At 43.2% G+C, this 71,799-nt stretch overlaps 1 protein-coding gene and 3 long non-coding RNA genes across 8 annotated transcripts; 1 reads left to right on the plus strand and 3 right to left on the minus strand.

The window, feature by feature from the left end:
• Positions 1 to 5,705: 5,705 nt before the first annotated feature.
• Positions 5,706 to 12,085, minus strand: LOC309538787 (dynein axonemal heavy chain 3-like). 3 transcript variants are annotated; one of them, XR_014222337.1, is made up of 4 exons: positions 11,640 to 12,085; positions 10,770 to 10,856; positions 8,603 to 8,942; positions 5,706 to 8,429 (listed from the first exon to the last, which is right to left on the minus strand). XR_014222337.1 is itself a non-coding variant. In XM_082234694.1 (3 exons), the coding sequence occupies exons 1-3, from the start codon at positions 12,069 to 12,071 to the stop codon at positions 8,859 to 8,861; spliced, it is 603 nt and encodes a 200-aa protein (XP_082090820.1). In that variant the 5' UTR covers positions 12,072 to 12,085; the 3' UTR covers positions 5,706 to 8,858. The 3 variants fall into 3 exon arrangements, 1 of the variants encoding a protein (XP_082090820.1); XM_082234694.1 differs by having other exon boundaries at positions 5,706 to 8,942; XR_014222336.1 differs by lacking the exon at positions 10,770 to 10,856 and having other exon boundaries at positions 5,706 to 8,942.
• LOC309539009 lies at positions 10,904 to 11,804 on the plus strand. The gene is made up of 2 exons (XR_014222602.1): positions 10,904 to 11,166; positions 11,556 to 11,804. It is a non-coding gene; the product is annotated as an uncharacterized lncRNA (long non-coding RNA).
• A 10-nt stretch (positions 12,086 to 12,095) lies between the features above and the next one.
• LOC309538879 lies at positions 12,096 to 26,169 on the minus strand. Of its 3 annotated transcripts, XR_014222441.1 has the most exons (4): positions 25,453 to 26,169; positions 13,424 to 13,584; positions 12,559 to 12,651; positions 12,096 to 12,304 (listed from the first exon to the last, which is right to left on the minus strand). It is a non-coding gene; the product is annotated as an uncharacterized lncRNA (long non-coding RNA). The 3 variants fall into 3 exon arrangements; XR_014222440.1 differs by lacking the exon at positions 13,424 to 13,584; XR_014222442.1 differs by having other exon boundaries at positions 12,559 to 13,584.
• Positions 26,170 to 38,073: 11,904 nt separating this feature from the next.
• Positions 38,074 to 59,135, minus strand: LOC309538923. The gene is made up of 2 exons (XR_014222506.1): positions 58,977 to 59,135; positions 38,074 to 38,333 (listed from the first exon to the last, which is right to left on the minus strand). It is a non-coding gene; the product is annotated as an uncharacterized lncRNA (long non-coding RNA).
• Positions 59,136 to 71,799: the final 12,664 nt, after the last annotated feature.

Here is a 71,799-nt window from a genome sequence, read left to right on the forward strand (position 1 = left end):
TTAAGTTCATAACCAGAGGTACCACTGTATTTTGTTTCTTTTCGATTTTATATTGGATATATAGGGTATGCTGGCTTTTCAGTCTTTTCGAGAATCTTGCCTCCCAGCAGAAATCTCCCTCCTTTCTTCCGCCCCCACTGCTCACCCACCTCCACCTACTGAATCCTGAAATGATGCCCTCTTTTTTCTCAGCCCTTCATGAAGAAGCTGAACTGGCCAACTTTCTGTCTTTCACACAGCTATTAAAGGCATGGGAGCCCTTTCCTTTTTTTTTTTTTGCAATTGATCCTCCTGACACAGTGGCAGCTTTTACTGCTCGAACATTGTTAGGCAGAATTGTTCAAAATGACCTCTTTTATGATAGAAAAAGAAGTCGCTATCAGCCAGATTACACCATTTATATATGTTGTTGAAGTGGATAAAACATTATGCATTTGCCCAATTCAATGTGCAAAAGATCTCGTTCTCTCTTTCTATGCTTCTCTCTGTTTCCCTCTCCCTCTCTCCATGTCACTCAGGAAGCAGCAGGTCCTTTGGCCTGCAACAGTGTACATTTCTACATTACCCGTAGCATTTTTGTCATGAACATTGACATCCATTTCCTTTAAGTGACTCAAAGAGCCAAAGGATCAAAACGTATAAGACAAAAACAATGACAAGATAAAATGATGGTTTATGGGTAATGTTCAGAGCTACAAATGATAGATGCCACATGCTATCATAGCTTTGAGATTTAGATCACCCCAGTGGAAGGACTGGCACTTTCAGCTGACAGGACTGCTTTCCTTTCTTGAAGGAGTCTGGTGCAATTTTCTATCTTCCCTGATCCCCCTTGTTAAAGCATGCTCTGTAGACAACGGGACGTGGGTGGCGCCGTGGTCTAAACCACCAAGCCTCTTGGGCTTGCTGATAGTAAGATCGGCAGTTCAAATCCATGCGACGGGGTGAGCTCCTGTTGCTTTGTCCCAGCTCCTGCCAACCTAGCATTTCGTAAGCATGCCAGTGCAAGTAGATAAATAGGTACTGCTGCAACAGGAAGGTAAATGGTGCTTCCGTGCACTCTGGCATTCATCACAGTGTCCTGTTGCACCAGAAGTGGTTTCGTCATGCTGGCCACATGACCCAGAAAAGCTGTCTGCAGACAAACGCCGGCTCCCTCGGCCTGAAAGCGTGATGAGCACCGCACACAATAGTCAAATTCGACTAGACTTACTTAACCATCCAGGGTTTACCTTAACTGTAGACAACATAGTGTTTGTTTGTTTGTTTGTTTTGGAGGTAGCTCAAGATCTTGGTTTTGAACTGCTGTTTGGATTAGAAGTTTTAGATTGCAGAATACACAGGAAGTAGATGTTTGTTTGCTTTTGCCAAATCATTTCCAGGTTGGGTTTTTTGGTTTTTGGTTTTGGTTACCTTTCCACAAAACAACCAGTCAATGGTGTACAGGCAGGCCATGGGTTTCATAAGTTTCATAAGTTGGTACTTCCCTTCACCTTAGACTACTAAAAGATAGATACTCTATGAATCCAATGAAGAACCTTCAGCTGGTACTTGGACCAGGAAAAGTTTAGAGCGAGGGGAAACACTTTCTCATTTTCCTGTGTCATTTAGCAACTTTTCACAAGCCTACCTTGATTTTTTGAGAAAAAAACAAAACTGAAAAATTCTTGAATCAGAAAACCTAGAAAGAAAACAGAGGCACAATAACAGCAAACTATATGTGAGTGCAACTTTGACAAGTTTTTGAAATGAAAAACACCCTCAGGGGGCTGCAATTTTGATCAGAGAGGTACTTAATCCTTTCCCTGTTTTCCAGCTCAGACTCATTTGCTCTTGGGATTCTAAATGTAACATTACCTTTGAAAACTTGCATCTCAAACCCCGGGTGGGGTGGGGAAGTAGACAAAAAAAACAACAACCCAGACACCTGAGACAGGATAAGACACCTCCTCCCTTGTCGAACCCTCAAATTCAGAATTGAGGGGCTGCTTTTCTTTAAACCAATCACAAAACCATTAGGACTTCATTCTGCATTATTCGTGCACAACATGTAGCTTGCCAGGATAGAAAGGAATCATTGGAAAAGAAAAAGGAAAGAAGAATTACCGTATTTTTCGCTCTATAGGATGCACTCTTCCCCCTCCCAAAATGAAGGGGAAATGTGTGTGCGTCCTATGGAGCAAATGCAGGCTTATATTATATTATATATAATTTCAGCTATATTATATTGCTTAAAACAAAACTCAGTTTAAAATGAAATAAGAATTTAATGGAAACAAAAGGTTAACTTCTATCCATAGTTTATTAAGCTTTACCAGATATGCTGAACGAAAGCCTGCTTTTCTATATAAAAGAGAAAGTATTTTATGTAGATAGAAACATTTGGCTCAAAGTCAAGCATTAGAAGTATGATACAAGAGAAAAATAAGAATAGGAATACCACCCCTCAAACTAAATATGGGAGGTTCCCCACCCCTTTTCCCTATAAGTCTCACGCTTTCAGAATAAAAATTTTCTTGAACCACACTGAATATTATTATTGATAGGAGATACACTGGAAAACAAAACGAAACAACTCCTTGTAGTGCTTGATTTATAACGTAGAACACAACTACTTTATAAAATGATAACAGGACACCCAGAAAGTATAAAACAATGCAGCTACACAGGAACATGGATCATTCCCAAAATATAATTATAAACAAGCCCCTTACATAAATGTACCTTAGCTATGTATACAAACTCAGTGAGAGTTGTAAGCATGCTTTGGCCACGCAATATCATTTATATTTGGTCTAATTTGAGACAAACAAGCTCTCATCTCCTTTTGATAATAATTTTTATTAGAATCCAATAATAGCCTCATTATAACAATACCAATTTATAATATAATTATTAATGCCAATAGTTCAAATACCAAATTATGTACCGTATTTTTCGCTCTATAACACACACCTGACCATAACACGCACGTAGTTTTTAGAGGAGGAAAATCCGTAGGCATGCCACCCGTAGGCATTCCCTCCATAACACGCACAGGCATTTCCCCTTACTTTCTAGGAGGAAAAAAAGTGAGTGTTATGGTGCAAAAAGTACGGTAATTTAGATATGGTGGCCCCCCACATGGTAGAATTGATGGCTTGATGATTTGCTTTATTTCTGCATTCCAAAATCTTATTAATTTCCATTACATTCCGGTCATAATAATAATCCATTATACAACAACTGCAATATTCATAACTTCTACTCATGTTGACACATTAAATGACTTGTAAAGCTACAAGTGAGGAACTCAAACTATATTCTTATTCTTCCTGTGTGTGACAATTATTCTGTCTGTGGTGTTTCTTCCTGTGCTTGTAAGATGTTATGTCTTTCTTTCCCCTGGTTGTTGCTGTTATCCAGATGTTTTTGGCCTACAACTCCCATGATCCCTAGCTAGCAGGACCAGTGGTCAGAGATGCTGGGAATTGTAGTCTCAAAACATCTGGAGGGCCGAGGTTGAGGAAGCCTGCTGTTATCCACCATCCCTTGAGTGAAACAACAACCCATCGTTGTTTCAAAAATTTCTCCATCGTTCCATCCCATGCTTCATTGTGTATATATTTGAGACCGAAAGGATTTGATGCACAGTGAGGACTTGAAAGCTATTTTTTTTAGGATCAAGAATGAATGGATGGATATATAGAGGGCTTAAAATATTTCCCATCTCTTAGGGTCCTAAAGAAGACCAGGGGCATTTGAAATCTGTTTCTTCTTAACAGGGGCACCAAGCTGGCTCATGTATACAACAAAATTATTCATTATTATGTTCCCTGAAGTCTTCACAGAGGGTAAAGGTAAAGGGACCCCTGACCATTAGGTCCAGTTGAGGCCGACTCTGGGGTTGCGGTGCTCATCTCACTTTACTGGCCGAGGGAGCCGCCATACAGCTACCAGGTCGCTCAGAACTCTTTCCACACTGTCAAGGACAGTTGCCAGCACAATAGGGAGAAGAATCCACAACATGAAGCAGTGCAAAGCTGGCAGATTAGTAATAGCATAAAGAGGTGACAATCTCAAGTCTCTTGCCTCCCCTTTCTTCTTTGCATAGACAGTTTCATGTCTGTTTATCCCTCTCCTTTCAGAGTGAGGAACAATAGCTCTCTCCAATCCGCTGACCTTTGCATATTCTATGCTATCTTTTCAAGCTATGTATACACAAAATCTAATGGTTATGATGCCAATGAATGCGTTTACACTATTTATTGCAAACAAAATGAGCTGTTTGCAACAGTGGAAAGGACTTCCTTGAAAAGTAGGGGACTCTTCTTCATAGGTGGGTTTTTAGCAGAGCTTGGGTGGCCATCTGTCAGGAATGCTTTAGTAGAGATTCCAACTCTACAATTCTGTGACCCTATGAATATATAAGAAGAATGTAATGTCAAGCGATGCCGATGGTGCTGTGGGTTAAACCACAGAGCCTAGGGCTTGCCGATCAGAAGGTCGGTGGTTCAAATCCCAGCGATGGGGTGAGCTCCCATTGCTCGGTCCCTGCTCCTGCCAACCTAGCAATTCGAAAGCACAAAGTGCAAAAACAGTCATACCTCTTGTTACATTCGGTTCAGGTTATGTCTTTTCAGGTTGCGTCCCACGGTGACCCGGAAGTACTGGAAAGGGTTACTTCTGGGTTTCACCGCTTGCGCATGCATAAACGTGCATGCACAAACACGCAAAATGACACCACACACATGTGCAGAAGTGGTGAATCATGACCCGCGCTTGCACAGACGCGGATTATCTTCCTTTCAGGTTGCGAACAGGGCTCCGGAACGGATTCTGTTCACAACCAGAGGTACCACTGTAGATAAATAGGCGGGAAGGTAAACGGCATTTCTGTGCGCTGCTCTGGTTCGCCAGAAGCGGCTTAGTCATGCTGGCCACATAACCCAGAAGCTGTACGCCAGCTCCCTCGGCCAATAAAGCGAGATGAATGTAGCAACCCCAGAGTTGTCTGTGACTGGACCTAATGGCCAGGGTTCCCTTTACCTTTTATTGTCATGGTAGCATCTACTATATATTTTGGAAAGCTGTCTGTTTACTAGGCATTTAGAATTTTTAAAAAGCTATTATAACTGAATTTTGCATGATGGTTCCTGAGACCAAGGGGAAAGTTTTTTATTGATGTCTGAATACAACTGCATGTCATTCTGAACTACGATGAGAGACTGAGCATTTCAGAACTGTGCTGACTGTCCTGATATTATTGCTGTTGTTTCTTAGAATTTCTGAGCAGCTAGTTTTAAATAATTAGGAATTGCCATAAGGGAAGTTGTACCCCTCCTTTAAGTCTTTAAAACGAATATTAAAAGGCTAGAGTCCAGAAATGGCTAAGCTAGCAAATCTCCCAACCTTCTCCAGATATGACAGTCTACAGCTAGAAATATCACTACACAACCTCTTCAGGGTAGGCAAACAGAATGTATTTCCTTGTCTGGGGTTCCCAACCAAGAATAAAAATGGAGTACCTCACCTTAGAGATCCCCCAGAAAGAAGGGGCCTCAATAGTTTATATGAAAGAGATCCAGTTGGGAGTGAAGAACCAGAACTAAGGTGGACATACAGTACAGGTGAAACTTGGAAAATTAGAATATCATGGAAAAGTTCATTTATTTCAGTAATTCAACTTAAAAGGTGAAACTAATATATGAGATACACGCATGACATGCAAAGAGAGATATGCCAAGACTTTATTAGTTATAATTATTATATTATGGCGTACAGCTGATGAAAACCCCAAATTAACAATCTCAGAAAATTAGAATATTGTGAAAGGTTCAGATGGGCAGCCCATGTTCCACAGTTGACTCCTCTTCTTTCTTCTACTGTATCTCCAATCCAGTCATTTCTTCCTGTCCAACTGATTATAATAATAGCTTTCCCCTTTGAGGTTGTGCCTTACATATCCTACTGCGTTCTAAGCTGCTGTGGATGTCTGTCCCATACAAAATAAACAAAAGTGTGTGTGTGTGTGTGTGTGTGTGTGTATCCTGACTGATCAAACAGCAACATAAAACAAAATAGGGGAAAAAATAAAATAAAAGTAGCAGACTCAAATAAACTTTGTGATGCATCAATATATGCCCAAAATCTAATAGCTGTGTTCCCTTCACAGAGGTGCAAGCTCCAGAGTTCCCTAGGAAGAGGAACTAACCTCTCAGCACCCTTAATAAACTCCAGTTCCCAGGATTTTAGAGGGGGAATTCATGACTGTGTAAATAGGTATGATATTGCTTTAAATGTATGCTGCAGATGGGGCCTAAAACCACCAGAAGATTAATATCTGGGGCAGAGAGAGGAAGGCAGAGGGCAAGGAAGACCTTACACAGGAATGGACGAAGTCACAGAATCAAAGAATCATAGAGCTAGAATGGAAGAGGAGGGTCATCTATTTCAACATCCTGCAATGCAGGGGCTCAAAGCCATGACCCTGACCTGAAAATGAAAGCCAAGGTAGGAACTGGGGAAAGCCAGAAGCGAAGTTGAATGAAATGACAAAGCAAAGAGTTGGGCTCAACGCAAGAGACAAAGAAACCTGGGAGCAAAGCAAAGAGGACTTCCAGACCAGTATTGGGTGGGATTCAGCCACATCCCAGCAAATCCCAGTTGTGCAGTCAAGGTGATCGGGAGGCCTTGAACAACAAACCCACTCCTCCCAAAAGAATGGACTTTTTACAAAATATTCCCCCTCTGGGGAAAGCTGATAGTTTTCCAGGACTTCTGCATCTTTACAATATGCAGTTGGAAAGAACAGAGAGCTGGAGAAGCCTGACCTTGTTGTCGAGTAATCTCCTACCATAGTTAGATTTGCCTAGGAATAGAAACAACGCATTTGAATGAAATGGCAAGGTGTTTATAGAGCATGCAGAGATACCGTCTGTTTAAAACAGAAGACTAAATAAGACTCTGCTCACAAGGTGACCGGAGCCCTAATACAGTGGGCTCAGGGGGAATTGGAACCTACAGTGGGGCACTTTTAATAAGCAGCCAGATGTTAGCTGGCCTTGCATTACTAGGGATGATGGAGTTTTGTCACAAATCCCAATGTACTATGGTGTTTGTGAGGGCGTTTTGTGACAGGGCTGAGGTAAGTTTGTGATGGTGCTTTGTGATTGGGCTGAGGTGGGGTTTGTGATAGTCATCTGTGAGTGGACTGAGGTGGGGTTTTTGATGGTGCTTTGTGAGAGGGCTCAGGCGGGGTTTGTGATGGCCATTTGTGAGTGGACTGAGGTGGGGTTTGTGATAGTCGTCTGTGAGTGGGCTGAGGTGGGGTTTGTGATGGCCCTTTGTGAGTGGGCTGAGGTGGGGTTTGTGATGGCCCTTTGTGAGTGGGCTGAGGTGGGGTTTGTGATGGCCCTTTGTGAGAGCGCTCAGGTGGGGTTTGTGATGGTGCTTTGTGAGAGCGCTCAGGTGGAGTTGGTGATGGCCCTATGTGAGAGAGCTCAAGTGGGGTTTGTGATGGCCCTTTGTGAGTGGGCTGAGGTGGCCTTTGTGATGGTGCTTTGTGGGACGGCTGAGGTGGGGTTTGTGATGGCCCTTTGTGAGTGGGCTGAGGTGGGGTTTGTGACTCAAACCCTTAGGGTGAGTCCCCTGTAGCATTTCATCTTTCAGCCTTGTAGATGTTAGCATTTATGGAACTGGACAATAGCCCTTTAAAGAACACAGCCATCTCCTCCGCAAAGGCAGGGCTAATTGCAGGGCAGGGTTTGCCAACCTCAACCTCTTTGCTGAGACAACATCCACCCATTAACCACAATCAAGAGAAAACTGCAGCCACTGGAGGTCACAGGACCTGTCCATGGTCCTGATAGGGCTTGCCTAAATCTGGGTGTATATTTCTTTTTATTTATTTCACAAGATCTATACACCACTTGATTGCAAGAAAACCTCAAAGCAGTTTACAAAAAGAGTAAAACCATAAAATCATCTAAAAAAAGGGAAACAACTATTGAAAACATTGAAAAATAAATAAGATCAACAATGGGCAGGGAGTAAATTAAAATGTATGTCCAGATTCTACATTTATGGATGTTTTTAGCAGGCTCCAAAAAGTGTAGAGTGAAGGTACCTGCTTGGGAGTTCCATCTAAATATATCTATTTCTTACAAATGCGGATCAAGTATTATGTGGCACTTGTAACAGTGCCAGTTCCACAGATCCAAGCACTTGCATGGGCATATATAGGATAAGGAAATCTCACAAGTAAACTAGGGAAAAGCTGTTAAAGGCTTTATATACTAACCTGTATATTTGACCTTGGCCCTGAACTTGAAACTGCTAAATTGGATCTTTGCATTAAAGCAACAAAATCGCCAACCCAAGCCACAAACACTTCTGGTCTTGCAGGCTTTGCATTTAAGCGTGGTGGGAGATTAAAATGTTTGCAGCCACTGCTGTCATCCCCCCCCCCGCACCCCCGTCTGTCTTTCTTTTTCACCCCACACTCGTGACCAGTAATAAAACCAGAAGCTCTTTTCTTCAGAATCGCCTAAGCAAGAACAATCACACAGTTTTACACCCCAGAATGGATTAAAAATTAAAAATTGGCAGGCGTCCACTTTACATCTCGTTCGCCCTCTGCTAAGAGAAGATTGGAGGGGTGATTTAAAAAGAAAGAAAGGGGCACTTGTGTCAACAGAGTCTGCCTCAAGTAAGAAACCTTTTTCTTGCAGATGCCTTGAAAGCACAACTTAGGTGCTCCTTTATTACTTCAGAGAATTCTACAAGGCAGAAATGCCGAGTCCTGTTCTTTGATCTCTGTTAAGGCTGAATTGTTTCTTGTGTGGTATTTGTGGAAACATCATTGTAAGAGGTCTGAGTTATTCTTCCCCAGAATGTGTAGTTTCATTCAGGGGAGTGTCCAGGGCTGGCATTGCCTCGGCAAGGTCTCTCTCGCACTCCTCCTGTAATCATATCAAATATACCACATAGTCAGGATGAACAGTCCAGTGAAACAATAACTTTCCAAGAACCACCCTTTCCCTTCTTATTCCAGGTGCTGCCACTGGATGTGCCTTGACTGGAATTGATTGAGGGCCCTCTCGGTGGCAGTTCCCTACCTGTCAAATGCACTCCCTGGTGCAACGGGAACATGGTCACCCAGTGAGTTTTAGAACTCAGTGTGGATTTGAACCCTGGTCTCCCCTGGCCTAACACTCAACGGCATCACACTCACTCACTTATGACACCACAAAAGGAGGGCATTTTTAGCCCAATATTACTTTTAACTCTGGGGAGGCAGCTGTCAAAGTTTTCCTTTTTTTCAGGGATATTCCCTTATTCCGAATAGGATTCTTTGCAAGAAAAAGGAAAAGTTGACAGCTATGGGCGGATCAGAAGTGTGTGTGGGGGGGCCAAGGGGTTGAAACCCCTCTAAGTAACATCATGTGTGAACATCCCCTCTTAATTGCGGCTCTTTAGTTAAAGAGCAACTGTGGAAGGGCACATGTGCTGACAGTGCAGCCCTGTGTGTGCCTCTTTTTTCAGTCTTCTTGGGTTCAAGGGGGCTTACTCTCTCTCTCTTTTTAATAGATTTTTATTGAAGTTTCAGAAATTATATAAAGAAAACAAACAAAACACAAACACACAAAAGAAAAACAAGTATAATTTCAATCCCTTATTTTCTTATACCTTACTTCACTGACCTCCTCCTACCTCCCCTTTCTGTATTCTAATTTCAAATTATTTATTCAGCAAATCCTGTCCCTTAATTTCATTTAGTTTTTAACCATGCTTTTCTTTTAACTTAAACATTACTGCTGTAAACCACTTAACTTCTAAACCGTCATCATTCTAACATTCATTAATTTTGCAATATTTCTCAGCCCTTCCTTCAAATTGTTTTTGATAACCTTATTTCCATTTAGTTTAGTTCAATAAAAAAGAAAAAAAGAAAAAAAATAAAAAGAAGAAAATCCAGTTTTACCTTGTCCAAACTTAAACATCGAACTTATACATCAGTTCTTATTCTTAAAACATTTTTTCTAAGGTCGACCAAAGTTCCCTTCCACGAATTTCCCAATTTACATAACAATAACAAACAAATAAAAAACCCCGAAATAAATTGTAATTATGAACCCTTTGGATTCCCAAACTCCACCCCCCCTTTCCCGGTTTCAATCCCCAACAAATGTCCATCAGTCTTAATCTACTATCAGCCTGGAGATCTCCCATCCGAGGCATTAATAGTCTCTCAGTTCCTCTCTGCCGGTCTTTTTGATAGACCTTGATATTAAACACCAAATCTTGGAGAAGCTCCGGCCCAACAGGGTCCATATTTTTTCCAGCTAGGCCTCCATACTTAAGAGTAGAGCCTATGGGGTGTTCCATTTCTTGTTTCTTGCTCCTTTCCAGTTCAAAAATCCCCAAAGCTCTAACCTCCACCTTAATCACATTTGTAATCCGTAGGTCTTCTGATCTCCACATAAGAAGATCTCTCCATTTCTCAATCTCCAATTCAGGCCGGGCTTTCCATGTCAGATTTTTATTTTATTTTCCTTTATTGCCATCATGCCAGGCCTCAAAGTAGAGCTCTCTTTTAACATCTGCACACCAGCTCCTCCTTTCTTTTCTTCAGGGGCGACATATGTCTCCTTCTCCATATTCTCAAAACTCTCGGATTTCTCTATTTGTCCAGTTAAGTAAGCTCCTTGTTTACAAGGGGGCTTACTCTCAGGTAAGTTGGCATAGTAGAGATGGGGAGGGAGCACCAGGCTGCACAGCACAATTACCTGAATACCCTGGGCAATAGCAGCCGCTTCATTGGCTTCCTTTTCATCTGCACCCACTAGCTGCTCCTTGGCATCAGAAACTGCAACCTAAGGAGGACAACCAAGGGAGGAGAGGGCATAATCTACATATTAATTCCTTACTGTCCCATTCTTCAGTTCAACACATTTCATAATCATATTCAAATTCAGGGAAAAAATCAAAACGAAAATGCACCAACATTTTAGTGGGCAACTAGGTACCAGAATCTGCCAGTGATTTTGCTTTCTAACTAATCAGGAACTGTAGCTTGTTAAGGGTGCTGGAAATTGTAGCTCTGAAAGATACAGTGCCCAGGATTCTTTGGAGGAAGTCATGGGCCTTGGTGTGTCTACAGCTATTGTCTTTCAACAATAATATGTTAATAATAGTATGTTAAGGTAAAGGTAAAGGTACCCCTGCCCGAACGGGTCAGTCTTGACAGACTCTGGGGTTTGTGCGCCCATCTCACTCAAGAGGCCGGGGGCCAGCGCTGTCCGGAGACACTTCCGGGTCACGTGGCCAGCGTGACAAAGCTGCATCTGGCGAGCCAGCGCAGCACACGGAACGCCGTTTACCTTCCCGCTGGTAAGCGGTACCTATTTATCTACTTGCACCGGGGGGTGCTTTCGAACTGCTAGGTTGGCAGGCGCTGGGACCGAGCAGCGGGAGCGCACCCCGCCGCGGGGATTCGAACCGCCGACCTTTCGATCGGCAAGCCCTAGGCGCTGAGGCTTTTACCCACAGCGCCACCCGCGTCCCAGCAATAGTATGTTAATAGTATGTTAATAATACTAAGCTTGCAACGGATACAGCAGATAATGAAAACAGATACAAATTTCCTTAAAATCTACCTGTTTAAACATAACCAGAGACATGGGCTCCTTGGTGATGTGGTCAGACTCCTCCAAGTAGTATTCCACTTGAAATCCATTGAGTAAAAACTTGAAATTGCTTGAGTACTCAAGAACGTTCTCTCTCAGTCTCTGTTCATAATACTGAGCTTGCAATGGATACAGCAGAGAATGAAAACAGATACAAATTTCCATAAAATCTACCTGTTTTAACATAACCAGAGACATGGGCTCCTTGGTGATGTGGTCAGACTCCTCCAAGTAGTATTCCACTTGAAATCCATTGAGTAAAAACTTGAAATTGCTTGAGTACTCAAGAACGTTCTTTCTCAGTCTCTGTTCATAATACTGAGCTTGCAATGGATACAGCAGAGAATGAAAACAGATACAAATTTCCATAAAATCTACCTGTTTTAACATAACCAGAGACATGGGCTCCTTGGTGATGTGGTTTTGGGGCCATCACCTTTGCAACAAGGTGCTGCTCTTCCGTGGCCCTCACACCTTTGCACAAGCCTTCGTAGGTGGATGGTACATTCTCTATGAGCTGGCTGAAAGTCCAAGTGGCTGTTGAACTTCTTTCTAATTCTTTTCATGGAATATTATCTTCATCATAAGTCTTCAAGCCTTTGAGGAATTTCAGATCCCTTAGAACCCTTTCGGAGCTACCTGGAATTTTACACAAATATTTTATATATATGTGTGTGTGTGTGTGTGTGTGTGTGTGTCTGTGTGTGTGTGAGTCACAGAGTGGACATGGTCATCAATTAAAAAAGAAGAGCACATGAAGATTGTTCTAAGGCAGAAGGCATAGTCTTCTGTGTAGACCTGTGCCTTGAGGAGGACCCATGAATCCTAGGCTCGACTCTATCATGTGCCAGCCCTCCACCAGCCCTCCAATGCCTAAGCCAAATCCAACCTACCTCTGGAATCAAGAGTTGGTGAGGCCAACCATGGTCCGCACCACAGCGAATAGGAAAAGACCAAGGAGCCACAGAATGGACATGGTCATCTATTTAAAAAAGAAGAACAGACAAAGATTGTTCTTAGACAGAAGGCATAGTCAACAACTTGAGTAGGGATCAGTGAGCTCAGCCTGACAAACCACTTATTGGGCATTCATCTTGATTTGCTTGCTTATGCAGAAGTTAGATTATATCTGGACTTTAAGGAGCAAGCTGGATGACAGAGCACTTTAATCCACTTTAACTGCACCAACCTAAATTTCCAGTGTACACTTGAATCCCTCCCACAAAATACTAACAAGGAGGTGGCCAGAGAGAATGGCAGCTTACACAGACATGGGCTGGGCAGCTGTTGTGGCCCATCGTGGCAGGCTCTGACCCCCAGGAAGCAACACTGCGACAAGGTGGCTGGCAGCTGGGGAATTCCTATGTCAGCTGCTTGGATTGGCAGGCTTTCCCACCATCCATTTGTTTGAATTCTGGCAAATACAGCCAGGCTAAGTGGACGGGGCTTCACTCCGGTCTTGAATCCCTCCCACAGGCTGGCTGTTCCCAATCCCAGTTGGCTGAAAAACACCCCTCCTTTCCCACCTTATTCAGTAATGCTGTGGGTTTTGTATATTAATCTTTTGCTTCCTAGGATACTGGTGGTTTTATAATGGTTGCTGTTTTCGGAACCAGGAAGCCATTTGCCTGTAAACAGATTGGCCCCATTTTTGCCTAAGCCAAATCTAACCGACACCTGGAATCAATAATGTTGTGACCCAATTTTAAATCCCAGAATACTGTCCTGCCCAGTTTGTTCACCTAACAACTTACGTTTTTGCAGGGTCACTGCATCAACTGAAATGCCCCCTGTGCACCAGATAAGCTCAATGCAAACTTAATATTGGATTTGCCTTCCCCATAGCAATATCCACAGCTTTGGCAGAGAAGGCATTGCATGAAATCCTTTAAGTCCAACATCAGACTTATTTCGTCTATTAAAAAGAAAAGGAGCAGATAAAGAATGTCCTAGGACAGACTCTATCATGTGCCTGCCCTCCACCAGCCCTCTAATGCCTAAGCCAAATCCAACGTACACCTGGAATCAATAATGTTGTGGCCTAATTTTAAATCCCAGAACATTGCCCTGTCCAGTTTGTGCACCTAACAACTTCAGTTTTTGCAATGGTTTACCTTCACCTGGAGGTGCTGGAGGAGACTCTTGAAAGTCCCATGGACTGCAAGAAGATCAAATCTATCCATGCTTAAGGAAATCAGCCCTGAGTGCTCAGTGGAAGGACAGATCCTGAAGCTGAGACTCCAATACTTTGGCCACCTCATGAGAAGAGAAGACTCCCTGGAAAAGACCCTGATGTTGGGAAAGATGGAGGGCACAAGGAGAAGGGGACGACAGAGGGCGAGATGGTTGGATAGTGCTCTCGAAGCTACCAGCATGAGTTTGACCAAACTGCGGGAGTCAGTGGAAGACAGGAGTGCCTGGCGTGCTCTGGTCCATGAGGTCACGAAGAGTCGGACACAACTAAATGACTAAACAACAACAACCTTCACCTTTACCCAGAAGTGCAAGCTGGATTTCGAAGGGGCAGAGGAACCAGAGACCAAATTGCAAACATACGCTGGATAATGGAGAAAGCTAGAGAGTTCCAGAAAGACATCTACTTCTGTTTCATTGACTATGCAAAAGCCTTTGACTGTGTCGACCACAGCAAACTATGGCAAGTTCTTAAAGAAATGGGAGTGCCTGATCACATCATCTGTCTCCTGAGAAATCTCTATGTGGGACAAGAAGCTACAGTTAGAACTGGGTATGTTCTCGAAGCTACCAGCATGAGTTTGACCAAACTGCGGGAGGCAGTGGAAGACAGAAGTGCCTGGAGTGCTTTGGTCCATGGGGTCAGGAAGAGTCGGACACGACTAAATGACTAAACAACAACATATTGTAAAAACTGGGAAGTTTGTTACAGGTTAAAATCCATCCATGTATCCATTCCTTTATCCCACTTTAAAAAAAACAACAAAAAACTTTAAACAGCCTTCAGACTAAAAGCCCTCAGAGAACAAACAAACATAATGGGGTCCAGTATGTTCTAAATACTATTTTTTTATTGTATGAGCCTCAATTTAATGTCCAGAGACACCCTTGTTATGTGTCTTAATATACTTACGCAATTATTTATTTATTACTGTTTCACTGTATTTTATTCTTGTGAATTGCTTTGGGACATTACATTGCGGGAAGTGATTTGTACACTTAATAAATGAAGCTGAGAGGTAGTTCCATACTTGGTATTGTTTTGAGGAGACCTGCCAAGCCATAAAGTTCATCAGGTGGCCTTGGGCAAATCATGGCCTCTTGGACCAGTTCCTTTCACAGGCTTCTTTTGACTACAAGTAGAAACTGAGAAATTCATGAGCTCCTTGACATAACAGGATTGTAAATGGGAGAGTATGGGAGAGTAACTATGATTATTATTAATAATAATTTGTAGAACAAGCATGGGGAACCTTTAGCAGTCCAGATGATGCAGAACAACTAACAACACTAGCAGGGTTGCTGTAAGAAGACTTGTAACATTAATGTTTATTACCATTTTACATTTATTTAAAATATGTGGTAAAATGAAGGAGGGAAACGTAAACATACAAATGCTATGAGGTAAAATTGGAATTATGAAAACCATGAGGCGGGATGGACGGAAGTCAACAGCTCGTATGAGCAAATAATGAAAGAGTTTTATAAAGATGTAATTAATATTATAAAAAGGGGAAATTAATAAATATATTATTAAAAATAAATAAAAGATTGTAAAAAGAAAGGAAGAATACTGTAGACAATAAATCTTCTTGTAATTACCACCACTGCATGCTGTTTATATATGCCGGCAGCCTGCCAGCACACACATATGACCAGCTCGGGTCAACACTGTACAAAGTCTTGCTGCACTATTCAAATACAATGATTCCTGTCTTCATGTAATCCTCCCTGCTCTTTGCACGCCAATTTCGCCAGGCTACAGTCTAATCCATATTTATTTGTATAAATATTTATAAAAGAACGGGATTTCTAAATAAACATGCATAGGACTGGACTTTATAGCAGCTCTTTTTTTAAAAAAATGCTATTTACGGTATTACTTTTCGAACAGTTTCAACACAACACTACAAACAAAAAAAGAACAATACAAATACAATAAAAACACTACATACAAAACAAAACAAAAACAAACAAAAACAATTTAAAAACACCTCAAACATTTTCAATATCTTATCTTTCATTCGCTTATTTCCATCGACCTCCTCACACCTCCCTTTTTGTATTCTACTTCTATTAATTGTTTCAGCAATTCCTTTCCATCTTCCTCTGTTTTCTATCCTATAATTATCTTAACACATTCTTGCCTTATTTCTTCCTTTAATTTTCTATTAATCTATTTATACTTAATTCCTTATAACATTTCTACTAAAGCCATATAACTTCATTCCAACATTCTTCTAACATTCATTAATTTTACAATATTTCTATAAATAGTCTTTAAACTTTTTCCAGTCTTCTTCCCCCGACTCTTCTCCCTGGTCTCGGATCTTGCCAGTCATTTCCGCCAATTCCATATAGTCCATCAACTTCATCTGCCATTATCCAACACTTCAGTGCTTTCAAGAAGCAGCCATTCTCTCAGCCAGCAAAAAGCAGATGGTTCACAATAAAGTTTAGGGGTCTGGCAGGGCAAGTCCACCTCCTTCTTTGGCATCCGTCAATATCTTAAATTTTACTTGAGGCTTCCTGCCCTGCCAAACAAATCTAGAGATGTCCCTCTGCCACCTCCTGAAACAATCCATCCCATCCAAAGCTTGCAATGTTTGAACCAAAAGCAACATCCCCGACAACACAGCAACCCTCATCCCCACCACAGCAACTCGGCCCAACAATAACAACTTCAGATTTGTCCATATTTCCAAATCCCCCTTCTCTTCAATCCAATGTCCTTCACAGTTATCCTTGAATAAATTCACATTTATGTTTTGTTTTTGTTTTTTTAAACATTTTTATTAAAGTTTCACAGATTTTAAACAGACACAAAAACACAAACAAACACAACACAAATAACAAGTATAGTTTCAAATCCTTATTTTCTTAACATCTTTCCCTGACTTCCCCACACCTCCCCTTCTTGTATTCCAATTCCAATAGTTAGCTCAGCAAGTTCTTATCCCCAGCTATTACCTTATTATTATTATACTTAATTCATCTTAATTAACCAATTTTAACTTATAGACCTCAATTTAAACAACAATACTCATTCTTTACACCCTTTTCTAAGGTCAACCCAAGTTCCCTTCCACGAATTTCCCAATTTTTATAATAATTGCAAAACAAAATAACAAAAAAACAACAACAATAACATATAATTATACACCCTTTGGATTCCAAAACTCTCACCCCCCTTTCCCGGTTTCGATCCCCAAAAAATGTCCATCAGTCCATCAACTCTCAGCCTGGAGATCTCACGTCCGAGGCCCTCAAATCTCTCTCAGTCCCTCCCTGCCGGTTTTTTGGGTAGTCCTTTATATTAGACATCAGGTCTCAGAGAAGCTCTGTCCCGATAGGGTCTATGTTTCTTCCAACCAGACCTCCATATTCAAAAGTGGAGCCCAAACCTTGTTTCTTGTTGCTTTCAAGTCCAAATATCTCAAATGTCCCAAAAGCTCCAACTTTCGCCTTGATCAGATTTGTAATCCACAGATCTTCAGATCTCCCCATAGGGAGATCCCTCCATTCTTCATTCTCTAATTCAAACCAAGCTCTCATCATTCAGATCTTATTTTTCTTGGCATCTATCTTAACAGGCCTCTGGCTCTCCTTTGTCGTCTGCGGTATTCCAGCTCCTCCTTCCCACTCCTCTGAAACAGCACATATCTCTTCTTGTTCAGCTGCATAGGTTTCTTGATTCACGTCCTTGACACATTCAGCAAGTTTGTTTACTTTTAAATTCAAAGTTGTAGCATTTGTAGCCAGGACATCACTCTGACCTTGTAACTTTCCCAAGAGAAAAAAACATTCTATCCAGCTCAGCTTGTATTTTTCCACCTGCAGCCATTGTAATGTCTCAGAACCCCCTCTAGAGGGATTCTAGTTACTTAATATCTATTCTTCTTTACTTTCCACAGTTTAAAGTCAGATTATAACAAAAATAACCAGCAAAGATAACAAAACCCAAAATTTTTCCTTTCCAACTTTGACAGCTAATTTGACAGCTGTCAAACTCTTTATATCTCCTCAGCAGGCTCTCTCGCGGATCACTCCTGGGTCCCAGGGGGTTGCAGTTCAGTTCTTAAAATCAATTCTTATCCTCCAGCAAAGTTACTTATATTGCCAAATCTTTTGTCCCGTAAAGAGAAGGATGTTCTCTCAACTTTTGTTGTCAATTCTTGCTTTATCTACAGGAGGGGGAGAGAGACTTCCTTTGTGCACCTCCCCCAATCATGCCGAATTAAAAAAAAAAGATTTTAAAATCCAATTTCCGTACTACTCACGGGTTGTTACTTTTAAGGTCCAAATGTTCAAAGAGAGAAGTCAGCGCTTTCCGGCCATGGCTTGCGGCTTCGCTCTGTAGAAGAAGCGGTCTACTCACAGCACCATGCCACTCTCCGTCCCCCGCTCCGAAGCCTTTAAAAAGGCTTCTTCGCGGGTCGGGGAGGGCGCAAATGGTGCCCGCCGAGTCACCAAGTCCACAGGCTTCAGCGCCTGTGGTTTCTGAGGGTTCCCGCGTCGCCGCCGCGGCAAGACCCGTCTTCCACAGAGCCGATTCCCTCCGGAGCTCGGAGGGAATCCGCCATTAACCTTTCACACTAACCCGGAAGTCCTCTAAATTCACATTTCTGGAGGTCATACTAACCCTCAAATACCTCTCTTTCTCAACCGATGTTAGTCCTGTCTCCTCCTGAAAGTCTGTCAAGCTTTCCTTTTCCTCATGTAGGGCTCTGATCTTCAAATTCATCTGTTTCTCTTTAGGTTCAATCATAACAAATGTCAGCTTATGTTCATCAAGTTGTCCTTGTATGGATGGGACTCTCTCTCCAGTTGTATTGCTTTACATTCAGCAGCAAGGATTTTCTCCTTGACTTCATCCGCAGTTTGCCGTATCAGAGTAGATTCCCGTATCAATTTCTGGATGGTTTCTGTATTGGTATTCACCTTTTGTCCCAGATTATTTAAACTTTCTCCAATTAAGTCTATTTTAATATTTGCAGCATCCACTTTCACATTTATCACGTCTGTTTTCTTGTGAAGCTGTTCCAGCGAATCGTTTATTTTCACTAATACAACCGCTAAGGCCTCTTCTGTTGAGATTCCGTCTGTTTTTTCCTTTCCATTTGCCATAACACTTAAGAGCTTCAAGGTCAATCCCAGAATCTCACAATTTTTTATCTTGCAGCTGGAAAATTCCCCTAGCCCAGCTCCTGTAGAGCAACCAATTTCAAAAGCTTCCACTAGGGGAAAACAGTTTCTATTTGTATTAGTCAATACTGTCCTCTTTTAAACAATGTTCCAATAATCCAAAGTTAGGTTCAGTTTTCAGTTACTTTTGCTCCTTTTTTTTAAAAAAAAAACCAGCCGGAGACAGTAGAAACAATGTATTCTACTTCCGGGGTTGGCGTGATCCGGGAATGGCGGATTCCCTCCGAGCTCCGGAGGGAATCGGCTCAGCAGGGGACGGGTCTTTGCCGTGCCGGCGACACGGGGACCCTTAAAACCGCAGGCGCGGAAGCCTGCGGACTGAAGACTCGGTGGGTGCCTTAAGCGCCCCCCCCTGATTCGCGAAGAGCCTTTTTAAAGGCTGCGGAGTGGATACGGGGGGTGGCGCGGCACCGAGAGTCCATCGCTACCTCTGCTGAGCGAAGCCGCGAGCCATGACCGAAGAGCGCTGACTTCCTTCCTTGAAATTCGGCTGAAAAAACAACCCGTGAGTAAATTGGACTTGGATTTTAAGAAATTTATCCACTGAATTTGAGACGATCGGGGGATGCGATAAAGGGAAGTCCGCGCCCCCACTTTGTAGACGATCCAGAGCAACGATAAAAGAACTAAGCTGGAGTGCCTACCCTGTAAAGGGTGAGTTTTAAAAAAAAAGACAGTAACTTCTAAGATTTGGAAATTTTGGAAATTTTGAGCAGGAGAGAGGAGTGTTGGATGCTTTGTGTTTTGTTGTAAACAACCCCCCTCCCGGGCCCGGGAGCGTCCTGCTTTGGAGCTTGTTTAAGAAGTGCAGAGTTTGACAGCTGTCAAAGCTGTCAAACGGACTGTGAATAGTGGAAAAATTGCTACCTAAGTTACCTCTGGATTAAAAAGAGTTACAATTGAATTAAAATTGTTGGAAATAAAGAAACAATAACAAGACAAAGAACTGTTGGAGAAAAGAATACTAACTAACCAGATTCCCTCTAGGGGGAATTCTGTGGAATTACAATGGCTGTGGATGGAAAGATACTGGGAGAAATCGAAAGGATGTTTTATTTGGTTGGAAATTTACAAGAGCAGACTACGGCTATGAGTGAACAATTGATGACCTTGACTTCTGAAACAAGTAGCTCTGCTGAATGTAACAAGGACCTTAATGAGAAAGAATCCACAGCTGCAAAAGAAGAGGAGAAGACAAAACAAGAAAGAGAAGAAGTGATGTGTGAAAACACTGATCAGAAGCTGACGCCTATGGAATATAAACAAGGAGACTATTGGAGCAAACCTACCATAAATCTACGAAAGATGCAGAAGATGAAAGTGGAGGCCCTGGGAGTTTATGAAATTAAGGAATTTAAAATAAAGAAATATAATTGGGGCCTCCACATAGACTCTGACTTTGATTACCTCCAAGATTCAGGCCTTGTGGAAGTTCTTCAGCAGTTGTTGGCAAATATGGGAAGAGACTTTGGACTGACTGTGAAAGAACTCTTTCGAGACGTGATGACCGGCATAAAGGATTACCAACAAGACCGGCGGAGAGGGACTGAAAGAGACTTGAGAGCCTCGGACGTGAGGAACCCGGGCTAAAAACCGTTATTTTGGACATGTTTCTGGAAGGGACGCAAACCGGGGATGGGAGGGAGGGAAAAATCAAGTTTTAACAACACTCAAGATTATGTGATTTGGTTAATAAGATTATTATTCAAGATAAAATGGGAAATCGATGGAAGGGAACTGAGGTCCAACTTAGAAAAAAAATTAATTTTGTTTTCTTTTTTATATAAAGAACTAATATCAAGATGGATAAGAAAATGCTAAATTGCTGATATAAATTTGGGAATAGGGATGCAAGGGAGGGGGTGGGGGGAAGTCAACGACCAGGGTTAGAAAATAACATTTTTTGAAAGTATATATGTTTGCAGTTGTTGTTTGCTTTTTCTTTGTTTATTTGTTTGTTTTTGTGTTTGTCTATATAAAATGTGAAAACCCAATAAAAATTTTATATATATAAAAAAGAAACAATGTATTCTCTTGTTTAGCTACCTGTCAATGAACTTCTAAACGCTGTCAATGAACATTCCAAAAGACATCGATCCTGCTAGCAGCCCGTTTCCAGGGTCTGAGCGGCGGTATTTTAACTCTCTTGACTCTCTCCTACAGGCATATTCAGTCCACCACTCGCCCCTCTTCTTCTGTCTCCAAGGGGGGGGGGGGGTTAGTTCTTTGCCAATGGAGATTTAGTTTTTTTACAAAAGGCTTTCCAAGACTTCAGCTTGCAGGCTCATTGCTTTAGTTTATTTACAAAAGGGGAGGCGGACTTCCTGTATTGAACCTCCCTGTTTCGATGCCAAATTAAACGTTTAAAAATCCAATTCTCCCACTTCAGCTCTACTCACGGGTAATTACTTTAGAGTCAAATTGTCCACAGGAAAAAGTCAGTGCTCTCCGGCAACAGCTATGCGGCTTCGCTCCGTGGAAGAAGCAGACGATTCGAAGCACCGCGCCGCTCACCCCACGTCGCTCCGGATCCCCGAAACCGGGTTTCCCTGCGAGTAGGGGAGGCGCAAAAGGTGCCTGCCGAATCCCACGTTCACAGGCTTCTCCCGCCTGTGATTTTTACGGGTCTCTGCCTTCGCCATGGCGGTACAGACCCAAATTCCCATGGGGCAAATTCCTCCCGATCAGAGGAATTCCGCCATTGCCGGAGGCACCAACCTGGAAGTCCTTTTACAGCAGCTCTCCTATGCAAGACACTTATGCATACTTACTTTGTAGTACGTTCCACTGGACTCAATGGAACTTACTTCCATTTAATCATTCAGACAATAAGAGTGCAAAGGTTCATATGCTACAGATAATTTTTTAATAATATATTTACTTTGGATATTAATCTAGTTAAGTCACTATTTTAATATCTGTGTTTATGTGGCACATATGGCAATGTGCAATAGTAATTTTAAAGGATTAGCATCCAACAAATATTGCAACAGAGACATGGAAATGTGATATCAATTAACACATTCAGTGTGATTGCATGACAGATTTATGACTGAAATATGAGGGTAGTCTCAGGAGCAAAAGCAAGATGGAAACAGCAGTGTGTCTGTTTTTGAAGTCTAGGAAAAAATAAATCCCACATGGAAAATTTATTCTAAATATAATAAAAGTTTCAAGTCAACATAAACCTTATGTCAACTTTTCTTCAACTGAAAATCAAGATTGGGAAAATGCAGTTCGGATGAATTGAAGATGGTTGCATCAATCATTTTTGTTTAGTGGATATAGTGGGTCCAGTGTGCAGTGTCCAGAATTATTTGCAATGTGTATTTTAGGTATGGCTCAGCTGAATTTTTGTGAGTTTTAGTCACATGGTGTAGTCAATCATATGATCAGCTGACCCACTCAGGAACTTGATGGGTTTGGTCATTAATATCAGTGGAAATGTCTGCTTTGGACCAGGGTAGAATTCTATTTTTGCTAGACTTAACCTGCCAAGTAAGCTAGGAAGGAAAGATCAGTGTGGTAGCTTGGTTTCTGATACTGACGCGCAGCGTAAATTAATAATGCAGAGTTTTAAAGAATAAAAGCTTTACTTAGTTAAAATAAACTTCTTCATAAACAACATGGTTCCAAACAGTTTGACTGAGATCACATACTGACTCTGTTCACAACTGAGGCAAACAGACTCTCACTGACATCTTACAGAGAACACAAAAAGAAACTGGCTACTAAGTCACATGTTAGAATGACTCAACAGTTAGCAGTTAGGCCTGAATAACTTTAGTAGGCCCAAATGACTGTGCAGTCCCAGCACTTCCCAGCCTGGTTTGCTGCTTCTGCTCTCATGTGTGTTTGTCACATGACAGATAATGCCTAAGTGAGAACTGTAAGCAATATTGGGCAAGCCACACAGGTGTTGAGTTCTATGTATTTTAAAGTGGAGAAGCTATAACCAAATGGATACTGAAAACTTTTTCACAGTTATATTAGGAAGTTTCCCGAATGGACCTCAGACTAGATAGGGACAACCATAATTAAATAAAGTTATAATAATAATTGGAAACAGGTGGTGCTGTGGTCTAAAGCATAACTAGGGAAGGGAAGGAAGGAAAAATTTGATTAACTGCACATTTAAAGACAAGTATCTCTTGTGGGTTAAACCACAGAGCCTAGGACTTGCCGATCAGAAGGTCAGCAGTTCGAATCCCCACGGCAGAGTGAGCACCTGTTGCTCGGTCCCTGCTCCTGCCAACCTAGCAGCTCGAAAGCATGCCAGTCCAAGTAGATAAATAGGTACTGCTGTGGCAGGAGGGTAAATTGCGTTTCTGTGCACTCTGGTTTCCGTCACGGTGTCCCGCTGTGCCAGAAGAGGTTTGTTCATGCTTGCCACATGATCCAGAAAGCTGTCAGTGAACAAACTTCAGCTATCTTGACCTGAAAGCGAGATGAGCACTGCAACCCCATAGTCACCTTTGACTGGACTTAACAGTCCAGGGTTCTTTTACCTTTTATTTACCTATAATAATATTATTATTCTAATTTATTTATTATACCCTACCCATATGACTGGGTTACCCCAGCCACTCTGGGCAGCTTCCTACAAAATATAAAGGAACCAAACAAAACATTCAATATTTTGAAAAAGGGCTGACTTCAGATGTCTACAAAAAGTTTAACTTTTTGACATCTGACATCTAACGGGAGGGAGGCCAACAGGGCAGGCACGACTACTGAAAAGATTTTCTGCCTGGTTCCCCGTAACTTCACTTCTCTCACTGAGCGAACCACCAGAAGGCCCTCGGAGCTGGACCTCAGTGTCTGAGCTGAATGATGAGGGTGGAGATGCTCCTTTAGGTATACAGGGCCAAAGCCATTTAGGACTTGAAACACTTTGAAATGTGTTTGGAAATGTACTGCATAAGCCTCTCCTTCTCAAGGAGAGGAGGAGGAGGAGGAGAAGAAGAGTTTGGATTTGATATCCTGCTTCATCACTACCCGAAGGAGTCTCAAAGCGGCTAACATTCTCCTTTCCCTTCCTCCCCCACAACACACACTCTGTGAGGTGAGGTGGGGCTGAGAGACTTCACAGAAGTGTGACTGGCCCAAGGTCACCCAGCAGCTGCATGTGGAGGAGCAGAGACGTGAACCCGGTTCCCCAGATTACGAGTCTACCACTCTTAACCACTACACACACTGGAGTTGTGAGCGGGAGCCATTTCCCGTGTTGGGATGGGGCATTGCGCCCCCTGCCCAGCTGCTCCGGCTACTGCGCCACACCCCCAGGTGGCCAGCCCATCGGCTGGAGGCTTGGGGGCTGGGTTTAGCCACTCAAACGTGGCCTTGGCAGCGTTTCCCAGCCATTGTGCTGCTGCTTCTCGTTGGATCAAGACGTCGGCTTAAGACTTCCAGGAAGGACCTCCTTGACCACGTGCCAGCTGAGCAAGCGTTGAGGATCTTTAGCAGCTAGTTTGCTTTAGGCTAACTGGTCTGCAGAAGATTGCCCCATCAGTGCCAGTTGAGCCAGCAGGCTCCCGCTGCCTTGCGCCACCAGCTCTGAATGCAGCAACTGTTACCGAGAGGCTCAGGCTACAGTGTTGTGCAAAGCAGTGTGTGAGGTTTGGAGGAGGGGTGTGGGGTTGGCTGGCTGTATCCCTCCCCCCTTTCTAGTTTTTTTGGGCTTTGATCCTCCCCCCAGTCCTTTTAAAATTTTAAAGCATCCCCCCCATGTCCTTTTAAAAGCTCGTTGCTGTCCCTGCGCTGAGGATAGGTCCAAAAAAGGGGTTGCGTTCATTTTAAAACCCGCGGCTTTCGGCTCATGGCTTTGCCCCTCCATTATTAGAAGGTCTATCAGTGTTTGATAGTGAGCAGGGATTGTATGTGGAGAAGTAGTGTGTGCGCTGCCTCTTTCTTGCCCTCTTTCTTGCCCCCCTTTGCCTTGTTTCAGGACATTAAAAGGTAAAGGTACCCCTGCCCGAACGGGCCAGTCTTGACAGACTCTGGGGTTTGTGCGCCCATCTCACTCTATTGGCCGGGGGCCAGCGCTGTCCGGAGACACTTCCGGGTCACGTGGCCAGCGTGACAAAGCTGCATCTGGCGAGCCAGCGCAACACACGGAACGCCGTTTACCTTCCCGCTAGTAAGCGGTACCTATTTATCTACTTGCACCCGGGGGTGCTTTCGAACTGCTAGGTTGGCAGGCGCTGGGACCGAGCAGCGGGAGCGCACCCCGCCGCGGGGATTCGAACCGCCGACCTTTCGATCGGCAAGCCCTAGGCGCTGAGGCTTTAACCCACAGCGCCACCCGCGTCAGGACATTACATCCCCCCCAACACCACCTTTGTCTGCTGTGGGGTTTGTGTCATTAGCTGGGTTTGTTCCTTACCCGGTCCCTGTAGCACCCGGCTTTAAAATTCAAATTGCCCCTTGCCGTTTCCCCAACTGCCTTTAGTGGCTGGGGTTGCTAGGGCGACGAGTGGCCGCCCTTCTAAGGCGCCACGTGCTCAGTGCTGATCTTATCCTCTGGCAGTATTAGGTTCTCTTTTTCAACCTTTCCCTTTGTGTTTCGGTTGCCTTGGGGACCGTGCGGGCTGCTATAATTTCCCCCTGACTCCTGAGTTAGTCTGGGGGCAGCCCCGCTTGGCAGCGGCTCTGCTGGGTGCAAAAAACGGTTGAACTAAGGCTGTACATCTTTGGTCAGTATCCACTCCAAATTGGCACCGGCCACTTTGTTTTTCGCCTACCTCGTAGCAAATCATCACAACTTTTGGGTATTGGCGGTTAGGCATTGGAATATGGTTGTGTGTTGGAGGGCAGGGTGTGGCCATCGCCTACCCCTCCATTTTATGGGTATTCCGGTAAAGGAATCCGGCGGTCGTGGATCCTGTCCGATGCCCTTACTGGTGGCTAGGGCCATGGCACGACCCCCGGTGACATCAGGGGGAGCTTTCAGTTGTATTTGCATCAACAGGCTCCTCCCACTGGTGGTTAACCCTTGATAGACTCACCCCTCCCTGAAGGGGTGGAGTCATGCTCTGTTGTTTTATCCAATGCCTAAGCCAATGCCTCTCACATGCTGTAATCAATAAAGTTGTGGCCTTTTTCAGCCCATTAACCTAATACAGTGGTGCCACGCAAGACGAAAAAAATCCGTTCTGTGATTCTCTTTGTCTAGCGGTTTTTTCGTCTTGCGAAGCAAGCCCATTGACGGATTAGCGGATTAGCGCTATTAGCGGCTTTTAGCGGCTTATCTGCTGATCGGATCAGCGGCTTAGAAAAAGGGGGGGAGGAAAAAAAACCAGCAGGAACTCGCAAGACATTGCCGTCTTGCGAAGCAAGCCCATAGGAAATTCGTTTTGCGAAGCACCTCCAAAAGGGAAAACTCTTTCGTCTAGCGAGTTTTCCGTCTTGTGAGGCATTCGTCTTGCGGGGCACCACTGTATACCATGTCCATGTGTCTTTCTTTTCCTCAAGCGGGTGGCGGGTCCTAGAATCACAATATGAAGTTATGTAGCCTTATGAGGCTTTGCCCTTGGGTGGGAAAAAATATTGCGCCCGGGAAAGGGAGTGGGAGTCAAACAGACACTCAAGGAATAGTTTCGGAGAAAAAGCTTTATTTCTACCATCCATGAACTGGTAGAAGGAGCAAGTGTGATAGTTCACAAAACAAGCACAAGTTCACAGCCATTTGCACAGAGTATATATTCCCCTTCCAGTTCCCTCCCCTTTCTCCTCCTCTTCAGGAGTCCTGCCCCATGTTGAGTTCCCCTGAGCATGAACAGAAATAGTCTTGGGACTATTGGAACTCTTGGCACCCTTCCCAGGAAAAGGGGAATGACAGCGGTTCAGCATAGCCAAAGATGTTGCAGGCTTGCTTTGAACAGAGCCTATTCATTAGCTTTTTGAAGCCTTCTTGTGCTGATAAAAGTAACGGTTTGCCCTTGCACAGCATCTTGTGAGAAAACAGAGGAAAACTTTAGCTGTGGATTTTTAGAAGACAAAAGGACTTTGGGACAGTTTTGAGGCCTAGGTTGGGGGGGGGGTGACTTTGGGCCTAGGCGGGGTCACCTGTCCTCACCTCCTTCAGTTATAGCTACAGAACATCTCAGTTTAGGGTTTGATTTGGTTTCTTTTTCTTCTTCTCCCACACAGGTCCAAAATTACAAAGAAGTAGCCCAATATCTTGTATTGAATGTGCAGGTATCTGCACATTTTCTAAGTTGCTAAACAAGTTTTGAACTTGCCTTAGGATCTTTGGGGTGAAGTACTTATTTGTGCATTCAACCTGCAGCCGGCAGAGTCATTAAAATGCTAGTGAACGACAACTTTAAATGCAGTGGTTAGCTTAAACAAGGTGACACTGAAGTCTTTTATTTTTATACATTATAATTTTGTCTGCCAAGACAATTTTAGCTTTTTAACCTGCATCACACTGTGTCATCTTCAGGCTCCAGATGACATCCCCAGTGAAAAATCAAGTGCAGGTTGTGAAATGTCTTTTTCTTTGACTCACGGTGCCTATTCTTTGGGTAAGTTTACATGTTAATATCAAGCCTAGGCCATTGTTGGATACCTAAGTGGTAAAGTGAATTATTTTGAAACAGAAGGTTCCCAGGTAAGTCCCTAGCTTCCCAGGTTAATCAAGCAGCAGGTGTTGTGAATAGGGATAGGCAAATTTGTCAATTTGGGGTTCTCATTTTTTCATTTTTTTCTAATCTTAAATTTAGGTCCACACATTTCTGCAAAAAATGTAATTAAATAAGAATCTTTGTGAAATTTTGTCAGAATTTTGCTGTGGATTTCTCTTAGTAAACACATTTTAATATGCACAATTTTGCAAGCTATTTTAACTAATATATGCCTTTTGATACATGTTTCCCTTAATAGAGGCATTAGAAATGCAGACCCCCCAATTGTCCATATTTTCCAGGAACATCCCTATTTTAGAGAAGCTGTCCCGGTTTCTGATTTGACCCCGGAATGTCCCACTTTTCCTTAGGATGTCCCTATTTTCACTGGAGAAATGTTGGAGGGTATGGAATTATCCGACCCCCAAAGCCATCTGAAGGCAATCCTGTGCAGGGAAGATTTTTTAAAATGTTTAATGCTTTATTATGTTTTTATATATGTTGGAAGCTGCCCAGAGCAAACCCAATCAGGTGTGTGGGTATAAGTAATAAAATTATTATGAAATGGGATGTCCCTATTTTCACCCGAGAAATGTTGGAGGGTATGGAAATGCTAATGATTAAGCAGTATACATGTGTCTTAAACAAAATAATTGTGTACATCTTGTTTGGTTGGAAAACTGCACCACCAGAGAAGTGTGAATTTTAAAGGATAGCTCTGTTTCAGTTTGTATGTTGTTTCAGGAAGTCCACAAGAGATACTTGTCTTTAAATGTGAAGTTAATCAAATTTTCCCTTCCTTCCCCTCCCTAGTTGTGAAAGACATTTCCCTGAGACTCTGGTGATCTGCTGCCTGTTAGAATAGAGAACACAGGACTAGACAGACAAATAGTCAGTATAAGGCAGCTTTTATGTTCTTTCGGTGCAAACGTCCTGCAAAGTTGAGCTTCTATTGGTTATTAGGTCAGCTGCCTGAAGCATGCTGCTTTCAAAGCAACCAATGAAATTAGCAAATATTTGTAGTCATTCTAGTTAGTCTTGGCCGCTATTGGTGCCCACCCTGTGGAATGCCCTCCCATCAGATGTCAAGGAGATGAGTAACTATATAACCTTTAGAAGACATCTGAAGGCAGCCCTATAGTGGGAAACTTTTTAATTTTTAATGCTTTATTATGTTTTTATATACGTTGGCTGGGACAACTCAGTCAGATGGGTTGGGTACAAATTTTTGCAGGTTTAGGTGCATATTGACAACAGCAAAAGTTTGTCTGGTTTCCAGTCAGGTTCCTATAGGAGGGGAAAAAATAGGCTTGGCAGATTATTGTTTGTTCAAATTTTAATGAAAATGCTAATGCTGCTGCCAGACCTAATTGTTTAGCTGGAAAGGGCAAACATGATTTACATTAATTTGAACACCTTAATAACTAATTAAAATTATAGCCTCGTAGCCTTGCTCTCAGACATCCTTGCACTTTTACATAGCAACAAAGTATTGCTAATCACTCTCTCATGTGAAATTTTGGTTTGATTTATTGACACTTTAAGGCCATCTTGCAATTTGAACCTAATCAAACTTAACTGCAGATTTTGCACTCCGTGTGGCTCAGGGCTTTTATTCAACAGCTTACCTCTAAATATTGCTTGTCAAGCAGGATTTTCTCTACTGCTTTGCTCTGAGCAGTTTATCTTGGGCCAATTTTGCCTAGTGCATTAGTCAAGGATTTTACAGATTTAATTCTCATCTGTTAAAGATAAGGGGGAAACCCTTGAAGAAGAAACAAAAAACCATTATGACTGAATAATGCTCTGTAGTGCAAAATGAGTAATTTTATAATTTACCTGCCCCTGCCCCTTAGCAGATAGTTTTAATCTAAATATCAGAAAATTAAAAAGCAAGAAATTTCAGGGCTAGCCTTCCACAGGGTTAATTCTCCTGTGAACACTGGAGACACTTAGTGGGATTTTTTCTGTCATATGATTACTTACAAATATACGAACTGAGCACTGGAGAGCAGGCAAACATCCAGCCACACTGCAGACTTTAAAAACAGCTCCAGTTATCCAAAAACAACTGGCATGCCCTTCAAGCCTCGTAGGGCTTCTCCTTGCCAGCTATCTACAAAACTCCGACTCTTTGCTCCTTTACTAGCTACATTTTAATTTTCCCACATACTGCTTCTTGAGCATCTGTCCAAGAAGCAAGTGAGATGTTTACATCAAACAGGAGCTATGCAACAAGTGCATTTAGCCAACAAAGTATACAAGAGCTTTGGGATGTTGAAAATCCAAAAAGGATGCCTGTAGCAGGACCTTTGGAAACAAACTAAAATAGGCCAATGTGGTAAAAAAATAGCACTTATCATCATGCAAAAGGCTGGGCTGGATGAATCCCAAGCCAGAATTAAGATTGCGGGAAGAAATATCAACAACCTCAGATATGCAGATGACACAACCTTATGGCAGAAAGTGAGGAGGAATTAAAGAACCTTTTAATGAGGGTGAAAGAGGAGAGCACAAAATATGGTCTGAAGCTCAACATCAAAAAAAATGAAGATCATGGCCACTGGTCCCATCACCTCCAGGCAAATAGAAGGAGAAGAAATGGAGGCAGTGAGAGATTTTACTTTCTTGGACTCCATGATCACTGCAGATGGTGACAGCAGTCACGAAATTAAAAGACGCCTGCTTCTTGGGAGAAAAGCAATGACAAACCTAGATAGCATCTTAAAAAGCAGAGACATCACCTTGCTGACAAAGGTCCATGTTGTTAAAGCTATGGTTTTCCCAGTAGTGATGTATGGAAGTGAGAGCTGGACCATAAAGAAGGCTGATCGCTGAAGAATTGATGCTTTTGAATTATGGTGCTGGAGGAGACTCTTTAGAGTCCCATGGACTGCAAGAAGATCAAAGCTATCCATTCTGAAGGAAATCAGCCCTGAGTGCTCACTGGAAGGACAGATCGTGAAGCTGAGGCTCCAATACTTTGGCCACCTCATGAGAAGAGAAGACTCCCTGGAAAAGACCCTGATGTTGGGAAAGATTGAGGGCACAAGGAGAAGGGGACGACAGTGGATGAGATGGTTGGACAGTGTTCTCAAAGCTACGAACCTGAGTTTGACCAAGCTGTGGGAGGCAGTGGAAGACAGGAGTGCCTGGCGTGCTCTGATCCATGGGGTCACAAAGAGCTGGACACGACCAAACGACTAAACAACAACAGTGTCAGCACTTACTGTACATAGGATAATGTCAAGCATGGTGGGGTTTCTGCATAAGAAGTCCTTGCTTTGGGGGACAGGCCTGGACAATTTGTAGCCCCATTCCCAGCCAAACACATGCCACCTCACAAACCATGGTTTTGGAAACTCAGAGTATTTAACCTCCCCCCTTTTTTGCAGTCCCAGCCAGGCAACATAAAGTGGAGTCTGAATTCACCCCTTAATACATCCAAATGAGCTGCATTCACTTTAATGCAGACCTGGTTTAAGAACGGTGTGCAACTGAAGATCTTACCCATTATGCTTGCATGCACATATACTTCTCCATGGGTGCATGCAATTTGAAGACATGACCCCATGTGTCAGGGAGGAGGAAAGGTGGGAGCCCCTCCCCCTTTTCTGAACCTTCCCAAGGGCAGGAAGACAGTGTTGATTTAGAACAGTGGTTTGCAGAGGGGCATAGTCCAGAGGGGAAAAGCTGGGAAATCCTGGGTGAGGAACAGCTAGAAGAGGGCACACCAGGAGAGAGACAGCTGGCAGATTCAGTGTCCTTGGACAGCATTCCTGGCCCCCTTTGCCTGAGACTAGATGGGCTTAGAAAGGGATAGAACAGAAAGTGTTACGGCAACAAGCTCAGATTACCTGATGTAGGAGTGACGTAGATTAATGGGGATGGAGGAAGTGAACCTTTACTGGGAGCAACACCATTTTTTAAGAGAGAAATGCATTCCTTTGTCTCTGGCTGTGATTATTAAAGAACTTATCTGGTAAGAAGGCTCCTTTCATTTGATCTGCTTAATTACTGCCACTGGGGAAGGCATCCGATTCCCCGAAGCCTGGCACCATGTATACATACATGCATTGCAATGTACATATTCTACCAACAAGTACAATGACTTGTACACAGGTTTTGTTCTATTTTCTTAAGATCAAAGCCAGCCCAAATTAAAATATCCCCTGTAGTTACTGAAATGTGTTCAGCCTCAAGATCTGCCAAACCTCAAGGTAAGGTTGTTTGCTTTCATTTATTTCAGTTGCCTGAGATAGAACAGTAACACCCTTCACCACCCCCAAATCAGGGTACAATATTGCAGGCTGACAACATTATTTTGGCGCATGTGGCAGAAAACCTCACAAGCACTTGTGTCCGGAAGTGAATACAGTACAAAAATGGTAATAGCAAATTGCTGCCCTGTCGTGATGACAACCAAAGTCAGCTGTCTGCTGAGTATATGTTACTACGAACCTTTATTATTCCTTTTTTAAAAATAATTTTTATTAAGTTTTCCTTTTAACAATCCAGTCATATCACATTAATTATTCTAAATTATACCAATACATATTATGCAGTCTGAATATTTTGCCAAATTTTAAATTTTGTTGTGGGTTCCCATGTTCCGAGCTCAGTGAGGGTCCAGTCATCTCATATTTCTGCTGCTTTTGATGTTCACTTCACAAATCCCATCTTCCAGTCTTGTTGTTATCATTTTTCTTCTTAATAACCTCTGAGTTGTTTCCGCAGGCGAGTTAAACCAAACATTGTTATTTTTCTGTGTGAATTTTGTAAGGCTCTCCTTAAATCACAACACACTGATCCAACAGTCCTGCTCGAGCGGCAGGCGCCATTTTAGTCTGTTCCGATGTAATAAAGTCTAAGCATCTGCTCATTAATTTTCCCAGACCAGTTGCACCATAAATCAGTCTTTCCAGGGGAGGGTTTGCCAACTCAAACACACAATCCAAACATGATAACAAAGCAATAGCTCATCTCCCTCTCTGACTATCAATCTCGCAACTTAGTCTGTCTCATACAGTGGTGCCCCACAAGACGAATGCCTCACAAGACGGAAAACTCGCTAGACGAAAGAGTTTTCCGTTATGGAGGTGCTTCGCAAAACGAATCTCCTATGGGATTGCTTTGCAAGACGAAAATGTCTTGCGAGTTCCTGCGGGTTTTTTCTCCCCCCCCTTTCCCTAAGACGCTAAAACGCTTATCAGCTGATCCGATAAGCTGCTAATAGCGCTAATCTGCTAATCCATCAATGGGCTTGCTTCGCAAGACGAAAAAACTGCTAAACGAAGAGAATCACAGAACGGATTCTTTTCGTCTTGCGAGGCACCACTGTAATTGCGGATCCCTATTGAGAACTGCATCACTTTATTATTCATTCTTGACTCCTAGAGGATAAAGGGTAATTCCTGAGGACAGTGATAGGACATAGGGAGAAAAAGATGGGCCTGTATAAGGAGAGCCTTATAAAGCTGAAATCTTGGCAGGTGGTTCTGTAAGCTGGGTGGAGAATGTAATGGAGATTATCATATTCAGGGGTGGGACTCCTTTGCACAATAATTATCCCAGCATTTTCCCCCCAGTTTAGCACTGAAACAGCAAATATAGAGTATATGGCTATCCCTGTGCATTTTGCCTATTGAATAAGGGAAAGTGCTATTAACTCCTTCTCCTTGAGCAAGGAATAATAATATAATAATAATTTATTATTTATACCTCGCCCATCTGGCTGGGTTTCCCCAGCCACTCTGGGCGGCTTCCAACAAAATATTAAAATACAGTAGTCCATCAAACATTAAAAGCTTCCCTAAACAGAGCTGCCTTCAGATGTCTTCTAAAAGTCTGGTAGTTGTTCTTCTCTTTGACATCTGGTTGGAGGGCGTTCCACAGGGCGGGTGCCACTACCGAGAAGGCCCTCTGCCTGGTTCCCTATAGCTTGGAACCCTTTGTTTTCCAAGCACCCTAGAGAAGCAGGAATCCTAAACCTCCAATGTGCTTAAAAGGAAATCTTCTAAGTTCCTAGCTAGGGCCAGGGATATCTTGCCCCCAGATCTTTCCTATAGGGCTTGCCTCCAGATCTTGCAGAACGCAATATTTTCTGGTGCTACATTTGAGTAGATTATTTTTTAAAGGAATATGAAACTATGCAAGGCGAAAAATACAAAGTGTGCAGCCATGCAGATTTACATGTTTCCTGCTCCCCCTCCCTTTCCCAGTACAGTTGGAATTGGGTAATCGTTCATGAATGACAGAGGCTATATTGCTTTCTGGAGTATATGCAGGAGTGCAGCAAGTAATTAACATGCCTTTCCACTGTATGTTTGAGGGTATTTTGTTTCAATGAATGGAAAGTAAAGGCTGCTTGCTCTCAGGAGAGGGATTTGAAAATAGCAGCTCCACCGTTTGGATGTTGGGGACAGAATTAAAGGCGGGGAAGAGTGCAGCCACTTCTCACCTCAGCCACAGATCCAACAGGGGTTTCAAATAGCTCTCTGCCTCAGCCCATCACTTCATTCTGCAATACAGCCATAATAATAGGGTCTCCTTCACAGGGCTCTTGCAAGGTAATACTATACATAAAGGACTCTGCTTGAAATACACAATAAAAGCTAATTATCATCATAGGCTTTATACTTTGGTGAAGAGAAGATCACAAAATTTACACCAAGGTGTTCACAAAGGAGTCCATGAATGACTTCCATGTTTCTCTCTGCTGCTCTGAGTCCAGAAGAAGTTAAGTGTTGCTGGAAATAGGATTAATATACAGTGGTACCTTGGCTTAAGTACTTAATTCATTCCAGAGGTCTGTTCTGAACCTGAAACTGTTCTTAACCTGAAGCACCACTTTAGCTAATGGGGCCTCCTACTGCCGCTGCGCCGCTGGAGGACATTTTCTGTTCTCATCCTGAAGCAAAGTTCTTAACCCGAGGTACTATTTCTGGGTTAGCGGAGTCTGTAACCTGAAGCGTATGTAACCCAAGGTACCACTGTAGAAGTATGACAATGAAACTGAGAAAGACAAGGATAGAGGTGGCTGTGCAGTTGGCAATAATAGTTTCAGTTTCCAGTGGCTACAGTCAACTGGAGACTTTGCCTCATAGGTATCTGTAGATCCCTTCTCCTGAAAAAACTGAGCAACCTGAATTTGCTGGTGGGAGATTAAATTCTACCTACAAAGTAGCAATGGTTGGAAGCAGCCTAATTAGCACGACAGCAAAAGATGGGTACTCTAGTAACCTCCTGGTTGAATTACGGTAATATGTTGTTCATGTGGTGGCCCTTGAACACAACTTGCTTTTGTGTTATGACTGCTTGAATATTGGCTGGTATGCCTAGGTTTCAGCAAATCACACTATTTTTTTTAAAAAAATCTTCTAAGTGTGATTTTGATTGTTCCATGGCAAGTGGGGCTTGCATTTGGTACCTTTTAAAGTTGGTACTAAATGCAAGAAGCCCTACTGGGATTGGTTCTGCTCGGGAGCTCCAAATCAGAGCTCTGAAATGGATTCAGCTCTTGCCAAATGCAGGAGTTGCATTGCAGAATACAGGGATCTTCCTTTACAGTTTGGCTTGAGTTCAAGCTGAGCTGCGAAGGAAGAAAGGAAAGGATTGGATGATTGTTGAAGTTGGGTCAGCCAGGGCTTTTTTTTGCAGGTGGAGCTGAGTTCCTGGCACCTCTCAGTTGAGCATAGTTGCCAGTATAAGAGAACAAGGTTTATGGTGAATTCCAGCATCTATTTTTCTAGAAAAAATAGTACTGGGGTCAGCTGGTGTCATGGTGGTGCCTGAGGACCAGGCCCACCAGACTATTATCCCCCTTTGCCATCGGACATAAATTTCCCTGCCAGCCAGTTCTATGGAGTGAGCATGCAAAAATACACAGGGTAGAACTTAACCTCTGGCTGCCATTTTTGATAGCAGCTACATGTTAAGTGTTATGTCTAATTCTGCCCTAAAATAGAAGGCAGCGAGGCTTTATGATCCCTTAGAGGAAATTGTGAATATCTCCCTTCCTTCAACACTGAAGTAACCTCAGTACCCTTGAGGTCATAAGAAGATGTAAATGAGAGTTTCTCAGTAGTATGGAAATTGAGAGTAGCTTACACATTTATGATGTGTGGAAAGCTCGAGGTCTTTCCTCATATATCTTATTCCACCATTCAATGAACTGCAGCTGCTTAGACCAGAGGTCTCTGCCATATATATATATATATATATATATATATATATATAGTCCCTATATATGCATAGTTTTTTAGATCTCTTTTTTACCAGCCTGATTCCTCTTCATTAATAAGTGCAGGATAGTTAATTTTCAGCATGACTCTTACAAAAGAGCATTAACATTTGCTAGCTCGAGGGTGTCATCTTGTACCAGTTCTAATTTATAGTCTCAGGAAAGAAATCATTAAGGGCCTAAGTGAATGAGCTGTCTATTCCTAAATCAGGTTGATATAATTTGGTTAGAGGTCCCAGACCTAAAGGACAGTGAAATGGCCCACCTGAGTACAAACTGCTCTGCTGAAGTACACATCTTGGAAACACATTATAAAGATTTCCCTGGCAGACCCTTCCAATGTCAAGGCATTAATTTCAACCTTTAATCTTGTATTAGAACTGAGCATGCATCGGTTCCACTGAAACCATACAGCCGTGTGCTCCTCTTCTCTGGTGACTAAAGCCTTTATCACTCATAAAGAGACTTTATCACTCATATAGATGGACTTCAGTGGGGAAAGCCCAGGTTCACATCCACACTTAGGGCTTGTTCCCACTGCACACTTACCACAGTGACTGGGTCACAAAGTGATGACTACCAAGTGTCATCCTGAGCCACAAGAGACCAAACATTCCAGATCAATTGATTAGTGGGCTTCCCCCAATATGCCCCTATTGTTTGCTGGGTGTCAGGAGTTCAGGTTCCCAGCTTGATACATAGTAAGAGTAAGTCATTAAAAAGGAGGATTTATTGCAAAACCAAACAGATAGCTCTGGACGGCATTATCACTCAAGATGACCCTTCTGAAGACCCCTTCCGGTGTCTGCAGAATAGATTGAACCGGCATCCCTTTGCTTCTCATCTAGCAGCCCTCCCATTCACCGACTCTTTGGACTGATTGGATTAGCTCCAATCTCTTCCTGTTCTGACCCACTGTCTCTGTGCCTGTTCACTCCTGTTTGTGCTTCCTGAGAGCTTTGGCTGTGTTCCCATTCACTCTCCGCTACAGCCTTATCAGCTTGCCGTTCAAGGTCGGGAGAAGCTGAAGCCTGCAGCTGTCGGCTCTCCTCTGCCTGAGTGAAATCCCAGCCTCTCTATTCCTGGCTGCTTTTTGCAACCGGCTGCAAGCCTTCACTTGAAGCTGGCGTATTCATGACACCAGCTCTTGGTTTAGCTAGCATTTCTAAAACTATGGAACTTGAGTATGCATGGTTCCTTTGCATCTTTTCACATTGATTCAACCCTACATGCAATCATATAAAGAGTACCTTCATTTGCAAAGTTTTTAATCAGAGTGCTTTGTGGGGCTTTGCATCCAACTTGGGAGGGAGGTGGGGCATGGGGAGAACAAGGGTTTGCATGCTAGCCAGCAAAAGTAGGCTCAAAAAAGGATTTAAAAGTTTTCCCTGCTTCTTGCTAGCCTTCTTTGGATTTATCACATTGCCCACGTACACTTAGGTTCACAGCATAGAAGCAGGCGGTTACTTAGGAGGCAGCCAGCAGGAATGATTTACCTCTTCACCACATTGGCACAAGGAATATTGGGCTCGTGTGCATGTGTGTTTTGTTTTGCCTACTCTGGTTTGATATGATATGATTGTGTATATATTTGCATCAAAGTTCTGTCACTGGGGATGGGGAAGATGAGAGCAAGTAACGCCCCACCCCAAATCTCTGGGACATGACATAGCACTGCTCCAGGAAAACAGCCACACTAAGCATACCACCAGTTCAAGTGATAGCAAGGGAGTTTTTTGTTTTTCAGGAAAAGGGCAGGAGGGGAGGGAATAAAATTTTGGCCACTTTCTATATTCAAGGTGAGATGCATATTGTACAAATCCATGTGTGTCCCCCCCACCACCTTGGCATTAATTTTCTGGAGGCAATTTTGCACCAGACCAACCTTCGGTTTTTCAAAGATCTTTGGGCAAAATATTTCAGTCCAACACTCATTTCTTCCATGTGTTGAACACGAATAATGCAGGGAGTGCGAAGACACAAGGGAATTGAAGGAAGCAGCAGCTATGAAAATTGTGCATTCAATATACAAAATTCAGAAATTAAGAAGCACAGTCGGAAGGATTCCTACTGCGTTGGTCCCAAATGGAAACAATGACAGCTAATTCAGAACTTCAACATCTAGGGAGAATTTCAGTTGAGGAGAATTTTAGAACATGCTTATTTCCGATACCATGCTCTTTAAAGGAACTATTTCACACATTGAGCTGCCAGGAGCAAAGTGAGAAATCCAGTGTCATATATGCATGGCTGAAGTATTTCACAGATGTAAAGTTGCTGCTTGGGTGACCTGGAAAAAGTTTTGAAGGAAAAGTCTACTTCTTTCTTCTTGATTATATGCATTGCAGAAAGCACCACCCTAGACAAAGCCTTTCTTCCCACGTGCCTCGTGATTTTCTGGGTTAATGTATTAAATAAAATAAAATGCATTATGATGCAGCAATATTGAAACACCTTTCTGAATATAAATAAATGAATCATGGGTTTTTGTGTGCATACTCCCCTTACCATTATTGGGTACACATTATTTGGTCAGGAAGCAACACCACGAAATTCAGAAGAGTGCAGTGCAAATTTCAAAGGATGGCAGTGTTTCATTTTGCATTTTGCTTTAGGTGGTGCGAATTAGGTGGATTCACAATAAAATCCTAACCAAACCAAATTTCTGCTCCATTTCTGTGTTCACCTTTAGAGGGAGGGGAAACGACACTCTTTCAATGCCATTCACAATTTCGTAACTCTGTATTGCCCCTTTATATCAATTCCCTCTCCTCCAAAACAAACTGAAGTTTCCAAAAACAGCATAGCCTTTCTTCACAGCTTGTTGAGCATAGTTGTTATCTGGCAGCAACCAGAGGAAGGCTTGTGCATTTAATATCCAAGGCCATTTGAATGATCGACATGTATTTAACAGCATTGTTTTATTGCAAGACTAGAAGTAATCATTTGACGTGGTAGATTTTGCTATCAGCTTTGGCAACATATTACATTTACATTAATCTCTGGGCATGCTAGGAGCAACAAAACCTGTTCCCTTGCCATTAAATGCCAGCACAAGCTGCCTTTTCTCTCTCCCTTTTTGGAACTGACAACATGGCTGCCAGCTGTTTCCTAGTATAACTCATATCAGAAATGATGGGCTTGGTTTGCCTTGTACTCAAAAACCATGCCCATGGCTGCTGGCACACTGATTGAGATCTGTACTTCTCTTTTTAGGGGCGTGTGCCCATTTTGCCTCGGCCGTCTTGCGTTCCTTGGAATCTCACCAAACGAAAAGGAGGACCTGTTTGGAACCCTTGCCTTGCCTCAATTGTATTTGTGGTTTATTAAGTTCTTGTCTGGGATAGAAATAAATCTTGGTATCACCCATCTGCTGTTGCTTTTTAAAAGAAAAATCTCAACGACGCAATTAATTGTCTTGTAGTTTGAGTTTCCTTGCCAATTTCATCGGCCGTTTCAACTCCAGCCAACTTTTTAGGAAAAGCTGCTGCTGATAACAGAAGATACTAAAAACAATTTAAAGTGAACGAGATTGCTTTTGGTCTATCAGTGGATAATGCTTGGATGTGTTCTTGCTTGGTCATTCCAAGCAAATTTATTGTACTTGCAATCACCACTCCAGATGGCAAGCTGGAAAAATCAGCTCCTAGCTTTGCACTGGTTAGTATAGCAATTCCTATAACACTTCTTTATTTTTTATATGTGTGATCATTGCCTGTAGCAACTTAACGCTTTGTCCGTATTCTTGCATAGAACTAGTTTTTAAACAGTATTATTTCCAGGCACCACTCACTACTTGAATGTGCCTCCTGTATATCTATTCTTCAATAGGCTAGTAAAGGTAAAGGGACCTCTGACCATTAGGTCCAGCCGTGGCCGACTCTGGGGCTGTGGCACTCATCTCACTTTATTGGCCGAGGGAGCCGGCGTACAGCTTCCGGGTCATGTGGCCAGCATGACTAAGCCACTTCTGGCGAACCAGAGCAGCGTATGGAAATGCCATTTACCTTCCCACCAGAGCAGTACCTATTTATCTACTTGCACTTTGACGTGCTTTCGAACTGCTAGGTTGGCAAGAGCAGGGACTGAGCAATGGGAGCTCACCCTGTTGTGGGGATTCGAACTGCGGACCTTCTGATCGGCAAGTCCTAGGCTCTGTGGTTTAACCCACAGCGCCACCCGCGTCCTATTGAGTAGCCAATGGGCTACTCAGCACTGATTAATTAAGCATGGCATGTGACTAAGTCAAACTTAAGTGTAGTAGTAGTAGTAGTAGTAGTAGTAACAACAACAACAACAACAACAACAACAACAACAACAACTCACACTTTACATTGTGGGTGCCCTTTGTGGGATCATGCATGGTGCTACAGTTCCCAGGGCTGGCTTGCCTCTCAGTGTTAATTTTTGGAGGTTCACGCCCAGCCTCAGTAATGAAGTTTCTTGCTGGGAGGTGGAGCCAGCCCCAGTATAAATAGGAGGTAGAGCCAACAATAGCCAGGCAGTTGGCTCTGAAGATTCACCCTCCCTTAGTTTAATGTTTTCTTGTTTGCAGGTTAACTTTCTCCTCCGGTTTAGTGGGTGCTGCTACGGTCTTTGACTGGTTGCTGTTGAAGAACCAGGAATAAATTTCCCTGCATTGGCAGGTTTTGTCTTTCCCGTAGCAATTCATCACAACTTTGGTGGCTATGGCCTTGGGTGGAATCCTTTAGTCTTTTCTTCCCTATATGGGGGCGGTGAAGTGGTGACTTACCCCCCTGCAGTGACGATTCCAGGACCCCCTCTTAAAGGGGTTAAAGTGGGTGTCACTGGCCATACACTGAAAGGTTGTCAGTGAACTATTCTGTGTGCGGGGATATGTGCTGGGCTGTCTGCTACACTTACGTCTCACAGAGCACCCCCATATCAAAATTACCCTGATGAGCCCCAGTTCCCCCCTGGCTGGGGGGCTGGGAGGGATACACGCCCAAGGCCTAAGCTAAGGTCTTCCTACATTCGGAAGTTTAATAAAGTTGCCGCCTAATTTTAATTCCATATAACGTGATCAGAGTCTTTATTCCTTCCTTATCATCCCTGGGGGCTGGGGCTGTCACCGTCAGGTCATGTAACAACAACAACAACAACAACAATATGAATACATTTAATAAAGTGTTCAATCTCATCATAGAGATGATTGCATTTATAGAAGAGTCACGTTTGGCAACATTTGCTATCTGAATATGAAGTACTGCATGGCACTTTGATTCTATGTATGATTTTTATATCCTCTATATCCCACATTTTTACCAAGAGTTAACAGCAATGTGTGTGGTTCTCTCTTCCTTTTATCCTCTCAACAGCAACCATGTGATATAGGTTAGCAAAGAACACCCTGTGAGCTTCATGGCTGAGTGGGAATTTGAACCCAGATCTCCCCAATTATTATATACCATGCCAGCCCATGGATGAAGAATATTTTTCAGCCTACACCTTTGTGTCTACTGAATATACACACACAATCACATTCTTTTTACTCACATTTATGTTAGTAGTGGTCAATATGAATTGTCTTTCTCTCAATTAGCCTCCAAGGTGGCCAATAAAGGTAGACTTGTCCATGAAGTTGTCTAATCTTTTTCTGAAATCCATATGGAATAGTAGTCTTGGGGCAATAAAATGGTTTCCTTCATCTGACTCTTCCTATGCTTCATTCTGCTTTGATTTATACCCTGTTAGGGTGCCTGAAACCATAGCAAAGTGAGCTTGTCACATGGCGGCAATATTAAAGAGGTTCCTTGATTTTAAATGATGTTTTGAATCTCATTTGACTGGTGTTTTGAATTTGAATGTATGTTGTCGGTTTGTTTGTTTTCAGTTTTCACATTTTATTTGGTTAGATGTCTTATACAAAGATTGACAGCTCCTTTATAGTACTTCGGTGAAATACATAGGAAATATTTTGGATCTCAAAACAGAAAATAAATGACAAAAGTTTAAATGGGGGTGGGGAAATCCATAACGAAACAAATATTTCCTGACCAGGTACATTCTTGTGAATCCACTTCTGAATTTGTCTTGAAAGTGACACAGCAGGTTATTCTTTTCAGGCAGGATTTTTTTTATATATGAAGTCTGAAAAATGGAGCAGATGTTGGTTGACTGAGCAAAAAAATGAATTCCACCTTGAAGAGGAAAAATTAAACAAAATATTAAGTCGTTTTGATACCGCCCTCTTATTAGGAGGCTTTCTTCTGTTTACTACTGCTGTTGAAGAAATAACATATAATTAATATGATTTCATCCATTGATATTGTTACAAAGGTACCATGCCAGCCCCCAATCTCTGCCGAGTGGTGCACAAGATTCCAGGGGGTACCAGGTTCTCACCTGGGGTTGTGTTTCCTTTGAGAATCAAGACACAGTGGAATTTGACTTCAATATATATGGGGGGTTAAACCACAGAGCCTAGGACTTGCCAATCAGAAGGTCGGCGGTTCAAATCCCCACGACGGGGTGAGCTCCCATTGCTCAGTCCCTGCTCCTGCCGACCTAGCAGTTCGAAAGCACGTGAAAGTGCAAGTAGATAAATAGGTGTGGGAAGGTAGTGTGGGAAGGTAGTGTGGGAAGGTAGTGTTTCCGTATGCTGTTCTGGTTCGCCAGAAGCGGCTTAGTCATACTGGCCACATGACCTGGAAGCTGTATGCCGGCTCCCTCAGCAAATAAAGCAAGATGAGCGCTACAACCCCAGAGTCGTCCACAACTGGACCTAACTGTCAGGGGTCCCTTTACCTTTACCTTAAATACAGTGGTACCTCGGTTTAAGTACTTAATTCGTTCCGGAGGTCTGTACTTAATCTGAAACTGTTCTTAACCTAAAGCACCACTTTAGCTAATGGGGCCTCCTGCTGCTGCCACGCCGCCGGAACACGATTTCTGTTCTCATCCTGAAGCAAAGTTCTTAACCTGAAGCACTATTTCTGGGTTAGCGGAGTCTGTAACCTGAAGCATATGTAACCTGAAGCGTATGTAACTCGAGGTTCCACTGTATGGTTTATTCACATGTATGCAACCTGAGTGTGGGTGGAGGAAGTTACAGCTTTTACAGCATTGTCCTCTTAAGAGTGTTTGTCCCTGCTTCTCTCATGGCTTCAGCCAGCTTGAGTCTAGAGTAGCCAACCATGTTCTCCAGTCTCTTGGTTGCTGCCTCTTCAGCCAGCAGCTAAGATGGTTCGGGGCTTCCTCCTCCTCCTCCTCCTCCTCCTCCTCCTCCTCCTCCTCCTCCACACACTCTGCAAAACACAGCCCTACCTTTCAGCCCCAGCTATTCCCAGCTTGTTGCAAAAAGCACAGAATCCTCCTTTGGCATTGCATCCAGTTACCCTGGTAACCTTCCAAATCTCCTCAGAGCAGGGTCTTTTGCATTATCAATGGCACTTAATGGCCCAGTATTGTTGATTAATAACCTTGCACTTGGCTAGTCCAGCCAGGCCGTTTTGCATGTGCTAACCCATAAATTCCTCTGCACCTTGTATATTCCCTTCATATCACACATATTATCTAAATACAACCATTTATTAATTTCTGCTATGCACCAACAGACCCCAAATCTGTAACAGTATCAACCATATATAGCAAAACATAGACCTCTCTGATACTTGTTATTTGCCCCAGGAATTCTTATTATTCACCTTGACAAATGCAGAAATTAAACTCATGGTTTCTGGTTTCTTTGGATTGTTAATGGCGAATATTAATTTCATTGACACAGGGATCTGTTAGGTTCACTGTTCACTGTTTATCTGAAGCCAACCAGAAAATCCCCCCCCCCCCATTATTCTATTGCTGGTTTGACAACCTGTATGATTTGTAGATCCCTTGTATCAGTGACAGTGAGCCAGATGGAAAGGCCTTAACATGTTTCTGACAAATAACTAACATAATGTCCCCTGATGATGATGTTTTGCGCCATCTCTTCAGCAAACACTGCTCAGTTTTCCCTTGAAAATGTCAGCAGCTGGAATTTGAGCTGGTGACTAATAAGTCTGAATTAATTGCTGCTGTTAATTTTAATTGGGATTCAAAATGATCCAGTTTGGCATATATTTAAACTACTAATTAAAGTTCACTCTCTGTATTCATATTGTATGAAGCAATTACATGATAGCGTATCTCTGAGTTCAGGTGCCCAGGAACAGAGAATGCGGGAAGGAAGGCTGTTCATTGCAGTAATCAGTATGGTGCATTTAACTTCATTGACATTTTACAGAATGCAACTGACACTTCAGTCCTAAGCTTCTGTGCTGGCGCATTGTTGTAATATGGCTTGATCATCATGTTCTGTAACTTTGAGCTGATGCAGCGCCTCATGTTCCCCATCCGATTACCTCCTCTGTTGACATAGCATGCCTTAGGATTAGGCTCTAAGGAGTCAATAGTGAAAGAAGCATTTCAATCGCAAGTGAAGGATTTGATGAGGTGTGCAGTCTTTGTCTGGTTCCTTTCTTCTTAGTTGTGGCTGTCTAATATTTTACACTATAAAGTTGGTAACGCACAATGCTTCAGAGGTCTCGCTTCAGAGACCATGCAGCAACATGAAAAAGAAAATGCATATTAGGAGAAACGCACAGAAAAATTGTGCACAAAATTTCAAGTGGACTTTTTCTTTTTTTATTAAAAAAAAGCTCAAAGACTGATGAAGAAATGGCGCAAGCTGCACTTAAAACTGGGCAAGTAGGAAACCCAAATTAACAGATTCAGTTCCTCCCAATTTAACTGCAGTGGGGAAAAGGTAATTTCAGGGGTAATGAAGCCTTAACCTTTACCCAGACCCTGCTTATGACCCCTCCAAATGACCCTTTTCTTGTTCCAATTAGGCTTGGAAAAAGCCTTTTGCTGGTTGCAATAGTGGCCTTTCTTTCAAGTCTAATTACAGCAGGGTATTACTTGGGATGAACTAGCTCTTGCTGATATGCCTGTTGTATTTATCCATGGAGTTTTCTTGGAAGTGATACTGGAGTGGCTTGCCGGTTCCTGTTCCAGGTGGATCACGTTTGGTCAAAACTCTCCACTATGACCTGTCCATCTTGGGTGGCCCTGCACGGCATAGCTCCTAGCTTCTCTGAGTTCTTCAAGCCCCTTCGCCACGGCAAGGCAGTGATCCATGAAGAAGATTGTGAAACTGAGGCTCCAATACTTTGGCCACCTCATGAGAAGAGAAGACTCCCTGAAAAAGACCCTGATGTTGGGAAAGATTGAGGGCACAAGGGGAAGGGGACAACGGAGGACAAGATGGTTGGACAGTGTTCTCGAAGCTACCAGCATGAGTTTGACTAAACTGCGGAAGGCAGTGGAAGACAGGAGTACATGGCGTGCACTGGTCCATGGGGTCACGAAGAGTTGGACATGACTAAATGACTAAACAACAACAACAAGCTCTTGCTGATAGGTATCCTGCAATGTAGGGCAGCATGTCCTTTTGGGAAGTGACCTTTGGTGGCCTTTGTTATATGCAAATCCTCTGTGCAACACCTTACCCATTGAATTTTGTTAGTAGACAGATGTTCACGAAAGAGCAAAGCCAAATTTTGATCTCAAGTTGTTAGTAGAAAGGGAAAACTTGAGGCAAAGAAAAGTGGAAACACAGTGATTCTACCCACCACCTGAGGTCCAATGGGGCAGTTAATTGCTATAGTTTGCTCAAGATTTGGGGGGAAATGTGAATTCTACCTTGCTCGTGTGTTTTAGAGTATAGCCATTTGGGCTGTAAAGAAATGATGTACTTGCACAAACTAGATTAATAATGAGCACCCATATCAGAGTGCTCTGTAGATTGATAGCTATAGTCTTATATATCCTAACCTCTTATGATCTGCCACTCCCGTCTAATGTTCCTAACCCTTCTTTTAGACTTTCCTAGCTTCCTTTAGGTTCTTTATAGACTTTTAACTCTTTTTAGTTTTTCAAATCATTTTTCAAATTGTGCCTCTCCCCCCTTATACTGGTCTTTGACTGTAATAAAGATTTGATTTGAGTTGATGTACTTGCATGTACATGAATTTGCATGTATATGGAACAGCCCTTCTTCTCTAAATAAGCTGGAAAATTGTCCACTGCTGTCACTCGATTGGTGTACTGTGCCACAAAAATACTTTCCCTTTCTTGTATGAGTTTTCCCTCGGCTGCACATCCTCTCGGGTTTTTTTGGTAGGGAGCTTCAGTGTGATTACTTTACGGCAAAGATCCATCCAAACATTTGTTGATATTATTCCAAAGTCGTCTGACCAAAGTGCCAGTAAGGTGGCGATAGTGCAACCTGCCAAAGATGCTGTCTTTTCTGTGGTTGGCTGAAAAGCCATTTGTGTAAAGCTTTATGATGAGAATTCTTTACAAAAAGTCCTCTCCTAATTGCTACAGTGAAGAGGCAATTGCCTTCTGCGGTAGCTCCTCCCTCTTGTGTTCTCTAAGCCTATCAACTTTGAGGTAAACAAATGAAAGACGACTTTCCGGACAGATGGCTATGTTGTCTCCGCATTCTAATTCACATGCAAACTTTGTAAACAACTCCGTTTTGGCCATATGTACAGCTTTTCATATTCCCAAAACAAAAATATGCTGAGGGTTTCTCACAGTGCAGTATTATTAAATGCGCCTATATCAGGTGTTTATGGGAAGACTTTGTTTCCCTAACTTTAGCATCATAGTTGAATGCAAAACTGCAATGCAATCACAGGCAAGGAAGCGGCATTTTGCAATAATAATAATAATAATAATAATAATAATAATAATAATAATAATAATAATTTATTTATACCTCGCCCATGAGTTTCCCCAGCCAATCTGGGCAGCTTCCAATCGAGTGTTAAAAATAATACAGCATTAAATATTAAAAACTCCCCTAAACAGGGATGCCTTCAGATATATTTTAAAGATAAGATAGCTGCTTATTTCCTTCACATCTGAAGGGAGGGTGTTCCACAGGGCAGGCGCCACTACTGAGAAGGCCCTCTGTCCTCTGTCACTTCTCAAAATGAGGGAAGATTCTCCTGGTGGTAATTTATAAGGTGTCCATGAAATGAAATATGCAAATTACTTAGCAAAAAGGAAGTGATGTCTTAGGTGCCTATCCAATGTTAGCCATAGCATAGAATTCCAGCAGGTCTACGCTGAATATGACTAATATTGAATATCAATCTAAGATGTGACGTGCTAAGTATCTGCTGGCTTTTTTTACCTAAATATGAAAATTGAGTGCACCTTTCTAAAGAGTTGTGCTGAACAGAACACACAAATATGCACACCTCATGACATTTCCCTTTCATGAAAATTTACAGAATGGAGAAAAAATGCACTGAACATGACAAATTGTACAAAATCTGACTACCTCTGTACAGTTAGCCAGATAAATCAACCTGTCCCTAGACTCTGGGTAAATAATTAGGTTTTCTTTTGGTAGGGGGCTTCAACATGGTCAATGGTCAGGCATGATGGAAGCTGTAGTTGAGAACATCTGGATAATGCCAAGTTAGGTACCACGTAGCTACTTAATCTCCATGCATAATCCTACAACTATAACTCATGCTACTACTACTAATAGTCAGATACCTATTGGGTTGTATCTGATATGTCATATTCAAAGAAGGCCCGTTGAAATAAGTAGACATAAGCAAGACTGTCTGTCTATTGAAATAAATGGATCTATTCTTGAGAACAAAATAGTTGGATAGAATCCACTCTGACAGTGAAAACACCTTATACAAATTAATGTCCATATTGAATTTCTGACTCCTGTATTATAAAATATATGGAGTCCAACGTTTCTCAAAATATTATTGCCAAGATAAGATAGGACAAGACAAGAAAACCACACTTCCTTGTTCTTCCCAAAATTATTTTCAGTTTCACTAATGCATTCATGTTATATTCCTAATCTTTCAGTCTGACATCATTTAAGGAACCGTGACTTTTCTTGAATTAAAAAAAAAAATCAAACATGTTTCTGTCCTTCTGTTATGTCTTGATAGCAAGTGATAAGATGTTCAGTACTGCAGTTTGGTGTTGACAATGTGATAGATATAACATATTTCATATGCATTTTTCAGCAGTATCTGAAAATGGAAAATTTCATGGACGTCAACAAAGCCTGTGAACATATCCCTGATTACTGTGGCTTGCTTGATTTATTTTAATTTTTAAGAAAAGAATACTTTATCACTATTTTGTTCATGTAGCTTGGGTCTTGAACCAATTTGGGCTTTAATATCACTCCTGCCGTAGGTGGCATAATAGCAGTAAGTATCATCAGTGTGGCTGTGAAATTAGAATTGGAGGCGAGTGCTGAATGAACTCCACAGTTGCAACCTCTGTACTAACACTGGTGGGTTCAAGCAATCACAAGAGCTCTATTTCAGCCACAACTGGAGTGGCAAGTAATAAGCAGTAGTGATCTGAATGGTTGAGCAGAGAGCTGTGGAGCCACCCTCCTTTCCTGACACAAACAACATGGCTCTGGCGCCAGCTTGGCTGCAGGAGTTGCCAGAAGGAGGCCTACAAGGAGTCATCCAACCGTTGTAGGGAGTCCACTCCAGATTTGTTTAGCGCTTACTCCTTAGCCTTTGTCTCTCCCAGGATATCCCACAAAGCAGTGGAGGTTTAGGATCAGAGTTTTCCTTCTCCTAGAAGGGCTAACTTCCCAGATGGAGGAGCCCCACCTGTCCCTCACTTCCCTCTGTAGCAGCCTTTCTCAACCTGTGGATCACCAGATGTTGTTGAACTACAGCTCCCATCACCCCTAGCTAGCAAGGCCAGAGCTCAGGGATGATGGGAGTTATAGTCCAACAACAACTGGGAACCCACAGGTTGAGAACTACTGCTCTACAGCAGGTGCAGAGACCAGCTTCTTGACCGTTGGGCCCATTACTGGTCTCATCCGCTCAATCCACCAGAGTCTGTATTCACACACAGGGCTTGAGACTCACTGGCTACCCTCACTTGGTTTAGCTGGCCAGTCAAAGCCATTCCCTGGGTGTGGCCGCTACCACATGCTGAAAGCTTCTAGCAGCCACAGGTGAGGATTGAGTGCAGGGTAAGGACCAATGGTGGAAAAACTTTTCCAGAAGGAGCATAAGGTATCCCTCCAACATAACGTCAGTGTGGGCTGAAAACAGTTCCCTGCTGACTTTGCCCTTAATCACATTCCTGGGCTTGCTACAGTGATATGCGTCAAATGGCCCTGTAATGTGTATGGGTTGCTCGTGCGTAAGTTGCCGCCTCTCCAGGCTTTGTTGCCTTGCTAAACCTGTCAGTCTGGGCAGCCCTTCACTTCGTGGCTGCCTCAGTCGCTAGCAGAATCCGTCAGTGGGTGTTTCTTAAATCTTTTCCAACATAAAAGTTGTTTGACACCCAGTCTCCTCCTACTCTCTCTGCGTGTAAGTCTTCTGCGCAGGGTGGGCGTGGGTAGCGGGGGACCCGTGCTCTTCCCGCTGGTGTCCGGTGAAGAGTCCTGGAGCCCTCTCGCCGATTCCCCCATCAGCCCCTCTATATCCCTGGTGTTGCGCTGATTTGCTTCCCCATCTGCGGAGCTGCCTCTCTCCCTGCTGGGCCCTTCTCCAGCATCATTTGAGAGCCTTCCCTCCGCCTCTAGCTCCGATGTCAGTTCCCTGACAGGCCCTTAGTGCAAGTCATTTAAAAATGTTCACGGCAACACAATGCTCATTTTCACAGTCAGCAGTATTTATGGTACTTGGGGATGAGCAAATCTGGCAATTGTGGCTTCTCTCCCATTTCTCAGTGTCTATAGCATGAAGTTTTAAACAGAGAGAGGAAGGGAGTTGGAATACAGAAGGCAAACTCTTAGCAGTATAACAGATGAAGAGGAATGAAACTGGAGTGCTTTTGAATGGTGCTCTGGGAAGGGAAGGGGGGGGGTGAATTACATAGTTACTCAATTAACCTCTGAAGGGGGCTGATTCCTGAACTGTCTCCTATTGCCCTGAAATTCCAAGAGTTGTTTCCAGACCAGAAATTGACGTTGTGCTAATTGCTGGTTTCTCTTGCAAGTTTAAAGGACAATGGAACACTTTCCTCCTGATTTCAGGTTTCAGACCTGCTTCTTGTTAAAGCATATTATCAAATCAAATTTGAGGAAATCTAGTCACTATAGGCTACGTTTTGTCCCTTTACAGTGCTAAAGTGGCTTCGCTCTAGTAGCTTCTTCCAAGGTAATCCCAAGAAGTGAAGCTGTTTGAAGGTACTTAGAATTTCCACCCCTCGCTTCTTAAATGTGGAAAGACTTGCTACTTGCAATTGTGTCTAAAGTGAAATTTGATGTTGGGTTGTTCTTTACATAAATAGGAGGTCTGAGGAAAGCCAGTTGGAATTATGAGAGGATTTCCTAGGGAATGGCCAGATTGTGTGTTGGTCACATATCAGCCTAGAACAAAATTTTATGACAATGTGGAGCTTCACTTTCAAGCAAAACGCCTGAGAAATTTTGAGGGAAGCCAAAAGAGTTTCAATGAGATCAGTAAAATTTCCCAAGGCAGGTCTACCCATCCCCATTCCAATATTTTACTGGGATTCCTATGCTATCTATGTATTAAAGACACAATTAGCTTTCTTCTTCATACATAAATTCTCATTTGGCACCTGCCATTTAAACTTCTATGCTGAATGAATTGAAACGATTATTATTTGTCTTCAAGGTTTTCAGGAATATCGTCTCCCCCTCAATGTCATTCTGCCCTTGCTATCGGACTGCCTATCTATGAAGGGGAAGCAGTTTCACAAAAATCTACATTACCCCCTTCCCCACTATTTTTAATTTGGTTGACTGCATGCCATTCTTTACAAATGGTATCAGAACAACTGGTTACTGAATAAAATATGTGAGGGTTTATTTCATGAGTTCATGATGTGATTCTCATAGTAATTTCCCCCCGTGCCAGTATTACTTGCAATCTATCTTACCAAGCTCCTCGCAAATACAGTAACTTCCAAACTAATGTATACGCTCCATTTATAAAGGGAATAAATCATGACCAAATGCAATTTCTCTGTTGGAAACGCTTTTTATTTGTGGTGAAAAGAGGATGCAGATGAACTATAAAGTAATCTAAATATTCCTGCTTTGTAATCAGATGCATAAAGAAGATTAGTAATAGAGAAGTTTCATGCTTTGAAACTAAATTGACTTGGATTCCCCACCCCCACCTCAATGTATCTTAGAGATATTCATATTAGGAGCCTTCCAGCAGAATCCTAGATGCTATGGAGTAGATACAAGTGCCATGGAATTAAATGGGGCTCATTCAGTGAATTGTCCTACTTTGGAAATATGCTAAGTCCCATTGAGTAAAGCAGTATTTGTCAGCAACCATGCATGGGATCAGGGGACGCAGGTGGCACTGTGGGTTAAACCACAGAGTACAGCTTCCGGGTCATGTGGCCAGCATGACTAAGCTGCTTCTGGCGAACCAGAGCAGCGCACGGAAACGCCATTTACCTTCCCGCCGGAGCAGTACCTATTTATCTACTTGCACTTTGACGTGCTTTCGAACTGCTAGGTTGGCAGGAGCAGGGACCGAGCAACGGGAGCTCACTGCTGACCTTCTGACTGGCAAGTCTTAGGCTCTGTGGTTTAACCCACAGTGCCACCCGTGTCCCAATCAGCCACAAATTCACTCTTAAAAATGCTGGATTCTCTACAAACAGAAACCGGGATTATGGTTGTATACATGCCACACAAATTAAAATATTGAGGATCCATTCAAGAGCTTTCACAAAAGTTGGATTTTTTGCAGTAGAAGAAAAAGGAGGGGTTTTTTTATTTCATTCTGGAATACTAGCTGAATAATGGGAAACAAAACAAAAGCAACTGTACCACTATAGATGGTTAGCGCAGAAAGTCCCCTAATAACCAACTTTTGCATTTCCCCAGTGCTCTACTGCAATTGTTGGCTCAAAACATATTGCAAAAACATTATTTTGAGAGAGAAAATGCATTCAGAAATGCACACTTAGGATTGCACACTTTGAGAGAAAATACGTATGCTTAGAAATGTATAATTAAAAATGGCATTTTGGAGAATTTTTTTTTAAAAAATGCAGATTGGTGCAGAAACTGATGGCATGGATTTTTTTGGGGGGTGATTGCATGTGAAAGAGAAATGGACAGGAAACAGAATTATTCATCCATCTTTACTTAGAGCACATGAAAGGGTCTTGGCACCCAGTATGTAAAACTCCCTACTCTCATTTGATCAGACTGTCTATTACTCCGCCAGTGCCCTTTCACTGCTATGGTTCCTTTCCCTGCAAGCCTTTCATTTAAAGTGCTGCACAGGTTTTCTGAATAATCCTGGCCTTCTCCTTTAGTTTCATTTTTGCGTGGGCCTTTCTGCTGCTTATTGTATTTTATTGACTATTGTTTCAGTGTCAGACTGAAGGAAGCCATGTTTATGTAGTCACATAGGGCTCTTCTCTTCATGGAGATGTGAACCTTGATGGACCAGTGTTCTGATTTCTATGGAGGGTACCCTACACTAGTACATTTTTATTTGTGTGGTCCTCTGTCAGATTGATGACAATCACATACCACCAGGTTTGTGTGCCTGGCATACGCATTGGCATCTGTGGTGTAGGGCTAGTCCATACATTCTTCTTTTGTACATTTGGTTTCCATGGGTACCAAGCACCTGAACAAAGCTGTTATTCCTGTTTTATTGGTTGTTTAGGGCGCCTCCATTTTGGAGTGGGGACAAATACGGGCCCCTATACAAAATAAACAAACAGATTAAGGCCTTAGCTGCACCTGGAGGCCTTATTGTGTAGGGTGGGAAGCACCATACAGTGAGGAAGATTCCATTTTTGGGTGTGCTGGCTTTTGAATGTGTGGTTTCACTGGGCTATTATGTGTTAGTTTTAAAAATCGTGTTTATGCTGGTTACCTGCTGAAACCAAGTGTGTGCAATCTCCATATTTGACAGCACCCTGGAAGGCATCTGCATGAGCATGAGCCTCCTGAATTTCAATTCCATCCCTGTTAGTTCAGGAGGAGAGGCAGGAGAGAATTAATCAATGGCTGCTCCTTGGTCTATTTATCAAAACACGAAGGCCAGGATTAATACATTTTGGGCCGTGCACTGTGTTGCAAGGAGTTTCCAGCCGCAGGAGTTCTACTTTCAGAGTTCCTAGAGAATTAGCTTTTTAACAAGCTTTGGCAATATACATTTCCTATAGCTTGCTGGATTGGAAATGAATGCAGCTGTTCAGTACTGCCTTCCAAGGAAAAAGTTAAGGCTTGCGTTCTACCCAACTCATGTAAGTATATTTTCCTTGCGAAAGTTTACTCCTAATTTCCACTTACATATATTCTCACATGTCCTCATGGACTGGACAGATAAGTGACAGGTCATCTTGTGCAGTTTACCAAATCATTGTGATGATCACGGCTCTTTTTTCAGCCAGAACTTGGCGGAACTCAGTTCTGGCACCTCTCAGGTGGGTGCCATTGCCATTATAAGAGAACAAGGTGGGTTCTGGCACCTTTTTTCAAGAAATCTAGCACTGGTGAGGATTATAACTGTGTTCAACTGAAAGGGAGTAGCCTCTTCCTTCAGACCTTTGTGCTGAACATGTCAGGATTGGGAGAGAGGGAAGTGAGGCAGTGTCAGGGACTGGTCTGGGCAGGAGAGATGGAAGGGCCCCTTCAGTCTGCTTAGCTCCTCTCAGGAGAAGAGGGGGAGTGGGAAGTTTCATTCTCCCTGTCTCCAGCAGTTTCAGAAGGAGGAGGCTGTTTCACATCTGCATGAAAAAATGCCTAGCTACGAGATAGTGGAGGAGGGGGGGAGTTGGAGAACAGCCAGCAGAGACCTCCTTGGAGAGTCTGGAAGATCCTCCTTAACCAAGGGCTCGTAGGTCCCTACGCATTCAAGAACAAAGGATGCAAAGGAGTATGGCTCCTGGGACTTCCTGCAGATTTTCAGGATGTTGTTGGGGGCAGAAGAGGAAGTGCTCAGAGCAGCCAATGTCTCCTATGCGTGGAGACATGGATCTTTTATCTTGCAACCAGATGACTGAATAAAAAGCCATAAAATACGAACTGTTTGTTCTTCTTGTATCTGAGGCTAACGGAGGAGTAGAGGATACTCTCCACCTGACAGGCAGCATGAACAGGGCCTTGTGGTGAGGGAGGCACAAATGCCCCCTGTCCCCTATGCAGTTTGAGCCCTCACACACTCACCTGGATACCTGGGGAGGGCTTCTGTCTGGCAAAAACTGTCTTCTTTTTTAACGAGTTAGAGAAGCATCAGAAGTTCTGCTGCAGAATCGTGTCTTACCTGGCAAGGTTAACTTGCCCAGATCTCGAAATAAGTTTTTCCCCTTTACAGATGGAGTGGAGGGTGTGTGTTTAACCACAGCTGTTCTACTTCTTAATACCTGTCCCCAAAGGAATGTTTCTAACACATGCAAATAAATACACAGGCTATAACTTTCAACTCTCTTAAAGTGCTATGTGTCGTTAATAAGGGAATGTGCTTCCTCAGCTTATTTCAGGGACGGTCGTGTGCAGATGCAAAGTTTCCACGCGGAGGAAAGCAAAGCAAAACGATGCGAGAGAACCACAATGTCAATCTGGTTTGGGTAGGAAAAACAGTTACATGGGTTGGTTTCATCTAGCCGTTGCTAAAACAAATTGACAACATGTGAACTTTCTCTAGCAAAATAGAAGACACAAGGATTCGGGATTGTCCTGTTGGAAATACAGTGGTACCTTGGGTTACAGACGCTTCAGGTTACAGATGCTTCAGGTTACAGACTCCGCTAACCCAGAAATAGTGCTTCAGGTTAAGAACTTTGCTTCAGGATGAGAACAGAAATAGGGCTCCAACGGCGCGGCATCAGCAGGAGGCCACATTAGCTAAAGTGGTCTTCAGGTTAAGAACAGTTTCAGGTTAAGTACGGACCTCCAGAACAAATTAGGTACTTAACCTGAGGTACCACTGTATTGTGATGGCAAAGGAAATATCTAGGTACTGGGTTCCAAGCACCCAGTGAAGTAGGCAGGCTATGGTGGGTCAGCAGTTGAATCTTACTTTAACACTGGCATTAGAAGAGAGTCCTTCACAACAAGAAAGAGCAGCACTTTAGGTGGTGGAGGAGAGGCCTAGACATGCACACTCACTTTCAGCCACTCAGCATCTTTCTCTTAAGACAGCTGCCTCAATCTCCCTAATGGTAGGGCTGCCCTGATTATTCAAGGAGAAATTTAGAGGGGGAAGCGTTTCGGGTTTCATCAAGATTTCTCTGTTCTGCATGTCCCCAATTCTAGCTGAATAGGTAGGTCAAAGTAAAGGACCCCTGAATGGTTAAGTCCAGTCAAAGGTGACTATGGGGTTGCGGTGCTTATCTCGCTTTCAGGCTGAGGGAGCTGGCATTTGTCCACAGACAGCTTTCTGGGTCACGTGGCCAGCATGACTAAACCACTTCTTGTGCAACAGGATACCATGACGAGTACCAGAGTGCACGGAAATGCCGTTTACCTTCTTGCCACAGTGGTACCTATTTATCTACTTGCACTGGCGTGCTTTTGACTGCTAGGTTGGCAGGAGCTGGGACAGATCAACTGGAGCTCACCCCATCACGGGGATTCAAACCTCCAACCTTTTGATCGGCAAGCCCACGAGGCTCAGTGGTTTAGACCACAGCAGTGGCGTAGCGTGGGGGTGCAGGGGGGGCAGCCACACCAGGCACAACATCTGGGGGGGCGCGCTCGCACTCTCAGCTCTCTGCCCCTACCTGGCTCACTCACTATCTCTCACTGCAGTGCTGGCTGTGCGAATCCGATCCGAGCCGCCGGGTCGCCGTCCACTGGGGGGGGTGCCAGGTGTGTGGTGCGGAGAGAGAGCGAGGGACTATCTGGGGGAGGGACAGTGCAGCGGCCGCCCAGCGCAGCGCTGAGCACGGGAGAGAACCACACCAGACCAGACCAGGCAGCAACCCTTGCCCCGGGTGCTGACAACCCACGCTACGCCACTGGACCACAGCATCACCAGCATCCACACACAAACACACAATATCCAAAAGCTGACTGGACAGACAGTTAAATCTTACTTTAACACTGGGAGAAGGAACAAATTCCTTCACAAGAAGAAGGAGCAGCACTTTAGGTAGTGGAGGAGAGACTCAGACATGTGTGCTCACTCAGGATCTTTCTCCTTAGACAGCTGCCAATGGTAGGAAAAGGAAGGTTATAAATTAAGACCATTTGAGCAAATTAAAGATAAGCTAACTTGGTTACATTAGCACCAGATTAACGAATTGTATAAACTTGATAAGAAAAATGGTTTTGCCTTGGAAAAATCCAAGTTGGAGATGGAGTTGTTAGATACTGAAGGTAAAAACTTATCTAAAATGTACAAGCTTTTGCTGGAGTGGCATACAAAAGATGAACAAGTTAAATCGGTGATGATAGATTGGGCAAGAGATTTAGGACATAATATAACGTTTGAGGACTGGGAAAGATTGTGGAAGAAAGGGGTGAAGTTCACTGCATGTACTTTGTTAAAGGAAAATATTATGAAGATGATGTATAGATGGTATTTGACTCCTGTAAAATTAGCAAAGATGTATCATAACTGTAATAATACATGTTGTAAATGCAAAGAAAAGGAAGGAACATTCTTTCATATGTGGTGGACCTGCCCCAAGGTGAAAGACTTATGGGAAAAGATTTATAATGAATTGAAAAAAATGTTGAAATATACATTTACAAAGAAACCAGAGGCCTTTCTTCTTGGAATAACAGGTTCGGAATTGCCCAAGAAAGATGTTAATCTATTTTTGTATGCCACAACTGCGGCTCGTATTCTGTTAGCTAAAAAGTGGAAAACTCAAGAATTACCAACAGTAGAAGAATGGCAGATGAAGATGATGGATTTTATGGAGCTAGCCGATCTAACCGGAAGAGCCCACGACCAGAAGGAAGAAGAACACCATGAAGAATGGAAGAAATTTAATGATTATTTAGCTAAATTTGTTAAGCTAAAATAACTGGAAATAGCGTCCAGATACTCAATGGGCTTAGAATTGTACTTATGTTAACTGACAAAATAATATGTTTAATACAAGAAGGAGAAGATTTAAAGATGTTAATTTAAAGGGTATTAAAATTGGGATTTGGAAAACCGTTATAAGGATATGCAATGAAATTCAACTAAGGGGAAACGAGGAAGTCGTTTTACACAGTAAATAACTGTTATTTTCAATAAGGATTTATGTTTTGTTTGTTTTATGTTTTTGTTTGTCGTTGATATTGTAAAAACTAATAAATTTTTTGCAAAAATAAAATAAAATAGACAGCTGCCAATGGTAGGGCTGCCCCCTGATTATTCAAGGAGAAATTTAAAGGGGGAAGTGTTTCGGGTTTCATCAAGATTTCTCTGTTCTGCACGCCCCCAATTATAGCTATTGACTAAGGGTAGTTGGAAAGAATGGTTGTGCCCTATAGAATTAATAAATACTTTCACTTAGTTCTTCCATCCTTCCTGATGCAAAAGTTGCCTAATGTCTAGTGCTGGGGAGGAGTCATAACCTGAATGTGTGTTGGCACCAATGACATATATACCATATGAAGGGGGGGGGTGCTATTAGCAGAACCTGTAAAAAAGAAAAACCAACACAAAAATACAAGCCCTTCTCACAGAGCTCAAGGAGAAAGTTGAAAATTAGAAAAAAACATCTGTGTCGATAAGCTTGACACCAACATTTTCAGAAAATTCCATCCCTAGCAAGAACACATACATCAGCTCCTTAAATAATTATACAGAGGTGGGGAAAGAGTGTTGTTTCAGTCGATTTATACAGGCAGTAGATGCTACATTTTTAAATTAGGCATGAGTACAGCCCAGTGGTTACTGATTTCTTAAACTCCTTCTGGAAAAGAGCATGGCTGTAAAGAGAAGGAGAAGGATATAAGCTCAAAACTGGCAATTTCTCCACTGAAGACAAAAGCAAGTAATTTCCTTTTTGCCTTTAGCACTTTCTGTCACCAAACTGAAGCATTTAGTCCACTTGAAATGTTTTCCTACTTGTTTATTAGGTAATTAAGCGGAGTTTCACTCCATAGCAATTCCCACTTCTTCATTAGCAGATTAATTGAATGCAAATTGCTCGCTCGATGTATCACTTTGAATGGAAAGAAGTTGAATAAGCTGGTGAGAGCATTAACATGTTTATCAACTAGCCCCCGTTTTCATTCATATGCCCCATTGAGGGTCAATGTGCGCAACCCATCAAGTGGGTCAGGTGGAACCTTCTGGAAGCTGCCCGCTTGGGGGAGCAGTTGCTTTGCTGAGGCTGCTTAGAAGAAGTGCTTGAATAAAATAGACCAAATTCAGAAAGGAAAAGGCTTGGAATTTTTTAGTGAGACATAAACCGATAGCCTGAACAAAACTGAAGCAGAGAGACTGCTGCAAATAGCTGTTTGCAGAAGAAGAACCTATGACTAAGAAGCCAGACAGCAAAGCATGTGAGACCAGACTAACAAAATGAAACCACTACCACAAAAAATACTAAATATGCTCACCCTTTTATATCAGAAACTCAGACTGAGGAACACTTCTTTGGTTCCACCTGGCAGCTAAACAACACTCGCTCCACTGGTGAGACTTGTTTCATACCCATCACCATTTCTCTGATGAAAATAGGGGCGACCTATTCCATAATAATAATAATACAGTGGTACCCAGAAATATTACCTCGGGTTAAGAACTTTGCTTCAGGATAAGAACAGAAATCGTGCTCCGGCAGCGCGGCGGCAGCAGGAGGCCCCATTAGCTAAAGTGGTGCTTCAGGTTAAGAACAGTTTCAGGTTAAGAACGGACCTCTGGAACGAATTAAGTACTTAACCCGGGGTACCACTGTAACGATAATAATTTTACTGTTTATACCCCATCCATGTGACTGCTTTGCACCAGCCATTCTGGTCAGCTTCCAACATATATAAAAACATAATAAAACATTAAACATTAAAAACCTTCCCTATACAGTGGAACTTCTACTCACGACCACAATCCATTCCAGAGGCCCGTCCTTATGGCAAAATGGGTCGCTGGGAGAGGTGCCATTGTGCACAGGTGCGGGCGGCAATTGCCTGCTCCTGCGCATGCGCGAACAGCGATCACCGCTTCTGCGCAGGCGCGAATGGTGGCAAACCCGCTGGTTACTTCTGGGTTTGCCATGGTCGCAACTTGGAACGTCCACGAGTGGAGGCGGTTGCAAGTAGAGGTTCTACTGTACAGGGCTGCCTTCAGATGGCTTGGCGGTTAGATAACTCCATACCCGCCAACTGATGAAACTAGGGATATCTTAAGGAAAAGAGGGACATTCCAGGATTAAATAAAAAACTGGGATGGCTTCCATGAATCCTGGATTGTCCCTGGAAAATAGAGACACATGGGGGTCTGTTGTTTGAAGCCAGGACTCTCTGGATGCAGCCAAAGTTGCCAAATAGCTCTGCATTGTGAATGATCCTTGCTATTACACATTAACTGCTTGAAAACTCTAAAAATAAATTAACCCTTAGCTTGCACTTTTGGGGGGTTTTCCCCTGCAATAGCTATTCCCACAGAGTTCTTGCTAGATCAGCATTTTGGCCCGTGATCTGAGTGCATCAGATGAATCAAGGCTCCACAATGGAGCCAGTGTCCATAAAGATAAACTTGACCTGCCAATCACCCTGTTAACTAAAACTGGCTGTTAACTAGAACATACCAAGGCAACATAAAGTGGGAATAATGAAAAGTGTTCTGCACATATGTAAAGCTATACGATTACTTAGATCACCTGGGAAATTTTTCCCATGAAACCATACCATCATAGGCGCCGACTCCATGGGGCTTGAGGGGGCTTGAGCCCCCTCAAAAAAATTTTTGGGGGGGCTCAGCCCCCCCAATAATCTCGGGCGCCCTTGCTGCCGTCCCCCGCCTCCTCCCCACCTGCTCCCTCCCCAGCCAGCCAGCCAGCCGCGCGCCCTAGCTGGAGAGCCCCGGCCGTCCCCCGCGAGAACAGGGGAATCCCCGGGGGCGGGGGCTTCTGCCTCTAGCCCCAGGTTTCCCGCATATCAGCTGTTCCGGAGCTGATTAATAGGCAGCAGCACGCTCTCCCCTATTCGCTCACGAGGGGGCGGCGCCACTTCATTTGCATATTCATGAGCTTATTTGCATATTCATGAGCTTATTTACATTTCACGAGCTTTCCCGGCCCCCCCAATATTTTTTATAAGTCCGCGTCCCTGCATACAATATACAATAGATCAAGGCATGACATGGCCATCTTCCCTGATTGCTTTGCTCTGTGGAATGCTCTTTCTTCTGCCATTTGTGAAATACTATCCATCAGCTGCTTCAGATGTCTTGTAAAGATGTGTCTTTCCCCCCAGCCTCTCCCCAACCCATAAGATTGAGTCCAGTTACTGCACTTTCAAAGCCTTTCAAACTTTAAACACATCAGACCTCTCTACCCCTCTCAGAAAACCCTACAATGATTCTTAAAAAAATAAAAACATACACCCTTCAGCCAAAATCCTGAACATTTTGGGAGATTAAAAACTCGTCCCTTTCCCCAGTCATTTTACAGCAGGAGCCGCCTAAGGACTGGTTCACACAACCTCCTCCTCCAATGGCATCCATCGCCTGTAGTTAAACTCTCCTAGGCTGGGGCTATTGCATGACTTCTGATCTGCACAGAAGGAACTCTGTAGAGATTGAGTTCTAGTGCTTGGACATATTTGCCCCTGAAACAGCAGGTATGTATGAAGACAAAACTTTGTAGTAACAGTAGGAGTAGTAATAAATTTTATATTGTTTATACCCCACCCATCTGGTTGGGTTTCCCCAGTCACTCTGGGCGGCTTCCATCAATATATATATATATATATATATATATATATATATATATATATATATAGGTTTTGGTGTCTTCGGGTGTCTTCCCGTGTAAGAGTCGGGGTGTCTGTGCGACGTTTCGACGAGGTCTCACTCGTCATCTTCAGGCTGGTGCTTTCGGCTTCTTGTTAGTTCCAGTAACAAGAAGCCGAAAGCACCAGCCTGAAGATGACGAGTGAGACCTCGTCGAAACGTCGCACAGACACCCCGACTCTTACACGGGAAGACACCCGAAGACACCAAAACCTGCATTCCTGTACCCGTGAAAATCTACGAAAGCATATATATATATATATATATATATATATATATATACAATAAAATGTCAGACATTAAAAACATTAAAAACTTCCCTAAACAGGGCTGCCTTCAGATGTTTTCTAAAAGTTGCATAATTCTTTCTCTCCCTGACATCTGATGGGAGGGTGTTCCACAGGGAGAAGGTCCTCTCCCTGGTTCTCTATAAATTTACTTCTCGTAGTGAGGGAACCGCCAGAAGACCCTTGGAAGTGGACCTCAGTGTCCGGGCTGAACAGTGGGGGTGGAGACGCTCCTTCAGGTATACTGGGCTGAGGCCGTTTAGGGCTTTAAAGGTCAGCACCAACACTTTGAATTGTGCTCGGAAACATACTGGGAGCCAGTGAAGATCCTTTAGGACTGGTGTTATATTGTCTCGGCGGCCACTCCCAGTCACCAGTCTAGCTGCCACATTTTGGATTAGTTGTAGTTTCAGAGTCACCTGCAAAAGTAGGCCCACATAGAGCACATTGCAGTAGTCCAAGCAGGAGATAACTAGAGCATATATCATTCTGATGAGACAGTCTGCGGGCAGGTAGGGTCTCAGCCAGCATACCAGATAAATACAGAGTTTTGTGAATGCTGTATCTGGTTGCCACATAAGCACCACAGCTTATGAGAGCATGGTTAAAGTCACTGCACTAAAGCAAAATGTTTGTCATTTGTGAGGAAGCCATGCTAACAGACTTGTGTGAACAAACCCCCCTCACACTTCACATTCTCCTCTCTCAAACATAAGTAACAAGTAGACAATTATCTGTGTTTGTGAGAAGGAAACATGAATGCAGTGTGAGAGGAATTAATGTATATCAGGACTTAATAATAATAATAATAATAATAATAATAATAATAATTTATTATTTATACCCCGCCCATCTGGCTGGGCCTCCCCAGCCACTCTGGGCGGCTTCCATAAAAACCAAAAATACAATAAAATATCACACGTTAAAAACTTCCCTGAACAGGGCTGCCTTAAGATGTCTCCTGAATGTCAGGTAGTTGTTTATCGCCTTGACATCTGCTGGAAGGGTGTTCCACAGGGCGGGCGCCACTACCGAGAAGGCCCTCTGCCTGGTTCCCTGTAGCTTTGCTTCTCGCAGTGAGGGAACCGCCAGAAGGCCCTCGGCGCTGGACCTCAGCGTCCGGGCAGACTGATGGGGGTGGAGACGCTCCTTCAGGTATACTGGACCGAGGCCGTTTAGGGCTTTAAAGGTCAGCACCAACACTTTGAATTGTGCTCGGAAACGTACTGGGAGCCAATGCAGGTCTTTCAAGACCGGTGTTATATGGTCTCGGCGGCCGCTCCCAGTCACCAGTCTAGCTGCCGCATTCTGGATTAGTTGTAGTTTCCGAGTCACCTTCAAAGGTAGCCCCACGTAGAGTGCATTGCAGTAGTCCAAGCGGGAGATAACCAGAGCATGCACCACTCTGGCGAGACAGTCCGCAGGCAGATAGGGTCTCAGCCTACGTACCAGATGGAGCTGGTAAACAGCTGCCCTGGACACAGATTTGACCTGTGCCTCCATGGACAGCTGTGAGTCCAAAATGACTCCCAGGCTGCGCACCTGGTCCTTCAGGGGCACAGTTACCCCATTCAGGAGCAGGGAATCCTCCACACCTGCCCGCCTCCTGTCCCCCAAAAACAGTACTTCTGTCTTGTCAGGATTCAACCTCAATCTGTTAGCCGCCATCCATCCTCCAACCGCCTCCAGACACTCACACAGGACCTTCACCGCCTTCACTGGTTCTGATTTAAAAGAGAGGTAGAGCTGGGTATCATCCGCATACTGATGAACACCCAGCCCAAACCTCCTGATGATCTCTCCCAGCGGCCGCATGTAGATGTTGAAAAGCATGGGGGAGAGGACAGAACCCTGAGGCACCCCACAAGTGAGAGCCCAGGGGTCTGAACACTCATCCCCCACCACCACTTTCTGAACACGGCCTAGGAGGAAGGAGCGGAACCACTGTATAACAGTGCCCCCAGCTCCCAGCCCCCCAAGACGGTCCCTTTCCATCGGTTTCTGGTTGAGCTCAACAAATGCCGTGTGTATACTCTGAAAGAGCACAAATTGAAGTGACGCGAAGCCACTTACCATCATAGTTTGTGACCTGTGTGGATGCTCAGCTTGCATTCATCGACTGGTAAAAATGCACAGCCAGACTTAGTTCATTGTTAAATGGCTCAGCCATTGACCAGTGCCTGGCACATTAAAGCTTTCCTTAAAACACAAAGTAGGAGTGACTGACTTTGATGCATTTTAGAGAAATTCTAATGAGCTGCCAGCTGATTCCTGCCAGACCACAAGTTTTACTATATCAGCTTGGGTGCCAAATTCGACAAGATGCAAAAGATGTGTGAACAAACCCCCAACGGTTTATTTCCACTGTGTAACGGCCATGGAAGGTTGCCAGTTGTGAGCACGGGATTGGAAGAGGGTGGAGCTATTTATTATTTCCCACTTTTTGCCGTTCACCTGTTCAAAATTGCCCTAAGCTGCAGTTTTCCCCACAGGGGAAGAAGATTCAGAGGTTGGGGGAGGGCATTATTGCCTAGTGCAAACTTCTTCAAACTTGGCCTTCCAGATGTATTTGGCCTACAACTCCCATGATCCCTAGCTAGCAGCACCAATGGTCAGGGAGGATGGGAATTGTAGTCTCAAAACATCTGGAGGAAGCCTGACCTACTGGGTGGTAACCAGCATGAGGAATTCTGAGCAAATAAATGGAAAAGAGGTGAGCACTCTCTCCCCCAGTTGCTCTTTCACTATTGACTGAAGTAGTTCAAAATATCACAAATTAGCAATAAGTGATATTGAGGAGGTTTGCTAATGCTGCATGATATTGAAGCTGAGGTGTACTCAGTCAGTCTCCAGCTTTCTCCAGCTGGGGTTGCCAATCTTTCATGTTCATGAAAGTTAAACATGAGCACAGGACAAAGCCCATTTTGAAATATTTAAAAGGCATCGTTCTCTTTCTGTTGTTTTGATGGCATTTGGAACATGGTACTGAGAAAGCCAAGTATTTATATACAGCGATATAGCTGGTGATTATCCAGATGTCTTATCACAATGAGTACAGTGGTGGATTTTGCCTTTCAGAATATAGCTCTTCATTTTAATTTTTTGGTATGTTTCATTTAAAAAAAGAAAGATCCAGAAATCTTTTTCCTGATTACAGCAGCAAAGGAAGAATTAATAGACCCAGGTTTTTAGATTTTGTATGAAAAATATCATACTTTATTGTTCATCCCCCCCCCCATTTTTTTCTATAATGTGTATAAAAATATGGGCTGGGAGGGCAGAAAGCAGAAATACTACGGCAAGGAGGATAACTAGGAAAGAGGGCAGAAGGAACAGATCCTTGTGTTGAGTTTTAGATTATAATGCAAAATCTTAATCATCGTCAAACCTTTTATTGGCATCACATACAAACATCCATAACATAACAGTACAGAGTTCCCGCTCCCCCCGTGGCACAAAACATTTACCAAAAAGAAAAAAAGGGAAAAAAGGAGAGGCAGAGCAGACTACTGTCACATCTCTAGGTCTCCAAGAAGATCAGTCGTCTGCAATGTGTTTTGACGACAGAATACCAGATAAATATATTTGGCCACTAACTTGGTGAGCTCCTGGTCATCCCCCAATAGTAGAAAGTGTATGACCTCCGACTCTGGTTTCCATTTGGGGATGCAGAGTTGCTCTAGGAATTGCTGGTGGAGATCAGCATATAGTTTACATTTAAGAGCCATATGACTCAGAGTTTCCACCAGGTGGTCATCACAGATTCTGCTGTGTCTTGTTTACATTTATGTGCTTATTTGATTCTATTTATGAATTGCTCCTCAAAGCAATTTCACAGCCAAAACATCGGCAATAAAAACCAATTGCAAGCAGCTCCATATGTAAAAGCAGTTCAATATATGCAAACAATTAAAAACAATTACATATTTATAAGTTATTTTAAATCCTGTACAGATACAGATACAGGCTGGGATCAGCTTCTCCACTTGAAAAGCTTGCTGAAAAAGGAAGGTCTTCTATAGTTGCCTCAAAAGGTAGTAGTAGTAGAAGAAGAGTTTGGATTTGATATCCTGCTTTATCACTACCCTAAGGAGTCTCAAAACAGCTAACATTCTCCTTTCCCTTCCTCCCCCACAACAAACACTCTGTGAGGAGAGTGGGGCTCAGAGACTTCAGAGAAGTGTGACTAGCCCAAGGTCACCCAGCAGCTGCATGTGGAGGAGCGGGGAATCGAACCCGGTTCCCCAGATTACGAGTCCACCGCTCTTAACCACTACACCACGCTTGCACCTGTCTGATGTGTCTCAGGAGGGAGTGCCAAAGGATGTCTGTCACCACACTAAACTTTAAAACATATTTCTGAATAGACATGTTTTAGGTTGCACTGATTATCAAATGGGTTTTCCAAGATGAGGGTCTCAGGACACTGAAGAACTCCAGCACAGCACCCAAGCACCTTAACTCTGCAATTCCCCAGCAGCTCGTCCAAAGAGGGAACTCCTGGTTTTGCCAGGAAACCATTGAAACCCCACTTAATATTGATTCCAGAGTAGAATTCTGATGTATAGTTACCAGAGTAAAAACATAACCGCATTGCAGGATTCCCAAAAAACAGACCAGAGGCAATATTTCATCCAGCAGAGCTTTACTGCTACTGAAGGCAAATGAGCATAATAGTCACATATCCAATACACTGAGGATTGGCACAGTCCATAGAAAATCCAGTTGCATGTTCAGACCTAGAAACCTCCCCCTTAAATAAATTCACACAAGACTCACATTTTTGGTTTTGGTTTTTGGCAGAATTTAGGCCACAACTTTATTGATTACAGAAAGTGATAGGCTCTGGTTTGACTAGCTCCCTGCCATGCAGATAGCGCTGACCCAGGACACCAGCATAGGTCAGCCTAGGGTAAACACCTGGATAGGTGGACCGCTGGGAATGGGCTAACTCACCACCCAAATGCCCCCCTGGACTCAGGCACGGGCACAACCCCCTCTTAGGGGTTGACCAAACCATCGAGTCCCTGGATTCCTTTAACGGAATACCCTTCACATAGGGATGGCGAGAGCATTCTCCCATCCCTATCACCTGAACCAGAGCCTATCCACAACCTTACAAGTTGTGACGATTTGCTACGCAGCTGGCGAAACCCAAATGGCAACAGCCAATCAGCCAAGTGGGGGAAAGTCCTGCCGTGCCCCTGTCCCAACGACAATGACACACAACAGCATAGCAAGGTCAAGTGCAAAGCCCTAAAAGTAGGGAGAGGTGGGCAGGTGTTCCGAATGCAAGCACCGAAAGAGGGAGCTCTGGGTCACGTGCATGGGCATAAATAGGTCCCTCAAACCATTTGGACTGCATCCCAATTGCCAGATTGCACCCAGCTTTGAGGGACCTACCAATCGGGTGTTGTGGCTGTCCAAAAGTACCCACCCACAACACAGGGTGTCAGTTTTCCAGGTCTTACTGCAATACGTGCCCTCTTTAAGAGAGGACTGGATTTGCAGCAGACTTAACTTAAACTTACAATAACTTATTATAAGTATAAACCTTACACTAAGCATACTATGTACAGAATACCACACCAGAAGGAAGCAAGATAGAAGAGAAAGTGAAACCGAGGCTCCTTCTGGCTTATTTTTACAGCCAGCATGACCTTGAAGAAGAGATAACAGAACCTGTTTAAGCCAGCTGTACTCAGCTTCTCTGAAGGAATAACCAGTGCTTTTTTTTCTTTTAAAAAAATTAAAATGCTTAGGGGTACTCTCATTTGGACTAATGAAAATCACCATTTTATAGTTCTAATTGGGAAAAATAAATACAGTAAATGGACAGAAGATTCACAATATGTTTAGGGTGTATGCGTACCCCTGTGTTCCCCCAGGTAAAAGCACTGGGAATAACCCAAACATCATGAACCTTCTGCTTGTTTTTTCCACGCAGAGAAGTTTCCAGAACCCTCTTGGATTACGTGGAATAGGAAAGATCTCTACACATCAGATCAATACCTTCTGTACTAAGAAATGCAAACTGGCAGTCTTTACCTGCCATCATATATGTAGGGCAGATGGGAACGACTGGACTGAAAGGGTATTATGGGCCACATGCAGGAGCCTCAGGCCCACTGAAATGGTAAAATGTTAATTAGTCATGAGCAGGTCCATTGATAGGACGTGGGTAGTGCTGTGGTCTAAACCACAGAACCTAGGGCTTGCCGATCGGAAGGTCTGCAGTTTGAAAGCACGTCAAGTGCAAGTAGATAAACAGGTACCGCTCCAGCAGGAAGGTAAATGGCATTTCTGTGTGCTGCTCTGGTTTGCCAGAAGTGGTTTATGTTACGATATAGAAGCAATGCGGCCGCGAGCTGCTGGCTTGAAAGCAAAACATAATGGGAATGTTGGGACTGTTCTGTGGGAAACAGAGGGACAGTCTATTCACAGTGCGAAGCACCGGAATTAGCTCAGAGTGTAATATGAGCTGTACAGGAAGTACGGGAGGAGTTTGTCTCTCGGCTGTTGGAGTTTGAAGAGAGCAGACGTGTTTTCTGTAACGCTGCAAAGACAGAAATAAAGGCATGTAAATACGTTTATGTCTAGCTCTTTCCCCTGCCCGGGGGGGGGGGGCAGGAAAGAGGGGGGGTGTTCTTCTCACGCTGAGAAGGATCGCCTATCGCGACCTAGCCTGTATCCTGCCGGGGAATGCAGATAGGGAGGTCAACCGGAGATCAAGCCGGGTGCCTGGAGAGTGGCCAGTTTCTCCTGATAAAGGCTTGATTCCCAGCATCTGGTAGCAATGAGCCGATGGTTTTGATCCATGCAAGCTGCAAGAGAGTACTTCATCCTCTGCACCAAAAGAATGAAGATACAGTAACGTGCGGCTGGAAGCTACACGGACGGCTGGGCACCGGAGAAGGTGTTTGCTGAGCAACGAGGCCCCTAAGGTATGGCTGTGAGAGTGAACGCGAAGGCTTGATTCCCAACAGTTTAGTCATGCTGGCCACATGACCCGGAAGCTGTCTGTGGACAAACGCTGGCTCCCTCGGCCTATAGAGTGAGATGAGCGCACAACCCCAGAGTCACCTGTGACTGGACCTAACGGTTAGGGGTACCTTTACCTAGGTCCATTGATTTCAAGTGGTCTGTCCTTAGGAAATTACAACCCTGCACGGGGAATTTCCATGCAGTGGGACACATTTTTCAACCAGAGTTGCTGTGGGTTTTCTCTTACTAAATGACTAGCGGGGTGCTTTTGAAAAAAGTAGAGTAAAATCTACAATAAATTAACTTTTTACTTCTTTTTGTGAATGTCTTATTGGCATGAAACAACTAAGGCTTCAGTGTCAGGTGTCCAAAAGCAAATTACACCTTCCATTCTAATTGCTATTTAAGAAGTTAACCAAGTTAATGAGCACACAGAAGTGGAATGCTAGACTACAATAGACTATTGAAGTAGATGAAGTATGTTCCTCTCTAAGAATGCTTGCGGCGATTAGAAGGGAGCTTACCTCTATTGGCACATATCAGCACTTTTTTTTCAAAATCAAAATCCTCCAGCTTTCTTCCTGGAGAAAAATTCGGAGCTTTAAGGGTTTTAAGGTTTTATTCCCTGTCTAGTGAAGGATGATCTTTAAAAGCAGCAGCTTTATTTTAAAATTGTTCAATGATGACAAAAGGTTGGAGATCTACTACTAATCTTAGGTGTGTGAAATGGGATACAAATGTAGAATCTGCACATCGGTTAAAGACAAGAAGTGATATCTTAAAGGGTAGAGACGCATATTAGAAATTAATGTTGAGGCAAATTGATAGCTCATAATAACGGCTAACAACTAGCAGAAGCTAGTTCTGCAAAGGTAATGTTTCTAATAGAATAAGGGATGCCACCAAATTCTACAGCATCCACATTTCCTGATATTGTGATCTCTCTAGTGCAGTCTAGAGGGTTGGAGCAAACTGAACTCAAAGTGCTTCCTCCAAGTGAAATATTTTCCCCTTCTGGAGACATCTTAAACCACTTCCCCTGGAGAGAGAGGAGTGAGACAGACAACTTGGCAATGCTGTGAAGTGGGAGAGGAAAAACCATTGTCTCAATTCCGATCTCAAAGCCGAGTATCTTCAGAAATTATAATTCAGCAAGTTTATGCTAAAGCCTCCCCTTTGAAACTACTTTGTTTGAAATTTCCAGGAAGGTAAGATGGCAGATGGATCATCTTTCTTCAGCTGAGAAAACCCAAAATTGTCAGATTCACCCATCCCTACTTTTCAGATGCTTGGTTCTGCCTTCCTTCCAGAGGTTTTGCCATCCTAATCAAGTTAGGAAAACCAGAAATGTATTGAGTCCCTGCTGAGACACTGTTTGCCTAAAAAACCTCTAACCACACAACTGCTTCCTTAGATAGGTCCTATGTGGAACTTTTTACTTTCCACTCTGATTGTTTCTCCACCTTGCCATGACCGACTACAGGGTCTCCAGATCTGTCCCATCACAGTTTCTTCCTCACCTTCCTGCTCTATCTGACCAAACACCTTGCAGCAGAGTGTCTGGAGTGAGAAGCTTTCTGCTTCAAGCATTTGCCTCCAGAGAACTTTCTTGTGCCCCCCCACCTGCCCCCAAACTAGAGCAGGAGGATGCTAGTGTGACAATGATTGCCAGTGCCACGGATACTCTGAAATGTGATTTCCCCAGGTCAGAATAATAGTTCCCTCCATTTTTGGAGGCAGAAGTGAGTATGATGCGAATTCTTTTGCGATTTGGATTAGAATCTGAGCTAGAGAAGAACGGGGGGCAGGCGACCTATTAAGTACTTTATATGTGTGTTGATTTTGTAGCCCAAAATGGAACCTTTACAAAACTCGGAGACATCCATACTAATTATGTATTTCCCAGAATGATGCACCAGCAGTTGCCTTTGAAGCAATGTTACACAAGGGCACATATGGCATGCTGTCAATATGATAGGAAGGCAGGGACACTGTTGGCTCCTTGACATGGCAATTAATGGCCAGAAGGCTGCCAGGTGTATATGATCCGTCTTGCATCAGCCAGATAGGATATATAACACTTGAAGGATGTTTGGGCATAGCTTGTGAAAGGTACCTGGATATGAACAGTGGAACCGACTCCTTGAATGATGTGCAGTATCTCCCTCACCTCCCCACTGTGAACCTTTTAAGGATGATTAAAATTTGGCTATTAGATCACATCAATATGTCAAGGAGGGGGGGAATCCATTACTTGAGCTAACTGAGCAAGGGCTGTTAGGCATATTCTATCACACAAAGAAACAGGCAGCAATTGATTTATCATAGGCTCTTCAAGGTTTCTGATATGGAACTACCAACCAACAAGGTCTCAATTCTTTTCCTATCATCTTGTCAGTGGCAGTTGCACTATGTCCAAAGTTTCACCTTCCTATCAGAGTTGCAATGTGCATGATATTCAGTAAAATAAATAAATAAATCAGGAGATATATAAATGGTCAATTGCAAATGTTTCTAATTTTGACCCCGATCTGGGGGGGGGGGATAAGCTGAAATGCCATTAAAATCAATGGACCAAGATTGTTGCAAATAACTTATGCCCTATTCATTTGGGTGAGACTTAAGCTTTGGATTGGGGGTGAAATGCACACTTCAGAAGTAAAAACTCACTTTCGGAGTGAAAGGATTTCAAAAGACTGGGTTAGTTGAAGCACCACACATTCAGTTCGAGGTATGAAAATTTGCAAGCATTTTGTAGGTCTTCCAAATTAATGGAAGCCTGCCACTATGGAATTAGGGTTCTTCAAAGCCTAATTTTGCCCTTCCCATACACTGGCATTTGGGACATTTATCCACAGAAATGGATGTGCAGTCATTACTATCTTGTGAAATGCATGTACATATCTATACACTCTTGACTGCACCTCATGTCCCCCATTCAAATGTACAGATGTCTCTGTAAGCAGCATAGCACAGACTGGGACTGTTACACATGGCATGTTCCCAACAGTTTGCATAGCCAGTCATTACATTTTGGGTCTCATACGGATCTGACAATAATATTTTCAGACCTGCTGCCTATTCAGCTTTCGCACTGAGAAGCATAAAGGCATCTTTACATGAAATGTTAGCAGACCTGATGCATGATACAGGATTCTAAGTCATATATTGTCCTCAGGGACCTGCTGTTGTCAACGGCTCCCTGGAACAGATTTCTCGCCCCAACACATTGTTAGTCAGCTCCATTCAGTAACACTGTCCCCAGCTATGTGAAATATTCTAATGTTTTATTTTGCATGCAGTGCATGCGGCAAAGTAGTAATCCACAGCCTGGCAAAGAAATGAGAACAAGATAGATTCAGGAGAGATTTATTTTCCACCTGAACATCAGTTACTTATTATTGTCGAAGTTGAGAATCAACATCACAAAGAGACTTCCTGCTCTGCTTGTGATGAATGAGAAATTCTCATCTCATTTTGTGCCTTTCAGAAAAGGGCCCTTTTCACTGTAATCCTACCAATTGAACAGCTTTCTTGCCTGGGCCTGCCACTATCCTTTCCTGGATGAAAGTATAACTATTGGGGGGGGGGAATCCTATGGAAATATCCACTCAGATGAGCAGCTTAGGATGCAGTGGA

This window comes from Podarcis vaucheri, assembly GCF_965113315.1.
Source record: "Podarcis vaucheri genome assembly, chromosome: 8".
NCBI classification, from domain to species: domain Eukaryota; kingdom Metazoa; phylum Chordata; class Lepidosauria; order Squamata; family Lacertidae; genus Podarcis; species Podarcis vaucheri.

Excerpts from the sequence above, each read along its gene's own strand:
- LOC309538787 (XM_082234694.1), bottom strand. The coding sequence starts at position 12,071 with ATGTCTCTGGTTATGTTAAAACAGGTAGATTTTATGGAAATTTGTATC. Across the intron at positions 10,857-11,639 it reads CTCTGGTTATGTTTAAACAG|GTTGCAGTTTCTGATGCCAA; the intron begins GTAGATTTTAAG and ends TGTCCTCCTTAG. Across the intron at positions 8,943-10,769 it reads CTATTGCCCAGGGTATTCAG|GAGGAGTGCGAGAGAGACCT; the intron begins GTAATTGTGCTG and ends ATATGATTACAG.